General features: G+C 42.3%; 1 protein-coding gene across 1 annotated transcript; it reads right to left on the bottom strand.

Moving 5' to 3' along the window:
• Positions 1–4,624: 4,624 nt before the first annotated feature.
• On the bottom strand, positions 4,625–32,116 carry eif2s3 (eukaryotic translation initiation factor 2, subunit 3 gamma). The gene is made up of 12 exons (XM_063050875.1): positions 31,959–32,116; positions 27,403–27,466; positions 25,989–26,116; positions 25,407–25,528; positions 22,794–22,888; positions 21,393–21,551; positions 20,240–20,374; positions 16,239–16,333; positions 10,210–10,354; positions 7,846–8,015; positions 5,270–5,442; positions 4,625–4,986 (listed from the first exon to the last, which is right to left on the bottom strand). The coding sequence occupies exons 1-12, from the start codon at positions 32,025–32,027 to the stop codon at positions 4,923–4,925; spliced, it is 1,419 nt and encodes a 472-aa protein (XP_062906945.1). The 5' UTR covers positions 32,028–32,116; the 3' UTR covers positions 4,625–4,922.
• Between the last annotated feature and the right edge of the window lie 32,796 nt (positions 32,117–64,912).

Genomic DNA, 64,912 nt, shown 5'->3' with positions numbered 1-64,912 from the left:
ATTTTGTATGTATTGCTTTGGATTTCCCACATCTGCAGAATTTGTTGTTTATAGTTATATAATACTTCCATGAACAGATTGCAAGTAATTTTGGGCAGGTAGGAATACTTCAGGTAACAATTTCTTTCTGTAATATTCATATAAACAGATCAACCCTGAGACATCGACTGTTTAGCTTCACACTGTACGTTAACTATTTTAACCTCAAACTGTAGCCCATTGATTATTGGTAATAACCAGTAGCTTACAAGTTTGAGGTTTAAAAATAAAGACTGAGGCCAAATTCCATCAAGTTTTCCAGAAGGTGTCATGTCCACATAGCTTTCACTGCATTTTTATCAGTAAACAGAAAATTCATACTAACACTTTATCCTTAATTTATGCAGTAGATTAGAATAGTTAAAACTATAGTTATGATAATTGAATGTCAAAGCCAGCTAATATAAAAATACAAAATCTGAAATTTTCATTAAGGTACATATTACTCATCTTAAATCACAAAGGCAAATAAAATATGAAGATATTTTAATTCAGAACTTTCGTTTGTAGCTCGTTGCAGGGGAAAGATTTAGTATACAAGTATGGACTTAGAGATGCATTGTCAATGTGAAAAAAATTGGCATTTCAGGAAGCAGTTCCATTGGCAATCGTTTAGGATAAAATGACCTTTCATAACTCAAGACTCATAACAAGTTCCGATGAACACACCTCTCTGCATTTCCAGCAATATTTTAATTTCATGCTTCATAATTACAATATTTTACTTTCCAGACTTTATTTGATTAGATTTTTGTTGCTTGCTACCAACAAATAATTACAAAATCACTGCACGTTTAATGCAATCTCAGAATTTACCCATTATTCTGAATCATGGCTTTTGTTTTTGCCCTCTATCAATTTTTCTTCTCTTCTGTTGCTTGCTGATGCAAGTATCTATAATGGCATATCGTTGGTATTTCATCCACTGGATGCCTTTAATGACCAAGCTTGGATATTGAATACTGACAGTAGAAGCACAAGTTAATGTCATTGGATCGATCACTTTGCTCTACCAAAGCTAGAATTCAGGTAGTTTCCCCATCCTTATTGTAGAGTTACAGATGTCAACAGCTGCTTAGAATTCTGGTTAGATTATTTATCTGGTTCATTTATCTATTTTAAAAAGCTGAACTACAAGAGTAACCAAGTAGATCACTCTAAATAACCAAGAATCTGTACACAGAACACTCACTTGAAAGTGAGGGAGGAAAACTCTTCGAATCAACCTTTGTTCTTGTGTTCAAACACAGACAACTATAGTCAATTGTTGTCAAAATGTTTTCTCTAGCTAATTAAGGTTTCCTGTTATCATATAATTCTTGTTAGTTTATCTTAATCTCAATGTCTTGAGACTTCCAAGCATTAACACAAGATTGAGCTGGCCAGACAAAGCTCTTGAATATTTTGAATTAAATAATGCACTTATCAGCTACATAAAGATCACAAAATAAAAAAAGTGATTTCCATTCTCAGCAGCCAAAGTGAAATACCAAGGTATCATCTAATTTGTTGCTACTTTTCACTTTACCCCAATTGTTGAAGAGTTCTCCCTCCTGTATACCTGTGATAGTCTTCATCTCTCCTCCTTCAAATGAAGCGTTCAAAGGTAATTCTTGGTACAGTATTGTGCTGAGGACTCATCTACAACAGAAATCTTTCACACTAGAACCTTATAGACAACTGACTGTTGACTTTCATCTCAAATGATTTCAATTATGAGCTCACACACTGAAGGAAAATTTTCAATAAATTATTCCAAGCTCAAATGAATAGCTGAGAGTCATTATCCATGGTGAAATAATTTCTCCGAAACAATTGGAAGATGGACACGTTTGATATTTTGTTAAGTTGAAATCAATCAGAACACCACAGCACTGGACAGTCCATTTAGCCCACAATGTTCTGCCCTCTTTCTTTATATCAATTCCCTTCATATTCATGTTATTTAAAAGCCTCTTAAAACTCCACCAACCTGCCTGCTTCCAATTCTACCTCTGGTAACCTGTTCCAGGCACTTACCACTTCTTGCATAAGAAAGTATTTTTCCCCCCTCCACATATTGCCTTTAAACTATCCCCCGACCCAAACCTAATGTCGAAAGTTGAATTTCTAGCCTAGGGGAAAGATTCTGTCTGTCTGTCCCATTGATACCTCTTATAATTTTATAAATCTCTAATATGTCTCCTCTCAACTTTCAACACACTAGTTTGAGGGAGAACAACACAAGTTTGTCCAGTTTCCTTATTGCTCATACCCTCTAATCCAGGCAGCATCCTGAAATCTCTTCTGCACTCTTGCCAGTTTTTACATCTGTCCTATAATGGGATGACGAGAGCTACATTGCATACACCAAGTATGTCCCACTAAAGCCGCAGCACAACTTCCTTACTCTTCTACTCAGTATACCTGCCAATGAAGGAAAACAAGCCATAAGCCGCCTTTTCTTCCTTATCCACTTGCGTAGTAATTTTCAGTGAACTACAGACTAGGATCCCAAGATCCCTCTGTATTTCATTGCTCTAAGGGGGCCTACAATCAACTGTACATTCATTTGATCTCCCAAAGTCCTCAATTGTTCAGATTAACCAATCACTTCTTTGTCCATATCTGTAACTGATCTATATCCTACTGTATCCTCTGACAGTCCTTTACACTGTCCACAACTCCACCAATCTTTGTGTCTTCCACAAACTTGCTAATCCAGCCATCTACATGTCCATCCAGAATATTGGTATTTATCAGATTCAGGCTCATTTACTTAACACATGTACATTGAAACATACAATGAAATTCTTTATAGCACTGCTTCCTTGGAACACCAGCTAAAATAGCAGCCTTCCACCCCTTCTCTGTCTTCAAGTCAGTTTCAAATCCAAACCTGCAATTTACCCTGGATCCCATGAGTCTTTATCTTTTCAATCAATCTACCACGAGGAACCTTATCAAACGCCTTACAAAAGTTCATGGAGATGACAAATACGCTGCCTTACCCTATCAAGCACCTTTGTCACCTCCTCAGAAAATTCAATCATTAGTAAGGCACATGACCTGTTCCAAAGCCATACTGCCTGTCCCTAAACAGACAAGTCTTTCCAAATGTGCATAAATCCTATTCCTTACTATCCTCTCCAATAACTCCCCTATCACTGACATGAGGCCTACTGGCCTCTAATTACTTGGATTATCCCCGTTTTTTCTATTTAAACAAAGGTGCAACACTTGCTACTCTCCAGTCCCCTAAGACCTCACTTGTTCCTATGGGGACACAAAAGATCCTTGTCAAAGGCCTAGCAATCTTTTCTTAATTCTTTCAATATTCTGGGAGATATGCCATCAAACCCTAGGGACCTATCCATCTTAATATTTTTAGAAGGTCCAGCACTACCTCCTCCTGAATGTCAAAATATCCCAGTACATTAGAGTGCACACTCAGTTTTCACTAGCTTCCAAGTCCTTCTCAGTAAATACTGACTAAGTACCCAACCACTTGTTCGGACTCCAAGCACAAATGCCCTCCTTTATTGTTGGGTGGACATACCTTCTTAGCTAACCTTTTTTTGTTAATACAAGCCTAAAATTCCTTCAGACTTTCCTTGAACTTGTCTGCCAAGGATATTGAGACTCCTTTTGGCCTTCCTAATCACCTACTTTGTGGAATATAAAGATAACAGGAAAGTACTCAAAGGCCCACCTGATTTTAAAGTTCTTAACCTTATGTACACTTCCTTTTCCTTCCAGACTGTATCTATGACCTGTCAGGTCCTCCAAACTTTACAGTTTGTGTTTAAACAACTCACACTTTTGACATGGACTGTCCGACAACTGCTCCCAATCAAAACCACTTAACTCCCGTCCTTTCCCATTGTAATTTACCCACCCCAATTTAGACCTTCCTGCAAGATCCAATTTTATCTTTATTCCTAACTCTCTTAGAACATGAGCTCTGGTCACTATTCCCAAAAAACTCACCCACAATCAGGTCTGTAATCTAGCTTGGCTCATTTTCCAAAACTAAGACAGTATGTTTTATCCTGGTTGGACTCTCAACACACAGTTTCAAAAACCCCTCTTGGATGCACTTAAGAAATTCCACCCATCTAAGCTTTTTGTATTAAGGAAGTTTCCTTCAATACTGGGAAAGATAAATTCCCCCAATGTGATGACCCTACTGATTCTGTACCTTTTCATAATTTGACTGATATCTATTCCTCCATCTCTCATTGGCTACTGGGGAATCAGTAGTTTAATCTTATCAGCACAATTGCACCTTTCTCATTTTTATGCTCAACCTAAATTGCCTCTATGAATGAGCCCTCTAGTATGTTCCCTCCAAGTACTTGACTTTCTCCCTTATCAACAGTGCAACCTCTCCAACTCTTTTAGCCTGCCTCATTCTGAAACAGATTGAACAGCTTGCTGAACCTGAATCCATCATTATATATTTTCTAATCTTTTTTGCATCATAATTTAAAAATGCACCACAGGAATTTACTTCGTTTAATATAGGATCCCAGGCAATGCAAACAAAAAGAAAAGGAAATAATCAAGATGGGGAAAGGAAAGAGTATGCACTAAAGAGGATGAAAAAAAACACAAATTTAAATGTCAAAACACTTTTTAATGTTTGTCAGTGGTCACAGATCTGACTGAATGGAACTTCATTCTCTCTGAAGACAACTTGCACTCAAATATAAATTAGACAATTTTCATCACCGGGAGATATCTGAAATAGTAAAAACAAATCACTGTTTTTCAAATTTACTGGCATGATACCAGAAGTTCTTTTAAACAAAGTTTAAGTAGCATTCAAGAGAATACGGAAATGGTGTGCACTGCTGCAGGTAGTTAACTAGTCCTCTCCAATGATAATATGCACTCCAACTTTAATCATCATCAACTGTTGGCTTTATCGTTACACCTCTTCTTATCTGACCCCAACCAATTAATCTGTAAAAGAAAAAGCTGATTAGTTTTTACAAGAAATACATACCTATTCAAATGAATGATATCAATGCATCAAGAATCTGCTCAATAAACTCTTAGTCAGTTAAATCTTGAGTTTGTTTTTCTGGGCATCAAATACTGTTGCACTGAAATCTTTAACAGCATTTGTTTCCCCCATAAAACAAACTCATCACATCTTGCCTTACAAAGAAAATTGAGATGTTCAATATAGATTTCCAAATCTCAAGATTCCTATTTTTAAAATACACACACTTTCTTCACTCACCGCCAATGCTTCTCTACTCTTCGGCTAAGAGCAATCTTTTCACCAACTTCTGTACATACTGGATTTGTGAGGACTATTTTTCCCAAGTCGGCCTTCACTGCACTGACTCTTCCTCCAGTAGAAAGGGATCCTATGTTTACCATCAACACCTCATTTTTGGACAGCTTTTGAACCTTAAAAAAATAATCAGAATCAGCTTTAATATCACTGGCACGTCTTTTGTTTTCTTTGCAGCAGCAGTTCAATGCAATATATAATAATAGGAAAAAACCCCAAATTACAATAAGTATATGTACATATTAAGTAGTTGAATTAAATTAGTGCAAAAATAAAACATCAACAAAAAATAGTGAGGAAGTATTCATAAGTTCAATGTCCATTTAGGAATCAGATGGCAGAGGGGAAGAAGTGTTCCTGAATCATTGAGTGTGTGCCTTCAGCCTCCTGTACCTTGTTCCTGATGGTAGTAATGAGAACAGGACATGTCCTGAGTCCTGGGTGATAGGGGTCAATGATGGATGCTTCATTTTCAGCTATCCCTCCTTGAAAATGTCCTGGATACTGTGTTAAGTTTACAACTCTCTGCAGCTTATTTTGATCCTCCCTCCCACCCACTCCCTCTCCACTCACACCAGATACAAATGCAGCCAGTTAGAATGCTCTCCACGATATATCTGTTGAAATTTGCGAGTGTTTTTGGTGACATACCAAATCTCCTCAAAGTTCTAATGAAATATAGCTGCTGTCGTGCCTTCTTTGCAGTTGCATCAATATGTTGGGCCCAGTATAGATCCGCAGAGATACTGACACCCATGAAATTGAAATTGCTCACTCTTTCCACTTCTGATCCCTTTATGAGGAGTGGTGTATGCTCCCTTGTCTTATTCTTTCTGAAACCCCCAATCAGTTCTTTGGTCTTACTAACATCAAGTTTGTTGCTGTGACACCACTCATCCAACTGATATCTATATGCAGACTGTGGTCTTCCAGTTAGGAAGCAGAGGACGCAGTTGCAGAGGGACATGCAGAGGCCCAGGTTTTGGAGCATTTCAATCAGAACAGTAGGAATGATTGTGTTATACACTGAGCTGTAGTCAATAAGCAGTATCCTGACATAGGTAACTGTACTGTCCAGGTGATCCAAGGCCGCGTGAAGGGTCAATGAGATCACATCTGCCTTAATAGGCAATGATAGGTAATTTGCGATGATAGGCAAAATGCAGTGGGTTCAGGTGGTTTCTGAGACAGGACTTAATTCTAGGTATAACCAACCTCTCAAGCACTTCATCATTGTAGATGTGACTGCTACTGGATGATAGTTGTTAGGGCAACTCACCTTGCTGTTCTGGGCACTAGTATGTCTGTGAAACAGGTGGGAACTTCCGACTGTAGTAATGAGAGATTGAAAATGTCTTTGAACACATCTGCCAGTTGCTTGGCACAGGTTTTCAGAACTCTACCATTGGGGCCTGTCATCTTGCAAGGGTTCGTTCACCATCTTGAAAGACAGCCTGATGTTGGCCTCCAGGTAAGAGATTACAGGGCAACAGAATGCTGGAGGGATCCTCATAGCTATAGTTTTATTCTCCCTTTCAAAGTGAGTATAAAAGGTGTTGAACTCATCTGGGAGAGAAACATCGCTGTCATTCATGATGCTAGGTTTTGCTTTGTAGGAAATAATGACCTGCAAACCCTGCCAGAAGTGACATGCATCCAATTCTGTCTCCAACCTTGTTCAGAATGGTTTCTTTGCTCTTGAGATAGCACTCCACAAGTTGTACCTGGTTTTCTTGTACAGTCCTGGGTTGGCAGATTTGAATGCCACAGATTTAGCACTCCTGGTTTATTCATGGCTTTTGATCTGGGTTACATACAATATGTTCTCATATACACACATTTATCCATACAGGTTTTAATGAAGTCAGTGACAGCTGTGGCGTACTCATTCAGACTTGAAGATGTCCAGTCTACTGATTCAGGCACCCGGACACAGTCCAATCTAACCATTCAAAGCAACCTGCAAGCGTTCCTGTGCCTCACTTGTCCGTACCTTCTTGGTCCTCACTTCTGGTACTGCAGTCTTCAGTTGCTGCCTGTACTCCTCGAAGTTCAGCCAGGTGATCAGACTTTCCAAAGTGTGGGCATGGGATAGCATGGTAAGCGCTCATAATGGTACTGTAACAGTGTCCCTGTGTGTTGGCTCCTCTAGTACTACAAGTGATTTGTTGGTAATATTAGAGACCTTTTCAAGTTGGCCTGGTTAAAATCCCCCAAAATGATAGGGAAGGCATCAGGATGCGCTGTTACACATACACTTACTAAAGTACTCTTGTATTTTGCTAAGGTTAAACAAGTGAAATTCTATTGTTGATTATATACAAAAGGTATAATATGGTCAAAAAGTATTTGCATCGTGAAGATATTTCTTTAAAATATACACACCCAAGTAGGAACTGCCTGAATTTTCTGCTATTACTTGCAATATAAAGGGCTTCATCAGATCAATATAGCAAATTATATTCTTCAAAACACATTTACTTCAAATGGACTTCAAATGGGCTTGGTACAGAACTCACTTTTGCAGCTTTTTTATCACCTTCTGTACGCACACCCAATAATCGCCTGAGAAGAAAGTAAGAAATTTCCAATTCTGTGAAGATTTCTGGCAGAGCTCCAACAGCACCAAGAACTTGTCCGACCATACGATCGGCACGGCAAAGGGTTGGGTCTATTTTTGTTCCAACACCTAAAACAAAAATTCCACTACTGAAAAAAAAATAGCATAGGAACCATTTTTCCTCTATCCAATTACCAGTAATTATGAACTCTTCTGAGGTTTCCGACCAAACAAGGCAATTTAAGAGCATGCAAGCTAATTATTACTGATCATCTACAGTTACCTAATGAAGGTCTAATGAAGTGAATCACAGACCAAGTTCCATGAATTCATATTTCACTTTAAAAATATCTAGCTTGTTAATGAGAGATTGGCGAAATAAGATAAGTGAAAAATACTGAAATTTTATTTCAGTCCCTTTCAGGAACAGATACTGAAGAACAGGAATACTCAAAGCTTTAAGTTTATATACTTGACATTAGAATTCATTTAAACCAGCAGATAATTTGCTGAGCAATAACTAACATTATACTTTGCATCTGTTATGAAAATTGATCATTTCTGTTTCTGATGTAATTAAACTACCAATATTTTTCTTAGAAATTATTTTCTAAGTATTTTAATATTAAGTAGTGTCAACGTGAAATTATGCAAGAAAGATCTCATTTGGCCAATCTACTGGAGTTCTTTGACCAAGTACCTCACAGAATACAAGAGAGGGGGCTTATGGACCTGATTTACTTGGGATTTTCAGGCTTTTGACAGGTCCACCACAGGTTGTTAATAAGATTAGAGCACATGGAATACCAACGTGAATTGAAAGACTGTCAAAAAATAGAAAGCCACATAAAAATGAGTCACCTCTCTCAGGCTGGCAAATTGTGACATGCAAGGATCAGTGCTTAGGGCCACCACAATCTACAATTTTTACCAACCAATTGGTTGAGGGGACCAAATGTAACATTTCCAAGTTTACCGATGACATGAAACTAAACAGGAATGTAAGTGGTAAAAGGGATTCATGAGTGAATAGGGTTAAAAAACTGCACCTTCTTACTGAAATGGTTAGAGAAGAGGAAATATTAATGTTCTAAGGGAAATAAATGCCCTTGTATATATCACACAAATATAATATGCAGGTATAGTAGGCAATTAGGAAGCCAAAAGAGCAAAAAGCTATCTTACTGCCAAATAGGAACTCAGCAAGATCATTCCTAGACTACTCTGCACGAAAGAAAAATTCTTATAGATGAACTACAGCAGAGATTTGCCAGGGTGATTGTTGAATTCATGTGTGGAGTGATTAAACACGTTCTTTATTTTCTAATATTTAAAAATGTACAAAATTCTTTGAATGTTCAACAGAGTAAGGCAGGGAGGAAGTTAAGGAGTCTAGAACAAAAGGGTTTGGCCATTTGGGCTTAAGGTTGGAAAAAAATTCTTCACTCAAAGGGTGGGTGACTCTTTGAAACTCTCCACACTCAAGAGACTGTGGAGACTCAGTCATGGACTATATTCAAAATATAAATCAATTTTTTTTTTACATATTATAGAGATCAAACTAGATGGGAGATCTGGTGAGTAGTGGTATTTTAAGTTTAAAAAATCAGTCATGATCTGGTTGAATGTTGGTGCAGCAATGACAGCCATATAGCTTACTCTTACTAATTCTGATGTTATACCAAAACATCTTAATTTAAGATGTTTTTAATTATATTTAAATAACATAGACATCATCAGCAATGCTCAGCATTTATTATCCATCTTTGATTATCCCTGAATTTAATAGTTTCAGAGTTAAATTTAAAGATAAAAATTGCTGTGTGTGGCGGAGTCTCATTTATGCAAAAACAGACACATTTAGAAGATTGACTTCCCTGGAGAGTATTAGGAAACCAGATTTTTTAAAAATGCTAATTGAGCTATTTCAGTCACCATTATACTAGGGTTTTAGTCCAAAGTGAATATAAATTGAATTTTATCTCAACCATAATGAAATTTGAACGCCTGTCTGATAAGTCATTTAACAAAAATGCAACTTTTTAAAAAAATCTTCTAATCAAAACAGAATTTTGGATAATGAACAAAATATTTACAGCAACTTTCCCCAAGTATATAAAATAAACATTAATCCACATTTCTCCCTATGGAATATTGTTCACCAATCAGCACAGCTATGCTGCTGGTCTGACAGGAAATGCTTCCTACACTATACTTAAGGGTTTTGTGGATAATATTCACACAGCATACTAACAGATACTTTAATTTTCTTCAAAATCACAAAAGCTTAAAATTATAAATCTTTTAAAAGGAATCTTCTTACCAATAAGGCCACCAGGAACTGCAAATTGGAGGTCATTGTGCTCTGCAAAAAGTGACACGATCTTGGAAAAGATGGGCTTGCACATCAGCTTCCCTTCATGGTCTTTTGACACAATGCCAGGTCGAACTTCAAGTTCTTGGCCTACCTACAGATATAAAAATTATTAGGGAAATAAAAATTTTATCACAAATTATCATACACTATTTTTTCCACAAGCTTTTGTGCAAGATTATTTTATGACAATTTTACCTGCCATACCTAGTCACCTCCTGTAGAGGCACCCAATCCTTGGTGAAATATCTTTATTCATATGAGCTATAATAGAATTCTTATCTTAGGAAGTTTAGCACAAATATGCCTATTTTGACTCCCTCCTCTCTTCAACCACCAACGCTGATGAGGGCATTGGATAGATGCGATGAGAAAAAGAAGCCAGCCCATCCTTACAGCTACAGCACAATGACGTCAGGTATAAAATTCAGTACATGGCTCAGACACGCTACCATTGGCCATTACGTACTAAGAGCCCAACCTTCATTTTTACATTGAAATTCCACTGTGGGTAAATTTCTAAACCTTATAATTAACAATTAGAAAGTGCTAGGCTACTAAATACAGCCAGCACCGACTAATAGGACAAGGAAAATGTCAAACTATTTCCAATTGTAGATACAAGAGACTGCACACATGAATCTGGAGCAACAAACAATCTGCTGCAGGAAGTCAAGAGGGTCAGGCTGCATCTGTGAAAAGAGAGGAATTGTTGATGGTTTGGTTTGAACCCCAAAATATAATTTCCAATTGCATACTTGAGAAAAATTAGTGTACTGATAAAACAGGCCCACCTATGTTGTGGATTAGGCATTTTTATTGAATAAGTGTTGAACAGAAGCCATCTGATTTCCAGTGACTTCGCAGAATAGAACTCTGCCACTCCAAGTCAAGCAGCTGTTGGGCAACCCCTGCAGTGGTCAACCATACAAGATTTCAACATAGAATATTATATATTCCTATTTAGTTTTATTCAAATACTTAGCTTGCTCATAAAAAATAGTTCTAAAAACAAGTACAGTGCCTTGATTTGCGTTGATATATTTCAATGATGAGAGCGATGGAAATGCTTTGGGAGTTGAAATAGGGCAGCTTGTAGCTGATAATTTCTCTGGAGCAGGGGTTCCCCCCTTTATAATGCCATGGACTCCTACCATTAACCAAGGGGTCCACGAACCCCAGGTTGAGAGTAATAAGCTTCTCAAACGTGTCGCGACACATACGAAATGCTGGAAGAATTCAGGTAGCATGGAAATGAATAAACAGTTGACGTTTCAGGCTGAGATCTTTCTACAGGACTGGAAAGGGGGAAGACCCCAGAATAAAAAAGGTGGGGGGAAGAAAAGAAGGATACCTAGAAGGTGATGGGTGAAGCCAGATGGACGGGAAAGGTGAAGGGCTGGACAGGATGGAATCTGATAGGAAAGGAGAGGGGACCATGGGAGAAAGAGAAGAAAGAATGGCGCCAGGGAAAGGTAATGGGTAGGGAAGAGGTCAGAGTGGAGAACGAAGAGGGATGGGGGAGGGCATTTTTTTTTTAACCGGAAGGAGAAATTGATGTTCACGCCATCAGGTTGGAGGCTATTCAGATGGAATATAAGGTGTTGCTGCTCCAGCCTCAGAGCAGCCTCTGAGGCTGGAGCAAGAGGAGGTGTCACAAGAGGAGGCCATGAACCAACATGTCGAAATGGGAAAAGGAATAAAAATGGTTGGCCACCAGGAAATTTTGCTTTTGGCCGATGGAGCGGAGGTGCTCAACAAAGTGGTTCCCCAATTTACAACGGATCTCACCAATATAGAGGAGGCTGTTTTCGGAGCACCAGATATAATAGGTAACCCCCAACAGATTCAAGGTGAAGTGCTGCCTCATCTGGAAGGACTATTTGATGCCATGAATGGAGGTGACTGGGCAAGCGTAGCACGTTGGCTGCTTGCAAGGATAAGTGCCATGAGGGAGATTAGTGTGGATGGACAAAAAGATAAGGGAATCATGGAGGGAGTGATCCCTGCGCAAAGCAGGGAGAGGGTGGGGGGGGGTCGGGAGGGAAACTAAAGATATGTTTGGTGGTAGATCCCTTTGGAGATGGTGGAATTTGTGGAGAATGATGTGTTGTATGGAGGCTCATGGGGTGGTAGGTAAGGACAAAAGGAACTCTATCCCTGTTAAGCTGATGGAAAGATGGGATGAACATGGATGTCTAGGAAATAGAGGAGATGCGGTGAGGGCAGCATCAATGGTGGAGAAAGGGAAACCCTGTTCTTTAAAGGAGGTGACAGTAACGGAACAGAAAGCCTCATTCTGGGAACAGATGGGGCGGAGACGAAGGAACTGAGCAAAGGGAATAGCATTTTTACAGGAGACAAGGTGGGAAGAGGTATTGTAAAGAAACACGTGGGAATTGATAGGTTTATAAAATATGTCAATAGACAGCTTGTCTTCAGAGATGGAGACAGAGAGGTCAAGAAAGTAGAGGGAGGTGTCAGAAATGGACAAGTGAATGTAAGGGCAGGGTGGAAGTTGGAGGCAAAGTCGACGAAAATGACGAACTCAGCATGGGTACATGAAGGAGCACCAATGCAGTTGTCAATGTAGCAAAGGAAGAATTAGAGAGCATTACCAGGGAAGGCCTGGAACATGGACTGTTCTACGTAGCCAATGAAAAGGCAAGCATAGCTGGAGCTGACATGGGTGCCCCCTGAACCTGGAGAAAGTGGAAGGAGCCAAAGAAGAAATTTTTGAGGGCGAGGACCAGATCTGCCAGCTAAGGAGGGGACCTGGTGATTCTTTTGTTGGGAAAGAAGATTTAAGGCCTTCTTGATGGGGGATAGAAGTGTATTAGGACTGGACGAAGCAGTCAGGGCCAGGGACTTAAAGTTGTTGAGGAGGTTGAGAGCAGGTGAAATATTGCGGACGTAGTTGGGAAAGGACTGAAGCAAAGGAGATAGATACGTGTTGTTGTCAAATGTGTCGTCTGATGCAGTGATTGATGACTTTCTACACACCTTCTTGTTGGTAGTGAAGTGTTTCAAGCATCTAAATACGGCAGCCCAGTATGACTATGAAACATGTTCACAGATCAGCTACTCTACTGCTTCACACGTCCATTAATCCATTAAATGGACAAACCCGCGAGTTGGTAGAAAGTACATCAAAGTAAATCAAGGCATTGCATTTTTAAGGTCCACCATTTTTTTGTGTGAACAAGCTAATAATTTATTATTTTATTTTATTTTTCTATTTTCTATTTGCACAATTAGTTGTATTTTGCAAACAGAAAATCTGCAGATGCTGGAAAGTCCTAGCAACACACACAAAATGCTGGAGGAACTCAGCAGGCCAGGCAGCATTTATGGAAAAAAGTACAGCCCACGTTTTGGGCCAAAACCCTTTGGCAAGACTGGAGGAAAAAAGCTGAGGAGTAGATTTGAAAGGGGGGGGGGGAGGAGAATGCCACCCCCTTCACTCAATTCCTCTGTTTCCACTGCATTTATTCTCAGGATATGACTTTTCATTCTTGAATGAAGGAGATGTCCTCGTTTTTCAAAGAAAGGGGTTTCCCTTCTTCCACCATCAATGCTGCCCTCAACCACATCTCTTCCATTTCACGCATGTCTGCTCTTAGCCCATCCTCCCGCCACCCCACCAGGGATAGGGTTCCTCTTGTCCTCACCTACCAACCCATCAGCCTCTGCATCCAGCACATAATTCTCTGAAACATCCGCCACCTCCAACTGGATCCCACCACCAAACACATCTCCCGCCCACCCCTGCCCCACTTACTGCTTTCCGTAGGGATCGCTCCCTACGCGACTCCCTTGTCCATTTGTCTCTCCCCACTGATCTCCCTCCTGGCATTTATCCTTGCAAGTGGAACAGGTGCTACACTTGCCCCTACACCTTCTCCTTCACTACCATTCAGGGCCCCAAACAGTTCTTCCAGGTGAGGCAATACTTCACCTGAGAATCTGTTGGGTCAAAAACTATGTTCGGTGCTTCCAGTGTGGCCTCTTGTATATCGGTGAGGCCTGATGTTGATTGGGAGACCATTTCGCAGAACATCTACGGTCCGTCCGCCAGAACAAGTGGGATCTCCCAATGGCCACCCATTTTAATTCCACTTCCCATTCCAATATATTCATCCATGGCCTTCTCCACTGTTGAGATATGGAACAACACCTTATCCTCCAAACTGATGGCATGAACATCGATTTTTCAAACTTCCAGTAATGCCTCCCCTCCCCCTTCATTTCCCATCCCCTTGTCCCCCTCTCACGTTATCTCCTTGCCCACCTATCGCCCCCCCCCGGTGCTCCTCCCACCTTTTTTCTTTTTTCCATGGCCTTCTGTCTCTTACATCAATCAACTTCCAAGCTCTTTACTTCATCCCTGCCCCTCCAAATTTCACCTATCACCTGGTATTTTCTTCTTCCCCCACCTTTCAAATCTGCTCCTCAGCTTTTTTTCTCCAGTCCTGCCGAAGGGTTTTGGCCCAAAAAGTCGACAGTACTCTTTTCCATAGATGTTGCCTGGCCTGCTGAGTTCCTCCAGCATTTTGTGTGTGCTGTATTTTGCATATTGGTTGTTCGTCTTTGTGCAGTTTTTAATTGATTCTAGTATTAACTGTCAACGCCCACAAGAAAATGAATCTTAGGGTTGTATATGGTGACATATATGTACTTGGATAATAAATTTACGCTGAACTTTCAATCAAGCAAAGTATCATTGCTTGCATTGAGTACTATATTTTACTGGGATTTATGTTAACTCTATTGTTTAGCATAAATGTCCAGTGTACTGAAATAAACCATGATCAGCTCATTCAAGGCCACAAAACAGCTTGAAATCATGTGCAGTAACTGGAATCTACCACTTCCATTAGCAGAAAACTGCTGGGACTAAAATACAGTCAGCCCTCCTTATCCGCGAGGGATTGGTTCCGGGACCCCTCGCGGATACCAAAACACGCAGATGCTCAAGTCCCTTATTCAACCTGTCTCAATACGGTGGACCTTAGGACCCAGTGGAACCTCGGACCTTATTTAACCTGTCTCAGTGCGGTGCACATTAGGTCCCGGTGGTGGAGCTCTGAATCTGCAGTGTTTCTGTTCACGAAAATAATAACAATCAATAATAAAGTGGAAATAAAAAAGCGATTGCAAAGAGGTGAAACACCATCGGTCATTGGAAAAGCATTAGGCTACAGTTGGTCAACGATCGGAACAGTTCTAAAGGATAAAGTGAGAAAAGCCCTGCCCCGATGAAAGCTACAATTATTACTAAGCAACGCAGTGGTTTAATTATTGGGTTTTTGATCCTCCACATCAACCCGGCACAGATGGCTCAGGGAGCGGTCTGTCACTGGATCGAACTCGGGAATTTCCGTTCCTGAGCCCGGCGCTGAAACATACCTTTCTTAAGTGTTTTATATGCATAGAAAGGTAAAATATATATACCAAGACAAACGTTTGACTAACTGACGTTAAATAATACCGGATGTACCTGTTCTGACTAACTTAGTAAGAGAACTTCTGTTTTTTTTCCAATCCCGATCCACGGTAACCTACGCAAATCCTCCCGTATACTTTAAATCATCTCTAGATTACTTATAATACCTGATACAATGTAAATGCTATGTAAAATAGTTGTTATACTGCATTGTTTAGGGAAAAATGCCAAGAAAAAAGTCTTTACATGTTCAAACAACAAGTGCTGGAAGAGCACTTCTGGGTTTTCTCGATTCGCGGTTGGTTGAATCCGCGCATGCGGAACTCGTGGATAAGGAGGGCCAACTGTATTAATAAGATAAATATTTTGTAAAGTACTGCAGTTAGTAAATTTTATAATTACAGTACAATTAAACAAAATGCTTTAATTCCTCTACACTACATGACTTTGTTGTGTTTCAAAATCAAATTTTATGGCACCATGCCCATTTCCCCACCCCTCCATCATGTTTTTTCTGATAAATAGTTTATACCTTCAGCACCCCTTTCAGAATGCTGCCACCAGCTACACCACCCTTCAGATCATCTACTTCACATCCAGGCTTATTGACATCAAAGGATCGAATAACTGAAATAAGACAAACAGAAAAAATGTTAAAATAAGTATTCAGTTTTCCTCAGCACTCATCCTCACCTCTGGATTAAGAGGATGTGTTCAAATTTACAACTACTCCCTGTACCCAAGCACTTACAAACATGGAATGACTTTTATAAAGCTAAAAACAGTGAGGACTGATCAAGGAAGAGATGAGGAATCAAACAGGTATGATGGTGAAAAAAGGAACCATTTGCCAAAAGTTAAAATTTAAACATAACTAAGTCTCTCCCATCTCATTCCACTTTGGTATGTCTTCCTCACAAGCATGTGGGGAACAGTATCCAAATTAGGAGAGATGTTACACACAAGAGAAAATCTGCAGATGCTGGAAATCCGAGCAACACACACAAAATGCTGGAGGAAGTCAGCAGGCCAGGAGGCATCTATGGGGGAAAAAAAAGTACAGTCTACGTTTTGGACCTTTGGCAGGACTGGCTTTTTTTCCCCCCAAATTATAATATGTTACAAAAACTAGTCACATACAACTGCTTGAAAGAGTTATCCTCATAGATCATAACTTTCAAGTAACGTGCCAGATGACTCCATCATAAACAGAAAGATCATTCTATCCCACTTGTACAAGGACAAGGAGTACAGAATGTACTGTGGTGTCATTCTTTACCAAGAGTGGTTTGTTTGCAAGGTCACTGAGAATGCTGAACAGTTCCCAAATGACATGGCTGCCAGATAAGGTTTGCAGCAGGTAGCAAGTACAGTGCAATGGATACTCGGCATTGCCCTCAGTTAGCAGGTTCATCCAACTGCAAGACCATTAATTAGCATATAGTCCTTGTGGATATGGAGCACATCTGTCACCACTATGCTGTTTGAGACTACAATGGCAGATCCTGTAACTCAAAAATGGATATCCATAAGGCAGAGGAAACCATTAACAGAGGCAAAAATATACATGGCCACAATCTGCAGTCCCATGGCAGAGCACTGCCCTCATTTTATCACTTAAAACCAGCTGAGTAATCCTGGTTCACACAGTGCAGAAAACCATGATGGGACAAGTCATAACTGAAAAAAAAAACAACAGGGTGCTAATCTGGTGAAGCTGCCTTAAATTACATGCACATTAAACAACAGAGTGAAATAAGGACAAAAATCTTGCCAATTTGTTCCAGTACTTAAAACACCAGCATCAACAAGGCAATGAGGAAAAAAATTTCAGGTATATCCAGTTCATAAAAAAGCAATGCAATCTAATCTAGCAAATTACCACCTCAAACTAATCTTAATCATCAAAGTGATAGAGGTGCCATCCACGCAAACTAACCTGTTTATAAATATCTAGTTTTGGTTTTATGACTCCAAACTTATCAAAGCCTTGACCCACTCATTGACCATGTGAGATGAAAATCACACCAAGTAATATTTGACAAGAGTGTTGATCAAGGAGCCCTGATAAAATTGTAGTCAAAGGGTATCAAGTGGAAAACTACCTCAAGACTGGAGTCATACCTTAAAACACATGATGGCAGTGGTTTTGGACACTAATCATTTTAGCTCCAAGAGTTCTTCAGGGCAAAGTTCCAAGCACAATCACCTTCAGCTACGAATATTTGCTGATAATTTGAGAATACTTAATTGCATTTGGAAATCCTCAGCAAATGAACCAGACCCCCTCCTCTTCCTTGACGATCAACACAAATGCACCTCAAGGATTCATGCTTAGCCCACTCTATGCTCATGACTCAGTGGCGAAGTGCAGCTCAAATACCACCTGAGAATTTGCTGATGTCATACAGTAACTATCAGATGGTGATGAGGCGACATAGTGGTGAGGTAGATTGGCTGACTGAATGGTGCTACAACAACCACCTTGCATTCGATGTCAATAAGACCAAGGAATTGACTGTGGGCTTCAGGAAGGGGGAAATCTGCAGTTCTCATCAGGAGACCAGGGGAAAGGGTGACCAGTTTTAAATTCCTGGATGGTAACATCTCCGAAGATCTATCCTGGACTCAATGTATTAATGCAGTTACAAAGAAGGCATGCCAGTGGTTCTATTTCATTAGGAGTTTGAGGAGATTTGGCATATCATTAAAAACACTAGCAAATTTCTGGAGATGTACTGTGAAGAACATTCTAACTGGCTGCACCAACATCTAGTATGGAGGCACTAATGCACATGTTAGAATAAAGCTGCACAGGTTTGTAAACTCAGCCTGTCACATCATGGGCACTAGCTTCCCCACTATCAAGGGCACCCTCAAAAGATAATGCCTCAAGAGGCAGCATCCATAATGAAAGATCCTCACCATCTAATACAAGCTCTCTTCTCATTACTACCATCAAGATGGTGGCAGAGGAGTCTGATGGTACACACTCAACATTTCAGGAACAGCTTCTTCTACTCCCCATCAGTTTTCTGAATGATCTACGAACACTGATGATGGAATGATCTATACCTACTTAGCTCTTTTTGCACGATTTGTTCTATACTTATTGTAATTATAGTAATTTTTATGATTGTATTGTACTGCTACTGCAAAACAAATTTCACAAAATATGTCAGTGATAATAAACCTGATTCTGATACCTAGATAATATTTGTGGATGGGCCTATAATTTGCAAATAGTTTTTGTGCTATATGATGCCAATTACCAATATTGTCTTATAATTATTGTTTCCAGCAAGAAACTCAAACCACCTATCCTGGATATTCAATGCCATCACTGAGTATCCTGTAGTCAACATCTAAGAGTTGTCATTCACCAGGCACCACCACATCTCCCTCATAAATACTATAGCTACAAGAGCAGGTCCGAGGCTGAATATTCTGTTGAAGTGGCTCATCTCTTGATACTTTGATAGTCTTTCCATCACCTAGGTCAGGAATGGGAAGAAATACTTTTCACTTGCATAGATGAGGGCACCTCCGACATCAATCAAGAAACCCAACACCAGCAAGTACAAAGCAACCTGTTAAACTGGAAGTCCACCATCACTCTAAAACTTCATTCCTTCCAGCAATGTACAGTGGTTGTAATGTGTGCTACCTACAAAATGCATGCATTGCAGTTCGCAGTCCAGGGTACTCTGACAGAACCTCCCGGACCTGTAACTCCTTACAGCAAGAATGACAAGGACAGCAGGTGTACAGGAGCAGAGCCACTTCCAAGCTATCCTGGTAATCACACATAACTGGCATGCAAATATATAACAATTCCTTCAGCATTGCCAGGTTCAATTCTGCAACTCCATTTCCCAAGAGTATTGGAGTGTACCTTCACTAGAAGAGCTGCAGTGGTAGAAGGAGACACTTTCCAACTATCTTTTTGAGGGCACTTAGGGATGGACAAGGAATGCTAACTTTGCCCAGATCCTGAAAAGTGTGAGTAAAATTAAACAGATGAGGGCCCTAGCAGGAACAAAATCCATATCTAAATGGCACAGGCACCAAGGCTGAACAGAGAACTTTCAGCTATTCACTTAGTTTTCTATTTTTACCATGATTAGTGTCACTGCCAAACCTCATTCCATCCATCAATCTGAAGTGACTTTTTAAAAATGGTGACCATCAAGATTCATCATTGTCAGAAAGTCAACTTGCCTTTGAGTTCCTCCTTCTCAGTCAACTAGAAAACCCCAGTTGCAAATTTATCTGAAATCAGCTGGCTCAACATATTTCAAGGATCATATATATCCACAATGTACCTCCAATAAGAACACCAACAGCCCTGAAGGCACAACATTTATGGTAAATTTCAAAGTGTTAGAAATCTTGCTCCAATAAACTGAACAACCAGAAGGAAAAACAGTATGGTTTTTAAAAAACTTAATTGGTGTCAATATATGTAACGGACCAAAAATACACCCAGAAACAAATCAACGTTCTGTAGGATAAGTAAAGTACAATGCTTACCAATTAACCTAGGTTCAGATATAAAGTCTCGGATGGGAACTGGAATTTTTTTTACAATATACTCGCATACTACTTCAATGTTATATTTCAACTGCGCTGAGATAGGAATAATCGGTGCACCTTCTGCCACTGTACCTGCGGAACAAAACAGAAAAAGGCACTAAATTGTTTATTTATGCAGCCTCTTTATTAATTCAAGTACTTTAATAACATTAGGACAAGCCTTTGTATTGAGTGTTGCACAGCCTCTAAGGCAGCGAGCATTCATGTTTGGTCCAAGAGCAAATTGCATGCATGTAGTCCTACTAATTAATTACAACAGTCCTTTCTGTTATGTGGACCTTTATTGCAATGTGTTACTCCTGTCCCATGGCAATAAAGGTCAACATAATAGTTGTCTTCCAAAGAGATCATTTTTACCATTGCTGAGATCAGGAGTATGTGGATTAGCAGCTGCATTTTCCTGTATTACATGACTGTCTACATCAAAATTAACTAAATAATTTTAAAGAACTGTGAAGACACTTAATCATGTGATTTTCAATAGCTGTACTACTACAGAGAAAATCAGAAGTGTATATAGAAGAAAGACCTTCAAAGAAAAGGGTAAGGTGGCTATATTAGGTTACAAAAATGCAAGGTATGTTGAACTTTTGTAAGACATTAGTCTGGCCTCACAAGTTGAATTCTGGGCATCAATCTTAAGAAAGGATGTGCGCCTTGGACAGTGTGCAAAAAAATCGATAGCAAGGTATCAGAAATAAAAGAAAATAGGAGTTCTTTCACTGGAGAAGGACCAGAAACGTAAAGGGTCTTCAATAGTTTTTATACAGTAGTTATAAAAATCTAATTCCAGAAGGAACCGCAACATAAAGATTTAAGACAACAAGAACACAATGAGATTCCATGAGTAATTATTGGGACCTCGAATATACTCAATAACAACATTCACAAGGGAATTAAATGCATACTTTGAAGATTGAGAAGTTACAAAGCTCTGAGGAAAGGTCAGTGAAAAATGATTCAATAGATAGCTCTATTGCAGATTTATCTAATAACCACAGGCAAGATGGACCAGATCCTTTCCAATGTTATATATACACAAGGATCTAAGGATATTTTATAAGTTGAAGTTAATTTTAGAGCAACCTACCCTGAACAAAAGCAAGTATCTGTTCATACTGCTCCTTCGCTTGACTTTCCTTTACAAGGTCAATCTTGTTTTGCAGAATCAGAATGTGTTTCAGTTTCATAATTTCAATAGCAGCCAAATGCTCTGAAGTCTGAGGCTGGGGACAAGATTCATTGCCAGCTGGAGATCAGAAAAAGACACATTAACAAGTAGTATGAATGTTTACAATACCAGGCACTCAATGTTTTAATTTTCCACAGTAGCATTTGACTAAACCTTAAACTTAAGGAGGTTAAACATTGGGATGACTGTTAGGCACATCAAACAAAACTGGAGGTATAGTCAAGTGAAACATATTTTCTACAATTACTACAAATGAGTGTATACCTACTGGAAAGCACCTACATTATCTCGATATTCCGACCTACAAGTGTGACCTTGAGTTAAACAAACTGTTTTATGGTCCCTGTTAGTCACGACTAAAGCAGAGATTGACCATTCACTGAAACCTACATACTTATGTGCAACATATGGTGTTAGAAACATCTGTACTTCTTCGGCAAACAATAGCATCTATGGTGTATCCACTTTTATACCAGCTAATTGCACAACTTACTACAGACCAGATCTTGGAACTTCGTTCCTAACAGTATTTTACTTAAAGCCAATTACTCATCTGAAAAACTACTAAAAAGTATAGCAAAAATTAGAGAGAATATAACCCAGTAATGATAGCCACATTCAGAAATCTCACTGGCCTTCACAAAATATACTGAAGATCCCTCTTTCAATTGAAAAGTCAATTCAGCTCTGCAGACCAACTCAAAGAGGTTTTGACCATTTCAAAACGTTTTATTACACACAATAGCAACTGCTAACTAACTAGAGAGTGCTTTCAATGAAAAACAAATGTTGTCTTTGCATATAGTGATCTGATATTTATTTTATAACTTCCACCTCTATTGATTAGATATCTTCAAATTTTTAAGTTGGTTTTAAATGAACAGGCAAACCGGGTTTTTGGCAATACATTCACCACTGCCAATTCAGATATGAAACACAATATATGGGATTTCAGTGGCAAGTTTTGAGAACTATTAATTTAAAGCACCCTTCAAGATTTGTTTACATCAAAGAAACTTCAAAGTAAATCTGCATTAAGAACCAAGGGCCGAAAAAGACTCATGGAAGGATAACATTCTGATGTAATAAAAAATAGTGTGCTGGAAATACTCAGCGGCTCAGGCAGCATCCTGTACTGATGAAGGACCTTGGGCCTGAAATGTTCTCTTTTCTTTTTAACACAATGGTGCCTGACCTGCTGATTACATACAGCACCCTCTCCCTTTCAGTTTGCAACATCTGCATTTTTTAAAAAAGTAATCTTGTGCAAACATGTACCCACTGTTAATCCCCAGTTACCTATTAGCAGCAAAGCTGCATCCATGACAGCAGCTCCGTTCAACATGGTAGCCATCAAAATGTCGTGCCCTGGACAATCCACAAAAGAAACATGCCTATAGAGGGAAACAAACCATAGCCTAGGATAAATTTTCTTCCTTTCTTCCCATGAACATTATAAAAGTCAGTTCTCAGTTAACATTTGACTTTTTAAAATGACGTTCAGTTCTGTGCAAGTTTTAGGCACATGTAAAAAAAAATTCTGTAAAGCAAAGATAAAGAATTTTCTATAAAGAGCAACAAACAGTAAAGAACTAAATCAAATCAGTATTTGGTGTGACCACCCTTCGCCGTTAAAACTGCACCAATTATCTTACGCACACTGTCATGCAGTTTTATAAGAAAATTGGCTGGTAGATTGTTCCATGCATCTTGGAGAACTTTTGACAGTTCGTATGCAGACTTTGGCTGTCTTGCTTGCTTTTGTCTCTCCAAACAGCCTTGATGATGTTGAGAACAGGGCCCTGCGGAGGACATACCAATTGTTGTGGAACTCCTGGTTCTTCTTTTCACTGAAGATAGTTATTTATGACCTTGCCTACATGTTTGGGGTCATTGTCCTGTTGCAGAATGAAACTGGGACTGATCAGACACCTCCCTGATGGTATTGCATGATGGGTGATAATCTGCTTGTACTTTTCAGCACTGAGGATTCCATTCATTCTGACCAGATCAACTCTATTTACAGAAATTCAGCCCCAAACCTGTAGCAGGGAACCTCCACGGCTGGCTGTATACACTCAACCACAAAGTGCTCTCCAGCCCTACAGACAAGCTGCCTCCTCTATCGGCCAAAAATGTCAAATTTTGACTTGCCAGCCCAGATTGCTTGCAGCACCACAGTCCTTGTGCTTTTGTACATAGGTGAGTCTCTAGTCTTTGTTTCCACTTCAGAGGAATGGCTTTTTGACAGCAACTCTTCCATAAGGACCACTTCTGACAAAGCTTCTCCGGATTGTACTTGGGTTCCAGTGGTTTCTGTAAGTTCAGATCTGATAGCAGCGCTGGGCTTCTTCCAACTTAGAAGGGACGTCTGTTTGATGTATCTATCGTCTGTACATCCAGTTTCCATGGCTGACCACTACGTTACTGGTTCTCAACCATGCCCATTTCTTTGTGCTTCTTCAGAAGAGCTTGGACAGCACATCTTGAAACGTCTGCTTGGGAGAGACCTTGCTGATGCAGGATGACCACCTTCTGTCTTGTTAGTATGCTCATTCTTGCCACAGTGTAAGAAGTAATGATTTAAAGGGTAAGCTGTCACACCTATCACACCCTCACCTTTTAGCATGATTGTCCTTTGCCCAGTTTGATTCCTTCTACACCCGTTTCTGTTCGTATCCAAATAAGCACATTCTAACAAACAGAAGTGAAGCTACGGAATCCAGTGGGACACAATATCACAGTCAACTTGGAAGTCATGGCATTCGTGATATCTTTCAATGTGTTTCAAAGAAGTGTTTTTCAATTAATCCCACACTTCTCCTTTAACTCTACTGACATTCAAATATTCATATTGTAATCCTTCTGAATCTTGCTATTAAATTTACTTCCTTCAGTCTTTCCGGTTGCATTACCAGTTGTGTAAAAACAATTTCCTCCTGTCCTTTCTTGATTTACTTTTCAGGAGGCAATGTCTTTAAAGGAATCAACAATTGAGAAAAATTGATTTACAATTTTATTGCCAGCAATGTACATTTTATATCTGCTGAGTATATAAAATCATTTTCCTTTAAGTGGAACATTTAAATGAGAAGAGAAAATTTATAAATACATTCTACCCACCTTAAACACTTAATTAACATTCCTTCCTGAATATTTCAGTGCCAATTTACATATTACACCTCAAATTATTTATCATTAACCACAAAGCTTAAACAAAACAACAATTTGAATAGTTGGACATTATTAACCAAGAAGAAACAGGCACATATGTTCAAAAATGTTACACGGAATGGTACTGACTGTCACAATCATAACAATGAAAGAGGTAAATACAGTACTGGGCAAAAGTCACAGGCGTGCACATACGGATATGTGCGTATATACGTATTATATATACACACAAAAATATACGGTGTCTAAGACTTTTGCAAATTACTGTATTTGTTAACTTAGAGTGGTGAACAAGTTTATATCTGGTGGGAGCAGAGAATGTTGGGAATGGCGACAATGGAGTGCTGTGGGAGGGTGTGAGGTACGTGGCAGAGAATGAGTGCTAGGGGCAGATGGGGTGTAGACACACCCAACCTTAAGATACCAGCATGGTCATTTGATTCCAAACAATTGGTTTATTGATCAATACATATTCTCTCTCTGCTGCTTGCCACCCCCTTCCCAACCATGATTCCCCTTTCCCTGTCCCATTTGCACTCTCAGAGCACAATAGAGACTGGAGACCCCTACCAGAATCAGATTTATCATCACTCACATTATGAAATTTGTTTTTTTTTAATGCAGTAGTACAGTGCAATACATAACATTACTACAGTACTGTGCAAAATCTTAGGCACCCTGCTATATATGTGTGCCTGAGACTTTAGCACGATACTGAATGATCTGGTTTGCACTAACCTGACTAGCTTGAAATTTCCTTTGACCCCAGGAATATCTGAAGGGAATTCATCTGGTGTGCTGCTCCCACATGATCTGTAACAATCAGGCCTTGGACAACTGGGATCATCTAATTTGTAAACCTAGAGATATTGCAACTAGTTATAGAAAACTCATGCAAAAGTTTAGAAGGCAACAACCATTTAACACCTTAGAATGATGTCATGATATTTAACATTTCAGTATAATGACTTTTAAAATTTTAGATTAAAAAAATTAAATCTTTGAACATCATGACTAAAGTTCATTAGTTGCTTTCCCATCAAATAAGTTTAGATTGAACTAAAAAGATTGGTCAAAGATAGGGGCACCTTTTCACATAACAGCCTAAACTACTTTTGAGCATTTAAGAATTTTACAACAGAGAACAAGTGCAAATGAAAAAATTGCAAATGGTTTACAATGTCAAAAAGTAGAATATAAAATCTTAATCATTTGACCATATTTCATGGAAGTACTGCATAAATGTAATAAAAATATGCACAGAATTTTAATGAAACATTTAACAAATGACCATAATGCATTTCCATAAGATTTTACAACCTTGGCATTGGCATATCCCAGCTTGATTGTGATATTTCTTTCTAGTTCATTTTTAAATCGGACCGTCTGAACGCCAGAAATAGCTTTAACTACAGTGGACTTCCCATGGGCTACATGACCAATTGTGCCTGAGAAAAAACATTTGGTAGGAAAAAAAATTAAATTACAATATCCATTGTATGCAATGCATGCTTTCAAATCTTGATCTTAAACAAGATAAAGAGCCAATTTCTCCATTTTTTAAAAACTTAACTGAACAGCTTTGCATGAAACCCAGCAGCTTAGAATGCTCATCTTCTCAAATCCATTGCATAGTACTTACAACAAATTGCTAAATTTCAGATCAATAGTTTTAAAATGAGAATTTTAAAATCCTGTCTGATAAAGTTTGATTGAAATTTAGTTTATTTTCCAAGGCACTGGGTTAGCCATATCATTCAATCTACTGTCCACCTCTACCTTTCAGTGCTAGTACAGTGCAGCCTGGTAGAGAACAGAACCCTGATAGCATTTCTTTGCAGTCAATCTCCCTGCTGTTATCATCTGCATGTTGCACCACCTAGCAATTTTCCAGTCTAAACGCTGCTTATATAGCTCATCACTTCAGAAACATCACAAAATGCACAATTTTAAATTCCTCTCTCAGTTACATTTACTCTCAATTTGTAATGCTATTCAATTGTAACAGCATTCAGGACACATCCATTTAATCAGAATATGCATTAATGCAAGTTATCAACTTTGCCAATTTTTAGCCAACTCCAAGAGCCCAAATCCAAGTCATCAGCCTTCTTAATTCTAAGTATCCGGTATTGTTGGGCAGGGATTTGCCCGTGCATTATTCTGGGATAAAATAATAGTACAACTGACAAGAATTATGGTATATATGTCATTAAATTTGATCGAAAATATCATTGTTAAAGTATAACATGTTTCTTGCAGTAGCCCTTGAAAGATTTGGGTTGTAAATTAAGGCCTTCCTGCAAAAAGATGTCCAACAATGTTCTATATCAAATAAACCATAGGAAATGCAGGGTTGGGAAAAGCTACGAGACATTTGCTGCAGAATTACAGCTTAACATGTCACAAATAATCAATTTCAATTTCGGGGCAGATATGTGAAAGACAAGAAAGTTCAATTTAATGTGATGCCAGCAGGGAAGATTGTGTGCACACCTTTTACAAGTTTTCAGATATCAATTCTAATTTGCATCCTTTCTAAATTACAAATTCTTAATCTGCTTAAAGTTGGTTTCTCTACATCCAGTTAGATAGTTCAAACAGTTTAGACCAAAGATATATTCATCATAAATATAAACAATAAAACTAAAAATGAACATTCATTTAATTACCAGGCAAAATAATAAAAACGAGTATTTACTTAATTATCAGCCAAAAATATTTAATAACTCACCTATGTTGATAGTGGCTTGCCTGCTAATGACTTCAGGAGAAAGTGGTGTTAACTTGGTAACATCCTGTAAAACACAAGCACTGAATTAAACCACAAAACATTATACAAATCCAAATTATTCATTAATGGATATACATTGCACTCCCTTTCTAACATTCAATTTCTCTAATTTTTTATTCACATCAATTCCTTCCTGGTCAAGAGACAAATTTGCACAAAAAAAAAGTCAATCATTAACCATGCTTCACCAGTCTGGAAATGTTAATTTCTTTCTGACAGAAAATCAGAACAAAAGCTAATAAGAAATTATTGTGGATTGCATTTCCCAGATAGGAATAATCACTTGCAAACCTTCTGAAGAATGATTTGAAACTGTCACCAATTTGATTAATTCTACTCTGAAACCCCCATATTTGTTTCACTTTGACATGTTTTCAAATGTCATCCCTGCTGCTTAAGATACAGTACTGTGCAAAAGTCTCAGGCACATATATTTGCCAATGTGGAGAGGACAGCGAGTTTATACATTTGACGGGAACAAAGGATATTGGAAACGGTGAGGGTGGAGTGCTGTGGGAGGGGTGTAGAACAGGTAGTGGAGAATGAGTGCCGGAGGCCGGGCTGGTGCGGGTTTACACACACGTCAGGCCCTGAGACACCAGGTAAAGTCATTTGATTCCAAACAATTGGTTTACTGATCATTACAGAATGTCTCTCTAGTGCTTCCCGCTCCCTCCCCTCTCCCTTCCCCTTTTCCTAACCATGATTCCCCACTCCACGTCCCGTTCCCACTCTTGATCCACAACAAAGTCCCATATCAGAATCAAGTGCATCATCACCCACATGTCATGATTTTTTTTTGTGTGGCAACAGTACAGCGAAATACATAAAATTACTACAGTACTGTATCAATGTAAAAATGCAGGCCACAAACCATGTCCACAACCACAGGACTGATATTAATTTCAAAACAGAATTTTACTTTGTCCATTCATCAGAAATTTTTAAAGATGTAAATAATGAGGATGGTTGCCCAGACACTGAGGAACATATATCAACTGAAATGTTGAGTTGGAGCACTGGCAAATGGAATTTAATTCAGACAAACATGAAGGTTACATTTTCAGTTGTTTAATAATGGCAAGTGATGTACAGAGGGATCTTGGTGTGCAAGTTCAAGCCAGTTTAAGATAAAGACATGGTGGACAGGTTAGTGAAGGCATTTAAATTGCCAACAGAGTCAGGGGTACTGAGTATAAGACTTGGGACATCATGATGCAGCTGTACAAGACAATGGCTATGCCACACTTGGACTATCAATAGTAGTTCTGGTTGCTGCACTTTGGAAATAATGTGGTAGCACAGGAAGAATGCAGAAGAAATTCATCAGGCTGTTGCCTTAAATTAATGCTTCAGTTAAAAGGAGAGATTGGATATGCTGGGTTTGTTCTCATTTCAGCACAGGAGGCTGAAGACCTTAAGACCTTTATTAAATTATGAGGGGCTTAAATTGTCACCACCATGTTCTAAGGGTAGGAGTGTCTAAAATTAGAGGATAAAAATTTGAGGTGAGATGAGAATTATTTGAAAGCGAACTGAGGGGCAAATTTTTCAGAGGGGTTGATGGTAATTTGTAATAAGCTTAGAGAGCAGGTGGCAGGTAGCAGGTGGGTCCATTACAGCATTTGGATGGTACCATGGATAGGAAATGAGGGACATGGGCCAAAAGATTTGTTCCTGTGCTGTACTATATGAAATCAGTAATGGGCTAGTTCCATAATCAACCTAAATAATGTAGTTATCAACTAGATGAAGATAAAGAAAACTGCTTTGCAAGCTTTTGAAATAATTAGCAAAATTCCTTCCTCCACATAGCTCTTAACAGCAAAAAATAAATGTGCTTAAAAGGTTGTTTACATGAATTACACATTTCTCACTCTATCTCATCTGCAGCTCAATGTGACTGAACTTTTGAGTTTACTAATAACTATGGTTATAGCAAGGTTGATGATGCAGGTTTTCAGTGGGCCTCAGGATCCATCTGTATGCAGGCGACAGTTAAAAGCATCACAGGTGCTCATGTGTAACAGCAAACACACACCCTGGAAGGAATTATTTTATTTTGGTGAATGTGACACAACCGAATTCTCAGAGAAGCTGCAGCACATAAAACAAACCCTGCAAACCACATTTTCCAAAATAATTTTATATATATGTATGAACAACTTTGTTTGGAGAAAAAAAAGACTACAGATGCTGGAAATCTGCATCAATACACAAAGGAACTGAAGGAACTCAGCAGGTCAGGTAGAGGGAAATGAACTGTTGCCATGTCAAGTCAGGATCCTTAATAAAATTGGCAAGCCCACTAACCACCCTGCTTCAAAGTTCAAAGCAAATTTATTATCAAAGTATATATGTGTCACCATATACAATCCAGAGATTTATTTTCTTGTGGGCATACTCAGTAAATCCAAGGGCCATAATAGTCAGTGAATGACAGCACCTAACAGGACGGACAAACAACCAATGTGCAACTACAGAAGTATGAAGTGTCCTTGAAAGCGAGTCCATAGGTTGTGGGATCAGTTCAGAGAACGGGCAAGTGAAGTTGCCCCACTGGTTCAAGAGCCCGATGGTTGAGGGATAATAACCGTTCCTGAACCTGGTGGTGTGAGTCCTGAGGCTCCTGTACCTTCTTCTGGATGGCAGCGACGAGAAGAGAGCATGGCCTGGATGGTGGGGTACCTGATGATGGATGCTGCTTTCTTGTGACAGTGCTCTATGTAGATGTGCTCAATGATGGGGAGGGCTTTACCCATGATGGACTAGGCTGTATCCATTACCTTTTGTTGGCTTTACAATTCAAGAGCATTGGAGTTGCCATACCAGACCGCGATGCAACCAGTCAATATATTCACCACATCCACATAAGTCCGTCAAAGTCTTAGCTGTCATACTGAATCTTTGCAGGAAGTAGAGGCCTTCTGCCCCAGGATTTTTTTATATAAAAGAGAAGACCAAACAATAAGCCATAAAATAATAACTATAAAATAAGTAATTCTTGCTTTTCAAGTTCCCCTCACCTTCTCAGGCCACTTCACTGTTCTTCAGCTCAAAGTTTAGAGTCTCACACCCGTTTTGTTTGTAATGCACTCCTTTTACTGTCACTGATGGGCCTCCTTTATCATACAAAACTCATCAGCAACCCATCCTTAAAGAACAATTATTACTTCCTTCAAATAGCACAATTCCAACATTTTGTCTTCCCTCCAAAAATCTTACATCTGCTTTGTAATGTACAGGTGTGTAAAGTACTACAATGTATCAAGCCCTTCAAACCATTGAGCACATCAACATGAAACACTGTCATAGGAAAGCAGGATCCATCATCAGAGATCCTCACCACCCAGGCCATGCTCTTTCTTCACTGCTGCCATCAGGTAGAAGGTATAAGAGCCTCAGGATTCACATCACCATGTTCAGGAACAGTTACTACCCCACAATCATCAGGTTCTTGAACAAAGGGATTAACTACACTCACTCCCATCCATTGAGATGTTCCCACAGCCAAAGATCTCACTTTAAGGACTCTTTATCTTGTTATTTCAAGTTTTTATGATTGAATATTTATATTTGCACTTGTACACTTCGTTGTCTTCTGCACTCTGCTTAATCTTTCACGGATCCTGTAATAGTTACTATTCTATACATTTGCTGAGTATGCCCACATGAAGATGAATCTCAGGGTTGTATATGGTGACATAAATGTACTTTGATAATAAAATTTACTTTCAACTTTGAGAACAAGAGAAATTTAGAATCATTTTAAGTCAGCAAGAGTTCCATTAAAGTACCTTACAAAACCTATTAATTTTTTTGTTCAAGCTAAACTGTAGGCTGGTGGGATAAAGGTAAAAATAAAGTAGAGAATGTCTATCAGTAATAGGGAGGTGAAAGAATTGTATTGTCTTTGTTCCTTCGGCCAATACATTTTAAAAGCCTTTCAAAATGCAGAAATAGGATGATAATAAAACTGGCGGCTTAGATCGTGGTTCTACAGAGGAACTACAGCAAGCATGGGAGGAAAAGTCTCCCCCGCCAAGGCCCCGGGCAGAGGTGCAGTCTTTCCAAACCCACCCCACACTTTCTTGATCCACTGAGGTCCCCTTTCCCTCCTCTTTTTATTGTTGGGACTCCAACCCAAGTATGTGGCCTCCGAAGTAAGACCAGGGATACAGACTCCAGGTACCTTGTCAGATCAAGGATACAGACACACCAGCTCTAGCCCAACTAGAAGCCCAGGGAAACAGGCCAAGGACCGGGACTCCTGACCAACGTAAAGCCTGGGACACAGATCTATAGTCCAACGCATAGCCCGGTACACAGGTCCAACATCTCAGACTCCAGCGCAAAACAAGGCCCGGGACACATGCCGACGCTCTCGCATTTCAGCCCAACGCAAGGCCCAGAGACACGAGCTCAGCTTCGCCGGCTCATGGACAGGCCTTTCGCCGCTACTCCTGCCCCCCTCTCTCTCCCGTGGCGACACTCACCAAGGCGCTGAGGTCTTGCCTGGCCAGATGCGGCTGCCCCACCGTGACTCCGGCATCATCCCCCGTCATCTCGAACCCAATCCCCGCAACCACCAGGCACCTTGCGCCGCTCCCTGGATGATGCAATCCTCTCAGCAACAACGACAGCGCCCGGGATCAAGATGGGCCTTCGGCAGCTCTCGCGCCCCCTTCAGGACGGGAAAATATCCTCACCGTGTGAGAAACGGGGTTCAAATTGGACCTGGGGAGAGAGAAAAAAACAATGTTCATTGGTGTTTTTGTTCTCACGTGTAAAAAACTTGCCTTGCATACTGTTTGTAATAGATCGAGTCATAACACTGCATCGAGCTAGTCTAAAGTGTGAAAGCTACCGAAAAAGTGCAGTGCAAGTAAACAATGAAGTGCAAGATCATAACCAGGTAGATTGTAAAGCCAAGAGTCAATCTGATCAAGAGTTTGGTAACAGTGGGATAGGAGCTATCCATGAGCCTGGGATCATGCTTTCAGGTTATTGTGGAGAATGTTTTGAATCAGTGGTGCAACGATGTTCTGAAGTGTCATTAACATTTCTATCATTTTATGTTTCTGTTTCAGATTCCCATGCAAATGTGTTCTGTGATATAGAACAGAAAAGCACAAGAACAAGTGCTTCAGCCCGCAGTGTATATGCTGAACATGTAACAGTGATCCAGTGACAATGAGAGTCATAGATATCGGCACTCAGTGTTCACAGTGTGGTCAATATTCAGTTGTAAAAACCAAACACAGAGAACCTGCATCCAATCTGCAGGAGTGATCCTGAGCTTCCAGTTGCTTGCTACTTGAATTCCCCATCTCATTTTTACCTGTATGTCACTGTTACAACAAGGCCCAACACAAGCTCGAGGAACAATATCTCATCTTTTGATTGGACATGCCTTTTGAACTCAAATTGAAACCTTCAACTTTAAGTCGTCATTCAGCACAGAAACGTGCTCTTTGGTCCATTCAATTTGCACCAACCATCAAACAGTCATATACACTAATCTTACATTAATCACAGTTTATTTCCTTCACATTTTCATTAACAAAGGAGCATACTGTCCTCCTAACTCAGAGATATTCCTCCAAGTTCTTTGCCAGTGAAAACTAATGTTTTTTAAATCTTTCCCAATTCTCATGAAGGATCGTGAAGGGAAATGGAACATTATCTATTTCACTTTCCAGATATTCTGCCAGACCAGCTGAGTTTCCAACATTTCTGTTTTTATTTCAGAATTCCAGTGGTTGCATTCATCTGTAGCAAATCGCTTTCATGAAATAAAGTTTTAATTTAAGCTGAGAGAAACATGTTGCTTTCAGATGTGTGGTAGAAATAAATAATTAATTTCTTTGTGGACATCACAATAAAAGTTGTACTTGACAGAGAAATTTCAAAACAGGAAGAACTCTAAGTGATATAACTGCTCATATAAGTGATATGGGTTTTGCAACCAGGCAACTGTAAAGCTTTTCTGCCTGGACTTACATGTACTTATTTGGCAATTCCATTTGATCCTGTATCAGGAAATAAGCAGGTTTTGAGGATTTGGATCAACAAAGAGGGAAGAACACTTAAGTTTTTACAAAGTATTTATTTAAAGTATAACAAGATATATGATATCATCTCAAAGTATACAGGGCTATTTACATTACATTTGTGAAACTCAGGCAAAATAACAATAAAGATAAAGATGATTATCTTGATTTGTTAGATATACGAAACCAAATTTCCCTCGGGATTAATAAAGTATATCTATCTATCTACCTATCTACATTGAAACACGCAGGGAAATGTGTCGTTTTGCATCACTGAGCAATACAGTTTACAGATTGTGATAGAGGCAGTGCGTAAGTGTTGCCACGCTTCTGGGCCGACGTAGCATGCCTACAACTCGCTGACCTTTATCGTACATCTTTGGAATATGAAAAGAAACCAGAGCACCCAAGGAAGCCCATGCAGTCACAGGGAGAACGTGAAGCTCCTCACAGGCAATGACGGGAAATCAGTGATTGCTGGAGCTGTAAAGCGTTTGTGCTAACCACTGTGCTACTCTGCCATCAGTACCAGAAGAATGCAACACTTTCCCCTTAATTGCAAAGAAGGAATGTCAAAAATAAGAGTTTGGCTTGCAGAACGAGCAAGATTGGTGTTGGCGGGGGGGGGGAAGGTGTGATGCTGAGAGGGGCAGGGTAACACAACATCTCCTCCATCCACTAATCATTAAGTATATTGTACTGTACAAATATGACAATTAAAAAGGACAGATGCAAGACAAAATAAAAATAACAAACTTAAAACTCAGAGAAATTTGAACAACTTTAATACCAAAGATGATAACTCAAATTATCCAACTGAAAATCAGCTTTGACCAATGTGGCTGCTTCAAAGGATGTGAGTTGGTATGCTATTGGATTTTATGATTATTATTAGAATTTTATGATCATATTTCACAATTCTTTGAAAAATGAAACAAAGTGACTCAATTCATAACAAATTTATTGTTAATTAAACAGAGGGGGGAAATAATCCTGGAATACCAAGACTACATTATTGTTATGATCCCTTCATGAGAGACCAGTTCTCATTTGAATAGATTTGATAATTCACTAGAGTACGTTACAGAAAAAAAACGATCACATTATAGACAATAATCGACATAATCTTTTCCTAAATCATAAATTGAAGGAAAGAAGACTTACATTTGGCATCCAAAGCAAGTTACAGTATCCCTATCCTGTATTTGAAGATAATTTTTTGTAACATCCAGGAGACAGGCTTAGAAATGTGGAAAGCATATACTTGAATATCAGTTATAGACGTGTCCTCCTTGCAAGACCCGAAATACCAAGGACGAATGGCATTTGTCAACCCTCAGAGTGGATACTAATTTTGTTTGTATCTGCTGAACACCAAAGATCTTGCACTCAGAAAATTCTGCCAACACATTATAAGTACTTTAAGTTACTGACACAGATTATACTTTCGTGTTACCTCCTCCGGCTCTGGTGAAATATGGGAGAAATGTGAATGAAGCCACAGTTTATTCTGCAGGAGAGCAAATGAAAGCACAGACCATCCTGAACTAGTGTTTTGAACTTTGATACATTAGTAGAAAGGAATTTTCCAATGGCAATGATGATCTCCATGATTACCCTCTACAGATGCTTCCTCACCTGTCAAACATTTCCAGCATTTTTGGCTTTATCTACCTCAAAGTTCAAAGTAAGTTTATTATCAAAGTACAGGTATGTCACCTTATACAACCCTGAGATTCGTTTACTTGTGGGCATGCTCAGCAAATCCAAGAAACAAAATAGCATCAGTGAAAGACTACACACAACAGGGTAGACAAACAACCAATGTGAAAAAGACAACTAACTGCAGATACAAAAGAAAAGAAAATGTATATGCAATAAATATCAAGAATATGAGATGAAGAGACCTTGGAAGAGAGTCAATAGGTTTGTTGGAACAGTTCACTGGTGGAGCCAGTCAAGTTGAGTTAAGTTTTCCCCTCTGCTTCAAGACCCTGATGGTTGAGGGGTAATAACTGTTCCTGAACCTGGTGATGTGAGTCCTAAGGCTCCTGTACTTCCTTCCTGATGGCAGCAGCGAGAAGGAAACATGGCCTGGGTGGTAGTCTCCTTGATGATGGATGTTGCTTTCCTCTGAGAGTACTCTGTGTAGATGTGCTCGGTGGTGGGGAGGGTTTTACCCATGATGGATTGCCCACAATAGCTTAAGATTTTTGTTTAAATTCTAGGAATTACAATCACACTTTTTGCAATCACACTTCTTGTACTTAACTCTTGGAATCCAGGGTTCAGTTTGATAAACCTGTCGTGCATTGTGGTAAGGATCAAGTGTGGTCTGAACAGGGCTTAGACTGTGTGTGTGTGTGTGTGTGTGTGTGTGTGTGTGTGTGTGTGTGTGTGTGTGTGTGTGTGGTGCGTTTTTGCATATTATGTCCGTGCAGCAGAGACATAATAGCTGGTGTAAGAGGCCACTTCAAGCATATACATTCAGGTGTCTTTCACACGTCAAAAAAAAACAAGTAATCCTAGGTTCCAGGGGACTGTTGAAAATGAAAAAAATAGAGTCATAAAGTCATTCAGCCATACTGCAAGAAAACTGGCACATCAGTTCACTAAGTCTATGTGGACTATCAAGTCCCACTTAGACTAATCCTATCCTCTACACATTATTCTCCCCATTTTATTTTCCTCCTATTAACTACCCCAGATTCTACCACCCACCTGTACACCACGGACATTGAATTGGCCTATTTACCTGGATTTCTTTGGAAACCAGAGCAATGGCAAAAATCCCTAGTCGCAGCGAGAATGTTTGAACTCCACACAGCCAGTACCAGAAGTCAGAATTGAACTTAGCTTTGTAGAGCTATGAGGCAGTGTCTCCATCAGCTGCAGTACGAAACTAAAAATGATTAATCAGGATCTGGCCCAGAATCAAATCTTCCTCCAAATTTTCTGAACGGTTTCCAGGAAAGAAATAAAAGTTCAAAGATTCATTTATTATTAAAGAATACAACTCTGAAATTTTTCAATTCCCAAGTAACCATAAAACCAAGAAAGAAAAAGGCAGCACGATCATCAACCCCACAAATCCCACCTCCCTGGAAAAAATCCCAAACAAAAACAGAACAGGCATATCAACCCCCAAATCCCTCCTCCCGCACAAAAAAAAACAAACAAAAACAGATCAGGCGCATCAACCCTTGCAAATCCCTCCTCTCGCACAAAAAAATGAAGAAAATAGATCAGGCACATTGACCCCCAAATCCCTCCTTCCACACGAAAAAACCCGAAAAGATCAGGTGAAAAAGCACAAAATATAAAAACTATATGACTGAAAAAAAAGGAGTCTAAAGTCCAAATCCACATCCAAAACACAGAAAAAACCTGGGCAACACTTTCTGGGGACAGTGGCAGGCTCTTCCCTCTCTGGTACAGAGCAACCAATCAAAAGGAAAACAGCCATCACTCACCCTCTGCACTTGCTTTGATGCTTTAATCTCTTCTATCGGCAAACAGTGGAAGCCATAATCGGCAAAATGGAGCCAATCATTGCCTTGTGCCCTGTCCTGCAGCCTACTGCCACGAGGTTCATGCATGCTGCCTCTGCCTCCCGGAATACTCTCAGAGACTGCAGAGCACTGGGAACACCCAAACAATCTCCAAACTTCACACTCACCTTAATGTTTCAATTGTTCTCGTTTCTTTAATTAGCGGACAATGAAAGCTATAATCGGCAAAATGGGGTCAAACATCAGCTCATGCGCCATCCTGCAGCCTTTTTGCCACAGGGTTTGCTCACACTGTCTCTGCTTCCCAGAATCTTCTGGGTACAGAGCCATGGAACACCCAAATGATCTCCAAACAGCAAAGCAGAGCCTCCAACAGTTCCAGAATGACATTCAAGACAAGAAGAAAATGTAAAAGACATAAAAGAAGTGAAAAAGATGGTTTCATAAAAATACAGAAATCTACAGCACATTACAGGCCCTTCGGCCCACAATGTTATGCTGACCATGTAACCTGCTCTAGATGCTGCCTAGAATTAACCTACCGCATAACTCTCTACTTTTCTCAGCTCCATGTACCTATTTAAGAGTCTCTTAAAGGACCCTATTGTATCCGCCTCTACCACCTTTGCTGGCAGTGCATTCCATGCACCCACCACTCTCTGTGTGAAAAACTTATATTTGACAACTTCCTTGTACCTGCTTCCAAGCACCTTAAATGTTAGCCATTTCAGCCCTGGGAAAAAGCCTCATGCTACTGACACGATCAATGCCTCTTATACGCCTCTATCAGGTCACCTCTCATCCTCCGTTGCTCCAAGTTCACTCATGCTATTCTCATAAGTTATGCCCTCCAATCCAGCAACATCCTTGTAAATCTCCTCTGTACTCTCTCTATAGTGTCAACATCCTTCTTTTAATGAGGTGACCAGAACTGAACACAGTACTCCAAGTGGGGTCTGACCAAGGTCTTCTATAGCTGTAACATTACCTCACAGCTCTTGAACTCAATCCCACAGCTGATGAATGCCAACACACCATATGCCTTCTTAACAACACTGTCAACCAGTGCAGCAGCTTTAAGGGTCCTATGGACACGGACCCTGTTGGTCAGAAGAAACTGCAGTCTGATCAAGGACAGGGGAAGCAGACAAGTTACTTTGTTTACCCCATTTTGTGGACTCTGACAGCTTCTTGCTCTTGGATAATCTAATCAGAGCAACTGAATGTGGACACAGGAGGCTTCAGGTAATGATCTGCTAAACCTGAGACCATTCTCAAACAAATAGCCATTTGTTATGTGAAGGACATGGACTCTGAACTGATTCTAGCTCTGAGACAATCTAATCAGAGCAATATACCTGAGACCATTCTCAGAGGAGTAGCTACTTGTTTTGTAAAATGCCAGTCCTGCAATCGATAATCTCGTTAGACTCTGTCTGGGTTGCCTCATTTAACTGGTTTGGACCAGTCAGAGTGTAAAGACACAAATACACAAGGCTGGGGTGGGCAGAGCCATGAAACAATGTTGGCTGTAGCCCTGTACAATGACCAGTAAGAAAGTGACCCAGGTAGGTCAGGTGACCTTGAGCCAATGGGGTGGAGATCCCATGGTTCAACTGATGAGGAACGTATGAGACTCAGGATCTCCAAATACGCAAGGGCGATAACTCTCCAGCAGCCAGAGACCAACCATCACGTATAAGGAGGACCCCACGGACACGTGGAGATCGGGACCATGAGGAATGCCTGGCCAACGTAGACTCTTTTCCTGGGTAATATCCTTTTCTCTTCATTGACTGTTCATGGACTGTCAGGGAATTCTAGTAGGGTGCGCACAGAGACAGTTCGTGAACCCACGTGCTTTTAGTTGAAACAATAAAAGTTACTTGTCAGTAACTACAGATTCTCTTGCCTCACTGGTCATTATTACAAGGGGTGATTTTTGTAACAACTCCAAGATCTCGCTGATCCTCCACACTGCCAAAAGTCTTACCATTAGTATTATGTTCTGTCTTCAAATTTGACCTACCAAAATAAACCACTTCACACTTAACTGGGTTGAAGTCCATCTGCCACTTCTCAGCCCAGTTCTGCATCCTATTGATGTCCCACTGTAACCTCTGACAACCCTCCAGACTATCTACAACACCCTCAAAGTTTGTGTCATCAGCAAACTTACTAACCCATCCTTCTACTTCCTCATCCAGGTCATTTATAAAAATCACAAAGAGGAGGGGTCCCAGAACAGATTCCTGCGGAACAACACTGTTCACTGTACTCCATGCAGAATACGAACCATCCGCAATCACCCTTTGCCTTCTGTGGACAAGCCAGTTCCGGATCCACAAAGCAAGGTCTCCTTGGATCCCATGCCTCCTTACTTTCTGAATGAGCTGTGCATGGGGAACCTTATCAAATGCCTTGCTGAAATCCATATACACTATATTCACTGCTCTACCTTCATCAGTGTGTTTTGTCACATCCTCAAAGAATTCAGTCTGGTTTGTAAGGAACGACCTTCTCTTGACAAAGCCATGCTGACTATCCCTAATCAGATTATGTCTCTTCAAATGCTCATAAATCCTACTTCTCAGGATCTTCTCCAAAAACTTACCCATGACTGAAGTAAGACTCTCTGGTCTGTAATTTCCAGGGTTATCAAAACTCCTTTTCTTGAACAAAGGAACAATGCTTGCAACCTTCCAATCCTCTGGTACTTCTCCCGTCACTATTGATGATACAAAGATCATCGCCAGAAGCTCAGCAATCTCCTCCCTCACTTCCCACAGTAGCCTGGGGTATATCTTGTCCGGTCCCGGCGGCTTATCTAACTTAATACCTTTCAAAAGCTCAAGCACATCCTATTTTTTAATGTCTATACATTTAAGCACTTCAGTCCACTGTAAGCCATCCCCACAATTGCCAAGGCCCTTTTCACGAGTGAAGCCTGAAGCAAAGAAATGCTGTATGCCGGCGCCATCTTGACCGGAACTACTAATATCATCAAAGGTGATGTTCTCTTTCTATTACTGAGTTAGAAATGCTTGCAGTTTTCCAACAGTTCTTTTTGTAAAGCTCCATAACCTGGGCCTCTGTACTTCCCTCTGCAACTGGATCCCTGATTTCCTAACCAGAAGACCATAATCTGTGCAGGTTGGAAGTAACATCTCCTCCTCATTCACGATCAACACTGGTGTGCCTCAGGGATGCATTCTTAGCCCACAGCTCTACCCTCTCTACACCCATGACTGTGTGGCTGAGCAGAGCTCAAATGTCATCTATAAATTTGCTGACAATACAACTATTGTTGGCAGAATTTCATATGGTGACGAGAGGGCGTGCAGGACCAAGATTTACCAGCTATTTGAGTGGTGTCGCAGCAACAACCTTGCACTCATTGTCAATAAGACCAAAGAACTGATTGTGGACTTCGGTAAGGATAAGACAAGGGAACACACACCAGTCCTCATAGAGGGATCAGAAGTGGAAAGACTGAGAAATTTCAAGTCCCTGGGTATCGATACCTCTGAGGAGCTAACCTGGACCTGACATATCGATGCAGCTACAAAGAAGACAAGACAGTGGTTATATTTCATTAGGAGTTTGAGGAGATTTGGTATATCACCAAAGATATTTGTCAATTGCTACAGATGTACTGTGAAGAGCATTCTAGTTGGCTGCATCAGCCTCTGGTATGGGGTGCCACAGCACAGGATCACAATAAGCTGCAGAGGTTTGTAAACTCAGTCAGCTCCACCATGGGCATTAGTCTCCATAGTATTCAGGACATCGTCAGAGAGCGATGCCTTAAAAAGGCGGCATTCATCATTAAGGACCCCCATCACCCAGGTCATGCCTTGCTCTCATTGCTAACATCAGGGAGAAGATACAGAAGCCTGAGGGTACACACTTAATGATTCAGGAACAGCTTCTTCCCTCTGTTATCTGATTTCTGAATGGACATTGAACCTACGAACATTACCTCACTAGTTGTTTTACCTTTATTTTTGCACTACTTATTAAATTTAACTATTTAATGTATATGTACTGTATATACTTACAGTAATTCACATTTTTTCTCTCTGTTGTATATTGCGTTGTACTGCTGCCGCAAAGATAACAAATTTCATGACAACCTGATTCTGATTCTGTGCCTGAGTTTTAAACCCTTGGTTACAGTGGTTACGTTGTTAACTTATTAGGAAGTTGAATATTTATTTGTTTTTATTTACTGAGAGATACAGCATGGAGTACGATGGGGAAGCTAAGATTGCACTGAAGAGCAACTTCTTCAGGTTATCTGGAGAAGCAGCTTAATTTCTTTTTTTTTTGGCATGTGCCTGTGTGCGTGCGAGTCTGTGCGTGTGTGTCTGCTTGTGCGCCCATGCGTCCATGATGATGTCTTTTTTATGGCTTTTTAAAAGGCGCGGAACGAGAGAGAGAGAGAGACTGTGAGACACGCCACTCCTCACACAGACACTTTCGCAGTATTTTCCCTTTATTTTACGAGGTCGAGTTGCGATCTCGACACTCAACCCGGCGCGGATGGAAAGCGCACTCGGAGCGGACCCGACTGGTTTCGAACCCGGGAACCTCTGCTCCCGGGTCCAGTGCCGATGTTGTTGTGCCACCAGCCGGCCCGGAAGCAGCTTAATTTCTACCTGTAATGTCTCTTTTTTTCCTTTCTTTGCGGTGATGGGACCCACTCCCGGTGCTCACCGACTGGCTGTTTTTCCATGTCCCAAGGGTGCAGCCTAGAAGATGAGTGCACCTTCGGGGTTCCATGGATTCAATGCCAGTGCCGCTGACTGAAGCGTCGCAGGAGTAAATGGAATAGCGGGAACAGCAGATCAGCTGTCGGAGGCCTCTGTACTCGGCGAACTGCTTTCTCTCTCTCTCTCTCTCTCTCTCTCTCTCTCTCTCTCTTTCTCTTGTTAGTGGTGGAAGAGTTTGCTGCCCATTCTTGAGTTGGAGAACTTGGGAAAAAGCAAAATGGCAGACCGTAACACTGTAACTCAGCAAGTTGTTTGTTTTTGTTGGTCTCTCCTCTCATTATGTAACACATCTTTGCCCCTTTATTAGTGGGAGGGAGGGAGACTGTTGCATGTTGAATTGGTTGGGAGAACAATTAACTTTTCTGCACTACAGAGTATGGTCTCTCTTGGGGCCTTTGCTATTGCATGCCTGGTGAGTGGTAAGCGTTAATGCCTTTTGCTGAAGTAAGTGGTGGAGGGTTGACGATTTGCTGTTGCCTAGGCATGGGAGGGAGGAGAAGGGACTTTGGGGACCTAACGTTTTTACTGTCAATCACTCTTTGGGGTACTATCTGTTTTTGTGGATGTCTATGAGGACCAAGAACTTCAGGTTGAATATTGTACACATTAAGTGGAACTATTGACAATTGACTATTGAGTAGGCCCTTCCAGCCCAATGAACTGCGCCATCCCAGCACACCCAGCAACCCCCGATTAACCCCGGCCTAATTTTGGGAAAATTTACTATGACCAATTAACTATCCGGTATGTCTTTGGAGTGAGGAAAGAAACCGGAGCACCCAGGGAAAACCCACGCATTCCATAGGGAGGATGTACAGAGACTACTTACAGAGAACACTGGAATTGAACATCAACCACTGAGCAGCTAACCACTGGTGGTAACTTCGAACACTGTGGATATTAATTATTGTTTCTGATTAGTTATTGCACTTTTTGATATCAAAATATTATACACTCAAGTGTCCCTTCTGCTGTTAGTATTGTATCTGACCATGCATCTAACTAAATATTGGTTTAGAATTCAGAAATCAATTATGATTTAATTATGATAAGCATTTGACGTAGCGAGTTGTCAAAGCACTGTAAGATTAGATTAGATTATGAGGACACACAGTCCTCTATTATTGTCATTTAGTCATGCATGCATTAAGAAATGATACAATGTTTTTCCAGAATGATAGCACAGAATCACATGACAAACCGACTTAAAAACTGACAAAAACCACATAATTATAACATATATTTACAACAATGCAAAGCAATACCGTAATTTGATAAGAACAGACCATGGCACGGTAAAAGTCTCAAAGTCTCTTGAAAGTCCCATCATCTCACGCAGATGGTGAACCTCCAGCACCGCCAACTTGCCGATGCAGCATCCTGGAAGCATCCGACCACAGTCCGACTCCGAGTCCATCCGAAAACTCCGAGCCTCTGACCAGCTCTCTGACACCGAGCACCAAGCACCATCTCTGCCGAGCGCTTCGACCCCGGCCCCAGCAACAGGCAATAGGCAAAGCCGAGGATTTGGGGCCTTCCCCTCCGGAAGTTTTCGATTGCACAGTAGCAGCGGCAGCGAAGCAGGCATTTCAGAAGTTACTCCAGGTGTTCTTCCATGCTTCTCACGGCTGTCTCCATCAAATCCGGATTGTGCACGGCCCCCTAGTTAACACGTATTGATATCAATTCGGAATGGCCGCGCGCGCTGCGTCGCGCTGCCATCTTCTCCTCCCTCCTAGCACTGCAGTCACATAAAGAACTGCAGGTTTCTTCAGTTAATGGCAGTGACCAGTAAACATTTAACAAATTTGTCACTTGCAATGGTGTCACAGTTCTCATAGATGTTGAAGAGTCATGAACTGGACAGCCCTTCAGCCCATCATGTCCATTCTGGAAAAGATGCCATCTGTCTGTAACACCTGTTCATGTGTCTGTCTAAACATTACCCTCATATATGGTTCTACTAGCAGCATGTTCCAGACACTTATTATTCACAGTGTTAAAAAAAATGCCTTGTAGATCTTCTTTAAATGTTCTCCCTTTCATCTTAAGTTTCGAGTTGAATGCAGTGGATAAGGCATTTGGCAGAGCTGCATTTAAGGGGAATTAGACTAGCCAATATTTGACAAGGGAGAAGACATAATCACCAGCTTGGCTGAATGCCCTTTTTCACAACAGGCTCCATCATTCCATTCAAACTCATATTTTGCATCATGTATGTTTTCCCCTTCTGCAGGAATATGATGGTGTTGCATAACCTTATCTTGTTGGACTTCGTTAGGTGCCCAGATCTCACCCACATCTAACGGTGTAGCAGGCAGCACATCTGCTGCAGATATCTGCCTTTGATCAGGACCTCCAGTGCTGTCTCCATGGAGTTTGCATATTCTCCACGATGCTGTTGTTTTCTCCCGGATTCTTGAGGTTCCTTCCATGTGCCAAAGATATGCTAATTGGCTACCGTGAGTAGCTCCTTGTGTTGGTATTGATTGGATCATCGGGAATGGGGAAATTGAAACCCATGTGAGAGAGAATAGGCTTCAGGGAAATATATGCGGGAATGAGATTGATGGATTATTCTGAGAACCGAGATGGATTTGATAGGTGGAATGGCTACCTGACTGTGCAGAACATGAAAATCTAATTCTTTGAGGAGATTACAAGTAAGATAGATAAAGGGGATGCAGTGGATGTTGTATATTTGGATTTTCAGATGGCCTTTGACAAGGTGCCACACATGAGGCTGCTTAGCAATTTAAGAGCCCATTGTATTACTGGAAAGTTACCAGCATGGTTAAAGCATTGGACAATTGGTAGGAGGCAGCGAGTGGGAATAAAAGGATCCCTTTCTGGCTGGCTGCCAGTGACTAGTGGTACTCAGCAGGGGTCGATGTTGGGACCGCTTCTTTTTATGCTGTATATCAATGATTTAGATGATGGAATAGATGGCTTTGTTGCAAAATTTGCAGAAGATACGAAGTTTGGTGGAAGGGCAGGTAGTGATAAGTAAACAGGCAGGATGCAGAAGGACTCAGACAAATTAAAAGAATGGGCAAGAATGTGTCAAATGAAATACAATGTTGGAAAATGCATGGTCACGCACTTTGATGGAAGAAATAAATGTGTAGACTATTTTCTAAATGGGGAGAAAATCCACAAACCTGAAATGCAAAGGGACTTGGGAGTCCTTGTGCAGAACACCCTGAAGGTTAACTTGCAGGGTGAGTCGGTGGTGAGGAAGGCAAATGCCATGTTAGAATTCATTTCAAGAAGTCTAGAATACAAGAGCAACGATGTAACGCTGAGGCTTTATAAGGCATTGGTGAGGCCTCACCTTGATCATTTTGAATAATTTTGTGCTCCTTATCTAAGAAAAGATATGCTGACACTGGAGAGGGTTCAGAGGAGGTTCACAGGAATAATTCCAGGAATGAAAGGGTTATCATATGAGGAATGATTGATGGTTCTGGGCCTGTACTTACTGGAATTTAGAAGATTGAGGGGGATCTCATTGAAACTTTTTGAATGTCGAAAGGCCTAGACAGAGTAGATGTGGAAAGGATATTTCCCATAGTAGGGGAGTCTAGGACAAGAGGGCACAGCCTCAAGATAGAGGGGCATCCTTTTAAAACAAAGAAATATAGAGAAATTTCTTTAGCCAGAGAGTGGTGAAGTTGTGGAAATCGTTACCAGAGCCAGCTGTGGAGGTCAGGTTGTTGGGTGTACTTAAGGCAGAGATTGATAGGTTCTTGATTGGGCACAGCATCAAAGGTTACGGGGAGAAGTTCGGGGAGTTGGGCTGAGGAGGGAAAAAAAGGATCAGCCATGATTGATTGGCAGAACAGACTCAAAGGGCCAAATGGCCTAATTCTGCTCCTATGTCTTATGGCCTTATGGTCTGGTCCTAGCTTAGTGCATTTGCCCTGGCAACTTTTATTGGTGTTCCTTTACAAAGTTTGGCCAACGTAGAAAGTTTATTATAAATGTAAGAAAATTCTAATTTGGACAAGGGACCTTTTAAGTAATTTTAAAATTCAGGTTTTGAAATATGGAGCAGGTTGTAAGTTATAGGTCTATGGATGCAAAGTTCTGCTTCAAAAAGTAGAATTTTGGGTTGGTGCTGTGGCTCGGTAGCTTGTCCTAGTATGGTGACCAACGTGGCTGCAAATATTTCTGGTGTGGGTCAGGCCAGTAACGCATCAGCTATTTATTCAGGTATTTGCAGGATAGGCAGATCATGCCATCCATGCTGATCTGCTATTTCGAAGTGCAGTGATCCAATTAATACGTCCCCCTTAAATACACATGGCTGAAAACTCAGTAGCAGAAAGAATTGCACATCCCTATGATTTATAACGATGATCGTTTAATGGCATTTCTTTTTACCAATTGACAGCACTGATAGCATCAGTACAAGCTGGAAGTAAGAGGAGGAAGAAAAGTCCATATTGCACAGAGAGGTCTGAACCTCAGTAAGAATCCCTGTATTTGAATTGAATTGAATTGAATTGACTTTATTTCTTACATCCTTCACATACATGAGGAGTAACAATCTTCATGTTACCTCTCCATCTAAATGTGCCATGTGCAATCATAGTAATTTTTAATAACTTTATAATAAATAGAACAGTCAATGTAATATAGAGTACTCAAATCAGCATGAGTTCATCAGTCTGATGGCCTGGTGGAAGACGCTGTCCTGGAGCCTGTTGCTCCTGGCTTTTATGCTATAGTACCGCTTCCCGTAGGGTAGCAGCTGGAATAGATCGTGGTTGGGATGACTTGGGTCCCCAATGATCCTACGGGCCCTTTTTACACACCTGTCCTGGTAAATGTCCTCAATCATGGGAAGTTCCCAACTACAGATGTGCTGGGCTGTCCGCATCACTCTCTGCAGGGTCCTGCAATTAAGGGAGGTACAGTTCCCATACCAGGCAGTGATGTAGCCAGTCAGGATGCTCTCACTTGCGCCCCTGTAGAAAGTTCTTAGGATTTGGGGGCCCATACCAGACTTTGTCAACTGTCTGAGGTGAAAGAGGTGCTGTTGTGCCTTTTTCATCATACAGCTGGTGTGTAGAGACCACGTGAGGTCTTCGGTGATGTGGATGCCAAGGAACTTGAAGCTATTTACTCTCTCAACCCCAGATCCATTGATGTCAATATGGGTTAGCCTGTTTCCATTTCTCCTGTAATCCACAACCAGCTCCTTTGTTTTTGCGACATTGACGGAGAGGTTGTTTTCTTGACACAACTGTGTCAGAGAGATGACTTCTTCTCTGTAGGCCACCTCATTATTGTTTGAGATAAGGCCAATAAATTTAGAGTCGTCGGCAAATTTAATCAGCAGATTAGAGCTGTGGGTGGCGACACAGTCATGGGTATACAGGGAGTAAAGGAGGGGACTCAGTATACAGCCCTGAGGGGCTCCTGTATTGAGAGTCAGAGGGGTGGAGGCGAGGGAGGCCACTCTTACCACCTGCCGGTGATCTGACAGGAAATCCAGAATCCAGCTGCACAGGGCAGGGTCAAGGCCGAGGTCTTTATGACTAACCTGCTGTTTCCCCAGCCAAATCTGTAGTTACAGAGGAGCATGAGGATTGCATTGACAGTCAGCGTCAAGATAACAATGAAAGGGGTTTCTTCTTTTCTGTTACTGTGAAGGCTAACAAAATGGCTTCTTTGTTAAGTTATAATTAAAATGGCTTTTCTGTAACAATAACTGCGATGTAAGGAGTTCTCTCTCTCTCTCTCTCTCTCTCTCTCTCTCTCTCTCTCTCTGCTTGTTGAAAGAGTGGTCTGATTTGGAGGTAGTGTCTGCGAATAAATGTTCCAGCTATGGCAGGCTCTGCTTGGCTTTTGGGATAGTGTCCACCCCTAGAGGGGCAGAGGGGTACGAGATGTGGGCATAGCAGATCTCTCAGTTGTTAGATGAGTGGCAGTGCTCGGTTGAGGGAGAGCGACAGGGATTGGTTGAAAGTTTGAGTAGGAGGGCTGTTGACAGTGTTGGAACTATCAGGTTGAATTACCCCGTAGTGACAGCTGCCGGTTATCTGAAAGCAGGGGAAAATGCGTCTGGTTCGACTGGAAGTAAAATGCAGTGCCTGGGGAATCATTTAAGGGGATCAGCCCCTCCCTCAGTTGTTCAGCTGATCAGAGAAGTGTCGGGAAACTTAGTGGAGGCCCAGTGGGGGAACGGCTTGGGGTCTCTGGGGAAGCATATTCCCAGCACTGTACCAAGGAACTTCTGAAAGGAACAGACCCTATTCCTGAAGGTTTAGAGGGACCACGCCCCCGTGTGTCGTTACGGATAGATGGAAGCTATGCTAAAGCCATCCTCGACACCAGAGCGCAGGTCAAGTTGTTGTACAGTTCGTTTTACAACCGGTTTCTGAAGCATTTACCCTTGACAACATTAAGGGCACTGGAGATTTGGGGTACCAGTGCCAGTGATTATCCAGAAGACGATTATTGGTCAGTGAAACTGGAGTTCATGGGGGCATTGTCTGTGCACGCAGTGTTTCGAGCGGCTTGTGAGGACGTGTGTAGCAGCCTTCGGCCAGTACCGAATTTAAACGAGAGCCGATTGTGGTATGGCCTGGAGGAAGTATCCGAGGGTGGGACTCTCTTAGTTGATGCTCCGAAATACCACGAGGGAGGGGAGTTGACCGCTGAAGACACTTCGGTGAGAGAGAGGTTGCGGCGACTGGACCCTGTAGCCGTGGAAGTCGTAGGACGCGTGTGTGTGGATTATTGGACTCTGAACAGGTGCACTGTCATTGACCAGAATACGGCCCTGAGGGCCGAAGATGCGATGGTCTATCTGTGTGGTGCGACGTGGTTTAATGTGCTGGATTTGAGGAGTGGATGTTGCCAGATCCCGATGAGTGAGGCCGACAAGGAGAAGACGGCTGTTACAGGTCCCCTAAAATTCTTCTGATCCGAAAAGATGCCACGGGGCATATCCGGAGCCCCTGCAACCTTCCCGCGGGGCATGAAGAAGACCATAGGGGATGTGGAGGTGTTCGGAGTTTTGGCGTATATGGATGATCGCTTAGAGTTTGGATTCGCCTTGGGGGAACGATGATGTGAGGCGAGTGCCGGAGCCCGGGACAACCATTGAAGAATTGGAGTTCACGCTCATCAAAGTGGAGACGGGGAAACGGAATTCCGAGCCGAAACTGTGGTCATTTACTGATGAATTAATCCAGAGAGATGAAACAATGACCAACCTTCGAAAGTATCAGCAGAAACTCAAGAAATCGATCCAGAACAGATTGGACGAAGCTGGTGGTGTAATTGCGTCCTTGATGGAGATGGACATGAAGCGTGGGTCAGAACTGCTGAGACTGGGGCGAGAGTTGGAGGAGTCAGAGAAGAAGCTGACGAGGCTGACGAGGCTGACGAGGCAGCCCAGGCTAAGTGCTTCCGTTTGGAGAAATTCAAACAGCTGCTACCGATCGAGGGAATGAGGAAGAACACGGCTTCAAAGGATGATGTGCGGGATGTGTGGTATAAGCTGCCTTTCGCTAACTTCCCCTTGATCGAGCTAGAGACTTTTGGCCCTTCTCCCACTGAGTCAGGTGCAGAGGGGAGGGCTAGCTGTGGGCAGCCTGGGTTACAGCAGGACCCTGAAGGAAAAGAAGTGGGACCCCGGACACGGGACAGGGGGCTCCGAGTTGCAGTAGGGGGCATGAGTGAGAGATTGAGAGAGGAGTTGGCAAGCAGACCCAAGGTATCCTCAGTAGTGTCCGAGCCTTAAGGGTTTAGGTGAAGGGGTACGGAGGTCTCGAAGGATTAGGAAGCTCCCAGATAGGCTGGCCTATGTAGCGCCCGTGGAACAGGGCGGAAGGTCTACTGTTTGGAGAGCCATGTGACTGTTTGTATCTGGATTGGGTTTTTGTGTCTGCAGGAATGGTTGGCGAGTTATTTAGAAGTCATGAGGACATGACTAAATTTGGTGGGGGCAGAGTGTAAGGGGTTTCTTTTATGTTACTGCGAAGGCTAACAAAATGGCTTCTTTGTTATGTTATAATTTAAATGGCTTTTCTGTAATAATAACTGCGATGTAAGGAGTTCTTTCTCTCTCTGCTTGTTTGGGTTATATTATTGATAAGAGAAGGAACGAACGAATTGGGATAGATGTTATTTTTTCTTGTGTGTCTGTAAGCTATTGTTTCGCGGGGTTTTGGGGCAGAAGGCGAATGGGGACAGAGTGAGGAGACGCGATGCTGTAAGCTGGGCGACGGGACGGACCCCGAGAGGGAGTCCAAGGCCCAGCGTCTTCGGCGAGGAGAGGAGATGAAGATAGACTCATGTGGAGCATCTGGTCGACCACCATGGTTGGTCCCAGGCAGCGGGTCGAGGGGGTCAGAGGGGATTGAATGGTGGAAAGAAGAATCTGTTCATTGAGCTCCAACTGTTGTGCACAAAGTGGTTGAACTTTGATAAGTTTGGCACCTTTTATTTTCCTTTTGTATTTTATCTCTATTAATTACACAGTTCCAGTAAGATCTATAAAGTGTAATCATTTAATCACATATGGTGTCTTGTCTGTTATTTGGCGGGGTGGGGTGCACCACACAGCATCCACACAAACTTTGATTACCCAGTTTGGCGGGGCCGAAGGCTGCTCCCCGCTAGACAAAAGCGAGCTGAGCGAGCCCGAGGCTTACTAGGGGCTACAACAATAACTACACACTTTTAAAAACTGGGATCCTTCAGAATCAAAAACAGAGTCAGATTTAATATTGCTCTTGCTTTGCGGCAGCAGTACATTGCAATACATGATTATTTTAAAACTATAAATTACAATACGAAATATATATATAGAAAAATTAAATTAAGTAAGTAGTGCATAAAGAGAACAAAAAAACAGTGTAACAACATACATCAAAGTTGCGGGTGAACGCAGCAGGCCAGGCAGCATCTCTAGGAAGAGGTGCAGTCGACGTTTCAGGCCGAGACCCTTCGTCAGGACTAACTGAAGGAAGAGTGAGTAAGGGATTTGAAAGTTGGAGGGGGAGGGGGAGATCCAAAATGATAGGAGAAGACAGGAGGGGGAGGGATAGAGCCGAGAGCTGGACAGGTGATAGGCAAAAGGGGATATGAGAGGATCATGGGACAGGAGGTCCGGGAAGAAAGACAAGGGGGGGGGGTGACCCAGAGGATGGGCAAGAGGTATATTCAGAGGGACAGAGAGAGAAAAAGGAGAGTGAGAGAAAGAATGTGTGCATAAAAATGAGTAACAGATGGGATACGAGGGGGAGGTGGGGCCTTAGCAGAAGTTAGAGAAGTCGATGTTCATGCCATCAGGTTGGAGGCTACCCAGACGGAATATAAGGTGTTGTTCCTCCAACCTGAGTGTGGCTTCATCTTTACAGTAGAGGAGGCCGTGGATAGACATGTCAGAATGGGAATGGGATGTGGAATTAAAATGTGTGGCCACTGGGAGATCCTGCTTTCTCTGGCGGACAGAGCGTAGATGTTCAGCAAAGCGGTCTCCCAGTCTGCGTCGGGTCTCGCCAATATATGAAAGGTCACATCGGGAGCACCGGACGCAGTATATCACCCCAGCTGACTCACAGGTGAAGTGATGCCTCACCTGGAAGGACTGTTTGGGGCCCTGAATGGTGGTAAGGGAGGAAGTGTAAGGGCATGTGTAGCACTTGTTCCGCTTACACGGATAAGTGCCAGGAGGGAGATCAGTGGAGAGGGATGGGGGGGACGAATGGACAAGGGAGTTGTGTAGGGAGCGATCCCTGCGGAATGCAGGGGGGGGGGGAGGGAAAGATGTGCTTAGTGGTGGGATCCCGTTGGAGGTGGCGGAAGTTACGGAGAATAATATGTTGGACCCGGAGGCTGGTGAGGTGGTAGGTGAGGACCAGGGGAACCCTATTCCTAGTGGGGTGGCAGGAGGATGGAGTGAGAGCAGATGTACGTGAAATGCGGAAGATGTGTTTGAGAGCAGAGTTGATAGTGGAGGAAGGGAAGCCCCTTACTTTAAAAAAGGAAGACATCTCCCTCGTCCTAGAATGAAAAGCCTCATCCTGAGAGCAGATGCGGCGGAGACGGAGGAATTGCAAGAAGGGGATGGCGTTTTTGCAAGAGACAGGGTGAGAAGAGGAATAGTCCAGATAGCTGTGAGAGTCAGTAGGCTTATAGTAGACATCAGTGGATAAGCTGTCTCCAGAGACAGAGACAGAAAGATCTAGAAAGGGGAGGGAGGTGTCGGAAATGGACCAGGTAAACTTGAGGGCAGGGTGAAAGTTGGAGGCAAAGTTAATAAAGTCAACGAGTTCTGCATGCGTGCAGGAAGCAGCGCCAATGCAGTCGTCGATGTAGCGAAGGAAAAGTGGGGGACAGATACCAGAATAGGCACGGAACATAGATTGTCCCACAAACCCAATAAAAAGGCAGGCATAGCTAGGACCCATACGGGTGCCCATAGCTACACCTTTAGTTTGGAGGAAGTGGGAGGAGCCAAAGGAGAAATTATTAAGAGTAAGGACTAATTCCGCTAGACGGAGCAGAGTGGTGGTAGAGGGGAACTGATTAGGTCTGGAATCCAAAAAGAAGCGTAGAGCTTTGAGACCTTCCTTATGGGGGATGGAAGTATATAAGGACTGGACATCCAAGGTGAAAATAAAGCAGTGGGGGCCAGGGAACTTAAAATCATCGAAAAGTTTAAGAGCGTGAGAAGTGTCACGAACATAGGTCGGAAGGGATTGAACAAGGGGTGATAAAACAGTGTCGAGGTATGCAGAAATGAGTTCGGTGGGGCAGGAGCAAGCTGAGACAATAGGTCGGCCAGGACAGGCAGGTTTGTGGATCTTGGGTAGAAGGTAGAAACGGGAAGTGCGGGGTGTGGGAACTATAAGGTTGGTAGCAGTGGATGGGAGATCCCCTGAGCGGATAAAGTCGGTGATGGTGTGGGAGACAATGGCCTGGTGCTCCTTAGTGGGGTCACGATTGAGGGGTAAATAAGAGGAGGTATCCGCGAGTTGTCGCTGTGCCTCGGCAAGGTAGAGGTCAGTACGCCAGACTACAACAGCACCCCCCTTATCGGCAGGTTTAATAATAAGGTTAGGATTAGTGCGGAGAGAGTGGAGAGCAGAGCGTTCCGAAGGAGTGAGGTTGGAATGGGGACAAGGTGTGGTGAAGTCGAGACGGTTGATGTCCCGTCGGCAGTTAGCAATAAAGAGATCCAGAGCAGGCAGAAGACCAGAGCGGGGTGTCCATGAAGAAGAGGAGGGTTGAAGACGGGAGAAGGGTTCATCGGTGGGGGTGGAAGAGTCCTTGCCAAAGAAGTAGGCTCAGAGACGGAGACGGCGGAAGAGAAGTTCCGCATCGTGGCGAACACGGAACTCGCTGAGGTGTGGGCGAAGGGGGACAAACATGAGGCCCTTACTGAGAACAGAGCGTTCTGCCTCCGACAGTTGAAGGTCGGAGGGGATGGTAAAGACCCGACACGGATGAGAGCTGGGATCAGAGGGGGGAGGGGGGAGGCTGGTGGTGTCAGTGGAGAGGGGAGGGTTGGGTGAGGGGAAGATGGAGCCTCTGAGGGCCCAGGAGTTGACGGTGGGATCTGAGGAAGACGGGGCTGCGGAGTGGTGGTGGGGGAAGGGGAGACGGGAGTCACAATAGCAGCACATAAAGACCCGGCCTGGAGTTCAAGGCTGGAGTCGCAGTTGGTGGTTGTGCAATCACTTTGAATGTGTCCATGGTCGTTGCTGGAGTCCGGGTTTTGAATATGCCCTGAGGTGTTGGAGCCGCTGAGATCAATGGCAGGGGCCGCAATCTGAAGTTCATGCCTGCTAGCGTCGGGGCCGGCAGGCTCTGGAGTCCGTAGATGTAGGATCTAGCGATCTTTGCCTAACATGACAAAGTCAAAAAAACGGCGATTGCAGGCGTGAATCCGACGGAGGATGAAATAGCGGGTAGGACCATTACAGACGGCGAAGAAAGTGTCCCGAAGGTGTGGAAGGGTCTGGGATAGGGACACCAAGTACCTCCTCATGGTGGAGAGCGTCGCCTTCAGAGCTTGACGGGAGAAGCGGCGAGAGTCAGAGTCAATAAAATGTGAGTACCTGGGATCCTCAGAAGGTCCAAATTGAGAGGCTTGGAAACGAATCCTAAAGCCAACTGGAGTAAGTTGGTGACGGAGGCACGTTCCAAGAAAGGATATATGGCTGTAAAAAAAACAGTGTGGTAGTATTCACGAGTTAATTGCTCATTCAGAATCTGACAGTGGAGGAAAAGAAGCTGTTCCTGAACTAATGACTGTATGTCTAATGACTGTGTGTCTTCAGCCTTCTGTACCTCTTCCTTGACAGTAGCAATGAGAAGGAGCCATGTCCTGGCTGATGGGGGTGTTAAATGATGCATGCCACCTTCCTGAGGCATCGCCCTTTGAAGATGTCCACGATGCTACGGAGGCCAGTGCCCATGATGGAGCTGGTTGAGTTTACAACTTTCTGCAGCTTTTTCTAATCCATTGCCGTGGCCCCTCCATACCAGACTGTGATACAACCAGTTAGAATGCTCTTCACGGTATATCTGGAAATATCTGCAAGAGTCTTTGGTGACATCCTCAAACTCATAATGAAATACAGAAACTTTTGAACCTTCTTTGTAATTGCATTAATATGTTGAGCCCAGAGCAGAGTTTCAGAGATGTTGACACCCGGGAGTATGAAACAGCTCACCCTTTCCACTGCTGACCACTCGATGAGGACTGGAGTGTGTTCCCTCAGCTTCCCCTTCCTGGATTCCACAATCAATTCCTTGGTCTTACTGACATTGAGTGCAAGGTTGTGTTGCAACACCACTCAACCAGCTGACCTATCTCACTCCTGTATGCCTTCTCGTCACCACCTGAAATTCTGCCAACAGTAGTTGTGTTGTCGGCAAAATTATAGATGGTGTTTGAGCTATGCCTCGCTGCTCACTTAGACATAGAGAGAATAGAGCAGTAGGCTAAGCACACATCCTTGAGGTGTGGCAGTGTTGATTGTCCGTGAAGAGGAGATGTTATTTGCATTCTGCACTGACTGTGGTCTCGCGCTGAGGAAGTCAAGGATCCAGTTGTAGAGGGAAATATGGGAGCCCAAATTTTGGAGCTTGTTCATTAGAACTAAGGACATGATTATGTTAAACGCTGAGCTGCAATCAGTAAGCTGCAGCTTAATATAGGTGTAGCTATTATCCAGGTGATCCAAGGCCGAGTGGAGAGTCAATGAGTTTGCATCCACTGAAGACCTATTGTGGCAAAAGGCAGACTGAAGTGGATCCAGGCCCTTGCTTCGGCAGGAGTGGATTCTGGTCGTGACCAATCTCTCAAAGCACTTCATCACACTGGATGTGACTGCAGTTGAGTGATGGTTATTAAGGCAGCTCACTCTGCATTTCTTGGGCACTGCATGACTGTTGCCCTTTTGAAGGAGGTGGGAACCTCCAACTGCAGCAGTGAGAGATGAAGATGTCCTTGAACACTCCCGCCAGCTGATTGGCTCAGGGTTTCTATGGCCTACCAGGTACATCACCGGGGCCTGATGCCTTGCGAGGGTTCACCCTCCTGAAAGTTGTTCTGACATCGGCCTCTGAGACAGAGGTCACAGGGTCACCAGATGCCGCAGGGATTTGCACAGGTGTAGTTTATTCCTCCATTTCAAAGTGTGCAAAAGAGGCATTGAATTCATCTAGGAGTGGAGCAACCCAGCCATTCATGATGTTAGGTTTTGTCTTGCAGGAAATAAGGGCCTGCAAACCCTGCTAGAGATGGTGCGTATCTAATTCCATCTCTAACTTCAATTGTAATTGTGTTTTCACCCTTAAGATAACCTCCCGTAGGTTGTACCTGGATTTCTCGTATAGTTCTGAATCACTGGTCTTCACTCCCACAGATCTAACCAGCAGATGACTACAAATCTCCTCGATCATCCATTGCTTTTGGTTCGGCTATGTCCAGTATGTTCTCGGAGGCACTCACACAACCACACAGATCTTGATGAAGTCAGTGACAAATGTGGCATATTCATTCTGATAAGAAGCTGAATCCCTGAATATTGTCCGGTCCATCAACTCACAGCAGTCCTGTAAGCACTCCTCTACCTCCTTTGACCATACCTTCTTGTTCCTCACTACAGAAGCTGCGGTCTTTAGTCTCTGCCTGTTCAGTGGGACTGGAAGTACAGCCATGGTTGGACTTTCCAAGGTGTGGTCGTAGGATGGCACGTTCTTGATGGCGATGTAACAGTGGTCTGACTCTCACAGCTATCTGGACTATTCCTCTTCTCACTCTGTCTCTTGCAAAAACGCCATCCCCTTCTCGCAATTCCTCCGTCTCCGCTGCATCTGCTCTCAGGATGAGGCTTTTCATTCTAGGACGAGGGAGATGTCCTCCTTTTTTAAAGAAAGGGGCTTCCCTTCCTCCACTATCAACTCTGCTCTCAAACGCATCTCCCCCATTTCACGTACATTTGCTCTCACTCCATCCTCCCGCCACCCCACTAGGAATAGGGTTCCCCTGGTCCTCACCTACCACCCCACCAGCCTCCGGGTCCAACATATTATTCTCCGTATCTTCCGCCACCTCCAATGGGATCCCACCACTAAGCACGTCTTTCCCTCCCCCTCCCTCTGCTTTCCACAGGGATCGCTCCCTACGCGACTCCCTTGTCCATTCGTCCCCCCCATCCCTCCCCACTGATCTTCCTCCTGGCACTTATCCTTGTAAGTGGAACAAGTGCTACACATGCCCTTACACTTCCTCCCTTACCACCATTCAGGGCCCCAAACAGTCCTTCCAGGTGAGGCGACACTTCACCTGTGAGTCGGCTGGGGTGATATACTGCGTCCGGTGCTCCCGATGTGGCCTTCTATATATTGGCGAGACCCGACGCAGACTGGGAGACCGCTTTGCTGAACACCTACGCTCTGTCCGCCAGAGAAAGCAGGACCTCCCAGTGGCCACACATTTTAATTCCACATCCCATTCCCATTCTGACATGTCTATCCACGGCCTCCTCTACTGTAAAGATGAAGCCACACTCAGGTTGGAGGAACAACACCTTATATTCCGTCTGGGTAGCCTCCAACCTGATGGCATGAACATCAACTTCTCTAACTTCCGCTAATGCCCCACCTCCCCCTCGTACCCCATCTGTTATTTATTTTTATCCACACATTCTTTCTCTCACTCTCCTTTTTCTCCCTCTGTCCCTCTGAATATACCCCTTGCCCATCCTCTGGGATCCCCCCCCCCCGCAACTTGTCTTTCTTCCTGGGCCTCCTGTCCCATGATCCTCTTGTATCCCTTTTGCCAATCACCTGTCCAGCTCTTGGCTCCATCCCTCCCCCTCCTGTCTTCTCCTATCATTTTGGATCTCCCCCTCCCCCTCCCACTTTCAAATCTCTTACTAACTCTTCCTTCAGTTAGTCCTGACGAAGGGTCTCGGCCTGAAACGTCGACCGTTCCTCTTCCTAGAGATGCTGCCTGGCCTGCTGTGTTCACCAGCAACTTTGATGTGTGTTGCTTGAATTTCCAGCATCTGCAGAATTCCTGTTGTATTGGTCAAGTGTGTTGGCTCCTCTGGTTCCATAGGTGATAAGGTAGTTGTTCAGAGACTTTTGCAATGATAGGGAAGGCATGAGGACTGGAGATGAATTGCTCTCTGCTGTTGCAAAGGAAGGGCCACTGGCATTCTTTGTTTAAAGAAAGGTCATTTTGTTCTTGTTACGTATTCATCTATACTTTGACCCTTACGGGCTGCCGTCAGGCTTCCCTGTGTGTTACGCACTGAACATAATGTGAGAGGGCGTTCTAAGTAGATGACTTACAAGCAAAAGAAATAGCTTTCCAGTACCAAAAACATAACAAACGGCGAACGAGTTAATGTCCTCATGCGGTATTTAATGTTTTGTCCCCTTTGGCAAGAAAAGTCAGTGTACTGTTTTTCAATGTGGGTGAGCGCATGCCACGACAAAATAGCTGCAGGAATTGTGATGAGTGACGGATCCAAGGGGAGAGAATGAGCATGGGATGGTTAAATAAAATAAACAAGAGAGGGAGAGAGAGAGAAAGATGGATAAGACTGGTTAAGTTTTATGAACGTGATTGTGTTTGAAAATGGCGACAATGTTTGGAAGTATGGGGCCAAATGATGAAATGACAGAGCAATGGAGTTCATTTCCTAAAAGATTTGAATATTTTGCACTGGCAAATCAAATTTCAGATGATATTTGTGTTCCAACTTTTCTGACTGTGTTGGATGCAAACAAAAATGTTTCATTGATTACACAGTCCAGTACAACCTGCTAAGCCTGACAATAAGCATTGTGAGGACATAGTTAAAGTCTTAAAGGACCACTAGTCACCTAAACCTTTGATTATTGCTGAGAGGTTTAGATTTCATAAAAGGATTCAAGAGGGTGGACAGTCTATCTCACAGTCTGTGGCAATTGTCTGAACACTGTGACGTTGGGCAAGGGCTGAATGATCTGTTATGCGCTAGATCTGCATAGTGAGGCAATTCAAAAGCATTTGCTTTCAGAAGACAGATTAACATTACAGAGGCATTTGAGATTAGTACACCTATGGAGGTGGCAGCTAAAGAAGCAAAGCTTTTAAGACCACAAGATATAGGAGCAGAAGTAGGCCATTCAGCCCATCGATCTGCTCCACCATTCAATCACGGACTGATCCAATTCTTCCAGTCATCCCCAGTCTCTTGCCTTCTCCTCATACCCTTTGGTGCCCTAGATAATCAAAAACCTACCTATCTCTGTGTAGCCTGGGGAAAAGTACACACTCAGGACAACAAAGACTTTTTCGGGTTTTAATTCCTTTATCGGTTTTCGATGTTTAAGTGCCAGTAGAGGGTCGCGAAACAAAACAAACGAATTCACAACCAGTTCTTGCTGTTACAATCACAGTTTAACTTTCGATCCACACCCTGGAGTATGGACAAAATTGCGTATGCAGTATAAAAATACCAGAACTAATACGATACTAATACGGTAGTGGCAATTCTGAAGGAACACAATACAAACAACATTAGAATCCCACCCACCCTGCATCTTATACATAACAGCGAAAAATGTAAGTGAATACATCTCATCTAAGACGTACACACGTGCTGAACTTTCGAACAGAGACTAAACATTCACGTTACGTGGTTACGTGCACAATCAGTCCTGATACAATAAAGTTAGATGAAAGGTACACTTTGGCACAATTTTTACAAGATATTGCCTGGTAGTTACATTACAGGAAGACTGACCTACTTGACTGGTGAGGAACTTTGCATAAGCTACGCTATCCAGCGTTGAGTCATTCACTCGAGAAAATCTAAAGCATCCACGTGTAAAACATGTCAAACTACCGATATTCTCAATCCGCCAACAAGCATGAACGAGTTCATATGGATATTGTCAGTTAATGCTCACCTTTCCTCACCATGCCCAGCCTCGGGAGGAGCCCAAATTCCAACACCTTACCACGTCTTCAGCAGAAAGCAAAATGGTCTCCCCACTATACTGCGCATGCGTAATGACATCACCGTCTCCCTTAAAGGCACAGACAACTATTCCAGCATTACCCGGATGGCTGCCCAAGTACACTTTTAACGATACTGAATAAGATCCAATGGTCACCCGGTTACATCTGCCTTAAATACACTCAGTGACTTGGCCTCCACAGCCGCTTGTGGCAACAAATTCCACAGATTTACCACCCTCTGACTAAAGTAATTTCTCTACATTTCTGTTCTAGATGGACATCGTTCAAACCTGAAGTCGTGCCCTCTTGTTCTAGACTCTCCTACTATGGGAAATAACTTTGCCATATCTAATCTGTTCAGGCCTTTTAACATTCGGAATGTTTCTATGAGATCCCCCCTCATTCTTCTGAACTCCAGAGAATACAGCCCAAGAGCTGCCAGACGTTCCTCATACGATAACCCTTTCATTCCTGGAATCATTCTCGTGAATCTTCTCTGAACCCTCTCCGATGTCAATATATCCTTTATAAAATAAGAAGCCCAAAACTGCACACAATATTCCAAGTGTGGTCTCATGAGTGCCTTATAGAGACTCAACATCACATCTCTGCTCTTATATTCTATACCTCTAGAAATGAATGCCAACATTGCATTTGCCTTCGTCACAACCAGCTCAACCTGGAGGTTAACCTTCAGAGTATCCTGCACAAGGACTCCCAAGTCCCTTTGCACCTCCACATTTTGAATTCTCTCCCTATTTAAATAATAGTCTGCCCACCAAAGTGCATGACCATACACTTTCCAACATTGTATTTCATTTGCTACTTCTTTGCCCCTTCCCCTAAACTATCTAAGTCTCTCTGCGGGCTCTCTGTTTCCTCAACACTACCTGCTCCTCCACCTACCTTTGTATCATCAGCAAGTTTAGCCACAAATCCATTAATCCCATAGTCCAAATCATTGATATACATCTTAAAAAGCAGTGGTCCCAACACCGACTCCTGCGGAACTCCTCTGGTAACTGGCAGCCAGCCAGAATAGGATCTCTTTATTCCCACTCTCTGTTTTCTGCTGACCAGCCAATGCTCCACCCATGCCAGTAACTTCCCTGTAATTCCATGGGCTCTTATCTTGCTAAGCAGCCTTATGTGTGGTACCTTGTCAAAGGCCTTCTGAAAATCCAAGTACACCACGCCTACTGCGTCTCCTTTGTCTACCCTGCTTGCAATTTCCTCAAAGAAGTGCAGTAGGTTTTTCAGGCAGGATTTTCTTTTCAGGAAACCATGCTGGCTTTGGCCTATCTTGTCATGTGCCTCCAGGTACTCTGTAATCTCATCCCTAACAAGCAATTCCAATAACTTCCCAACCACTTATGTTAGGCTAAGAGGTCTATAGTTTTCTTTCTGCTACCTCCCGCCCTTCTTACGTAGCGGAGTAACATTTGCAATTTTCCAGTCATCTGGTACAATGCCAGAATCTATTGATTCTTGAAAAATCATTGTTCGTGCATCCACAACCTCTCCAGCTACTTCCTTCAGAACCCAAGGGTGAATTCCATCAGGTCCAGGAGATTTATCTACCCTCAGACCATTAAGCTTCCTGAGCACCTTCTCAGTTCTAATTTTTACTGCACAAACTTCACTTCCCTGACATTCTTGAATGTCTGGTATACTGCAGAGGTCTTCCACTGTGAAGACTGATGCAAAATACATATTCAGTTTCTCTGCCATCTCTCCATCTCTCATTACAATATCTCCAGCGTCATTTTGTATTGGTCCTATATCCACCCTCAACTCTCTTTTACCCTTTATATACTTAAAAAAGCTTTTAGTATCTTCTTTGATATTAGTCACCGGCTTCCTCTCATAATTCATCTTTTCCTTTGGAATGACCTCTTGGTTTCCTTCTGCAAGTTTTTAAAAACTCCCCAATTCTCTATCTTCCCACTACCTCTGACTTCCTTGTATGCCCTCTCTTCTGCTTTTACTTTGGCTCTGATTTCACCTGTCAGCCACGGTAGTGTCCTTCTTCCCTTTGAAAATTTCTTATTTGGAATATATCTGTCTTGCACTTCCCTCATTTTTTGCAGAAACTCCAGCCATTGTTGCTCCGTTGTCTTTCCTGTAAATGTCCCTTTCCTGTCAATTTCAGCCAGTTCCCCTCTCATGCCATTGTAATTTCCTCTATTCCACTGAAATACTGACACATTGGATTTTACTTTTTCCCTCTCACATTTCAATGTGAACTAAATCATATTGTGATCACTGTTCCTCAAGGGTTCCTTAACCTTAAGCTCTCTTATCACCTCTGGATCATTGCACAACACCCAATCCAGCACAGCCGATCCCCTAGTGGGCTCAACAACAAGCTTTTCTAAAAAGCCATCCCTTAGATATTCTACAAAGTCTCTCTCTTGAGGTCCAGTACTGACCTGGTTTTCCCAATCCACTTTCATGTTAAAACCCCAATAATTATCATGGCAGTACCTTTCTGACACGCCTTTTCCATCTCCTGCTGTAATTTGTAATCTACATCCTGGCTGCTGTTTGGAGACCTGTATACAACTGCCATTAAGATCCTTTTGCCGCTGCCATTTCTTAACTCAATCCATAGAGACTCTACACCTTCCAATCCTATGTCATCTTTCCCCAATGATTTAATACTATTTCTTATACACAGAGCCACACCACCCCCTCTGCCTACTAACCTATCTTTCCAATACACCGTATATCCTTTGACACTCAGCTCCCAATGGCAGTCATCATTTAGCCAAGTTTCAGAGATGGCCACAATGTCATAGTTGCCAATCTATAGCTGAATTTCAAGATTGTCCATTTCATTCTTTATGCTGCGTGTATTCAAATACAACACTCTCAGTCCAGAATTTGTTTCAAGCACACCTTCCCAGTTTCCTAAAGTTTCTACTGAGTTTAAGAGTAAGACACCTATTGCTGTTTAATGTTGTGGCAAAACTGGGCATTCAGCAAAAGAATGCTGGTATAGGGATTTAGATTGCCAAAGCTGTGCTGAAAAGGGACATATTGAAGACACCTGTAAAATTATGAAGACACTGTTAATCAAAAACTCTCCAATAAAGAAAACTGTGTTTTGGAAAAACAAAAAGAAATGTGAACGAGATGGAGCAGACTGAGGATGGACTGAGTGTGGCTGAAGAAGCTTTGCATGTTCACAAAGATGGCTATTGAGTAACCCCGCGGCTGGGTGGGGTCACAGTGAGGATGCAGGTGGACGCGGGTACTGCAGTAGCACTGGTGTCAGAGATAGATTACAAGGAGAAATTGCAGCATCTCACCCCAGAAGGGGCAAGGTTAACTTTAAAGACATACACTTGTGAGGTTGTTCCTGTGAGGGGAGTGGTACACGATTAACGAACAGAGAAAGAAACGTCCACTGTGCATTGTTAACGGTAGTTATCCAATGCTTCTAGGCTGCTCACGATTGGAGCAGCTCAATCTCAACTGGCACGAAGCACTTGATTGGTGGGGGCACTGGCCTAGGAGAAGTATTGAAGAAACACACTGAAGTATTCCGTGGAGAACTGGTCAGAATGAAAGGAATCACTGTTAAGCTGGCTGTTAAGTCAGACATAACACCCAAATGCCTGAAGGCAAGACCTGTTCCATATGTCCTCAGACCAAAAGTAGAGGCTGAATTGGAAAGGTATTGGAACCAGCATGTATAAATAAATGGGCAGCTCCAGTGACTCCTGTCCTAAAAAGCGATGGGTCTTTAAGGCTTTGTGGAGACTTCAAGGTAACAACCATTAACCCGGTTCTTACGGCTAAACAATACCTTCTTTCCCTCACAGATGATCTTTTTTTGCAGGATTTGCTGGAGGACAGACATCCAGCAAGATCGACTTCTGTCAAGTGTACTTGCATGTGGAGCCAGAGTTACAGGAATTGATGACCATAGTGATTCACAAAGGAATGTGCAGGCACTGAAGGCTTCCGTCTAGCATCACCTTGGCTCCCACACTTTTCCAGTGAGCAATGGACCAGATTCTGAGTGGGCTGACAGGGGTGCAGTGATATTTGGTTGACTTACTCATTACTGGGAAAAATGAATACGAGCACCTACAAAACTTGGATGCTACACTACAAGGACTCAAGGAATATGAGCTTAGGGTTCAGAAGGACAAGTGTGAGATCTTTCAACCTTCGATTGAATATTTGGATCACGTGATTGACATCTTAGGACTTCACGAGACACCATGAAAGGTGAAGGCAATCATGGAGGCTCCATCACTACAGAATGTAATTCAATTAAAATCTTTCTTAGGACTACTAACATACTATACAAAGTTTGTTCCTAATCTAGCTGGCATGCTGGAACAACTTCATGAGCTTTTAAATATATCAGCACACTGGTAGGAGACAGATCGCTGTGAAGAGGCTTTTGAAAAAGGCCATGACAGCTTTGTCACAATCTGAAGCACTCACACACTTCAACCTGTCATTGCCCATACAGTTAGCCTGCGATGCATCACCCTATAGAGTTGGGGCAGTTATCTCATACGGTCATGCTGTCAGGTGAAGAGTGTCCAATGGTTTTTGCTTTAAGGATATTAAGCAAGGCAGAAAGCCACTATGCCCAGGTTGAGCAAGAAGCACTTGCATTGTCCTTGGAGTTAATTCCTCTTTAATCACCGATTTACCTACTGACAGTTAACATCAACTTTTGGTCCACATGCAGGCATTTCTTCCCTGGCTGCTAGTCAAATGCAACGTTAGGTTCTGTTACTATCTGCACGTCGGTACGATCTAAAGTACAGGAGGTCCAAGCACCACTGAAATGCCGATGGACTATTCCAGACCGCCCTTAGCTGTTACAGCTCCAGATCCTTCCCCGAAAGAGATGCTTTACTTCAAGTAAGTACCTACGGCTCTGATAACTGTGGCGCAAGTCCAGAAGCACACATGTACTGACCATTGAAGAAGGATACTGGCTTGAAATGTTGACTGTTAACTCTTTTCCGTAGTTGCTGCCTGGCCTGCTGAGTTCCTCCAGCATTCTGTGTATGTTGCCATGTAATGACCCTGCTCTATCTAAAGTCGTGGACGCAATAATCACAAGTCACAGGTAGAGCCAACCATTGAATTGAAACCTTACCAGGCTCGATGGAAGGAGCTCACAGTCCAAGCAGGATGTTTACTATGGGGCCACCATGTAGTCATTCCTCCACCATAAAGAAAGCAAGGGCTTGATGAGCTACATGCAGGATACTGTGGCATAGAAAGAAATCACACGCACCTACTTCTGCTGGCTAGGACTGGATGTAACCATTGAAGAGAAGGCCAAAACTTGTTCACATTGTCATTGAGTAAGAAATGTTCCTCAACTTGCTCCTTTGAATCCATGGGAATGGCCTGAAGAAACATGGCAAAGGAATCACATAGATTTTCCAGGAGCTGTAGAAGGCCACATGTTCTTGGATGCACACAGTAAATGGCTTAAGGTTACTACCGGGAAGAGCACAACATCTGAAAAATGATTTGAGGAGCTCTTTTTGTCTTGCTTAACAGTTTGTAAGTGGCAATGGCCCACAACCCCAGTCTGATAAGTTCAAGACATTTGGTATTCAGCACTAT

The sequence above is a fragment of the Mobula hypostoma genome, chromosome 6 (genome assembly GCF_963921235.1).
Source record: "Mobula hypostoma chromosome 6, sMobHyp1.1, whole genome shotgun sequence".
Taxonomy (NCBI): domain Eukaryota; kingdom Metazoa; phylum Chordata; class Chondrichthyes; order Myliobatiformes; family Myliobatidae; genus Mobula; species Mobula hypostoma.
This window is presented reverse-complemented; position numbering and strand designations above follow the sequence as displayed.

Coding starts and splice junctions, on each gene's coding strand:
- eif2s3 (XM_063050875.1), bottom strand. CDS start 32,027: ATGACGGGGGATGATGCCGGAGTCACGGTGGGGCAGCCGCATCTGGCC. Junction 26,117..27,402: donor GCAAGCCACTATCAACATAG/GTGAGTTATTAA, acceptor GTTTTTTCTCAG/GCACAATTGGTCATGTAGCC. Junction 10,355..16,238: donor TTCTGAAAGGGGTGCTGAAG/GTATAAACTATT, acceptor TTATATCTGTAG/GTAGGCCAAGAACTTGAAGT.